This window comes from Mus musculus, chromosome 1 (genome assembly GCF_000001635.26).
Source record: "Mus musculus strain C57BL/6J chromosome 1, GRCm38.p6 C57BL/6J".
In the NCBI taxonomy this organism is placed as follows: Eukaryota; Metazoa; Chordata; class Mammalia; order Rodentia; family Muridae; genus Mus; species Mus musculus.
The window spans coordinates 45,986,980-46,059,068 of record NC_000067.6 but is presented as its reverse complement, the minus strand read 5'-3'; the positions used below and the strand labels follow the sequence as shown (position 1 = coordinate 46,059,068).

General features: G+C 41.2%; 3 pseudogenes across 2 annotated transcripts; 2 read left to right on the top strand and 1 right to left on the bottom strand.

The window, feature by feature from the left end:
• On the bottom strand, positions 83–2,759 carry Gm18849 (predicted gene, 18849; annotated as a pseudogene).
• Stk-ps2 (serine/threonine kinase 2) lies at positions 28,632–38,654 on the top strand (annotated as a pseudogene). 2 transcript variants are annotated; one of them, NR_037691.1, is made up of 4 exons: positions 28,632–30,271; positions 32,451–32,570; positions 33,976–34,165; positions 37,122–38,654. The product of NR_037691.1 is annotated as a serine/threonine kinase 2, transcript variant 1 (transcript). The 2 variants fall into 2 exon arrangements; NR_037690.1 differs by lacking the exon at positions 32,451–32,570.
• Positions 46,806–48,834, top strand: Gm3852 (predicted gene 3852; annotated as a pseudogene).

Genomic DNA, 72,089 nt, shown 5'->3' with positions numbered 1-72,089 from the left:
AGCAGCTGTTTATTTTGAGGTAACTGTCACAAAGTACAGGATAGAATAATCTTATTATGATGTAATCTTGAGAGGTTTTCTAAGGTAGGATTTGGAGCCTTCCACACTTATCAGATACCTTCTCATTAGATTTTTCCAGTTTTGCAGTTCTAGATCCAAACTGTATGGCCCATTTTGGCAGAAGGGCAGAGGCTGGGAGACCAAGTTCCATAGCTGCAAGGTGTAAAATAAGCTTCTAATCAACTCACGGGGAAAGCCAGGTCTACCTTCTCCCAAACCGGCAGAGAATTTAGGAAAGACACAACATTTTCATCCAGAAAAGGAAATCTAAAATTGATCAAGAAAAATAATAGTGATTGTTACTAAAAATAGTCTGTTTATGACTATTTAAACATTTTAATGGCTAAAATTTAACTACATTTAAAAAAGTATTTCAAAACATTTGGCGATTTTTATATATATTACAAATATAACCTAAAGTCTAAATAAATCATTTGTCTATGATAGCAAGAAATAATTCACAAGTTTTTTCAGAGTATCTTTGTGCACTTCCCCAGTGTGTTCACAAAATGCTCATGAATTTATGTCTGCTTTGAATTTGTCTGCAGAAACTGAACTCTGAGTAATAATCTGCCCTTTGTTTACTTTTTTATAAAATTAGGGATTTCCCCTTTTTTGATTTTGTTTGTAATATCATCCCATTTTTACCCTGTACCCATACAATGAAATATAGTTATACTGTACTCACTCTTATAAAAACATTCTTCATTAACATTCTCATCTGAGTATAACATTATAATAATTTCATATGATGCCTTTGGAATTAACTACTTCATCAGACAAAGTAATCTCCTCCTTCATCTACCTGATGATAATGAGGAGATTTTTTTTTCCTATCCTTCAACCCTTGAGCATTTCTCTTTACATTCTTAAAAAGGAGAACAGCTTACATACTATGTAAAATTGTATTACTTATTTAAAATAGTATTAAGAAGTAGAACAGCATTAACAATATAATCTGGAATAGCATTGGCAACATAGGAACACTTGGGTAAAGGCAATAATAATTCAACAGAAAGGGCAAAACCATGCAATAAAGGTTCGGGAGGATTCTCAGACACACAAAGAGGAAGCAAGTGTACTACGATGCCCCTGTTTTCATGAGACTTACATGATCTCCTCCTTCTTGCCTACTGAATCCTTTTAACAAGTGTCATTTTTTAGCTAAATAGTTTCACTCATTTTTATTTAATTTCTTTTGTTTTGTTTTTTCGAGACAGGGTTTCTCTGTATATCCTTGGCTGTCCTGGAACTCACTTTGTAGACCAGGCTAGCCTCGAACTCAGAAACCCGCCTGCCTCTGCCTCCCGAGTGCTGGGATTAAAGGTGTGCGCCACCACGCCAGGTGCTCATTTTTATTTTTGAGGCAGGGTCTTTCTATGAAGCCCACACTGGCCTTAAACTTATGATTTTCCCAACTCTGTCTGACGAATGTAAACTACTATACTCAAGTCCATAGTTCGACTCTTCATACCATCACATCTTCCTTTATCCTTAATATTTAAATTGAAAATGCTGCACTTAAGTATGTCTTTACTATAAGTATGTTTTAGGTAAAAATAAAGCCAAGATTTTTAAAGCACATATGAAAGTGCCTGGATTTCTGAAGATTTTATACCTCCTATAACAGTGTTAAATCATGTTTTCTTTAAAAAACAAACAAACAAACAAACAAACAAGAAAACACTCAATAGACAGATATCCAGGACTGGGACCTCCACTGATCACTACAGTAGTCATGCCTACACAGACAAAACCATATTCTACAGTATTGGAGGAGAAATTCATGGTGGGTTTGTGGGACAAAAAAGAAAAAAACAAAACAAAACAAACAAACAAACAACAACAACAAAAAAAAAACCCCAAACCTTTAAACTGCCTGTGCTTGGCACTTTAACAGTCCTGTTTTCCTTGTCATAAAACGAACGACCCATTCTATCACTTCAGAACGTGACTGCAAAGTTGCTTATGATGAAACAATGGCTTCCCGGCTCCAACATCTTTTCTCTTGACCACGTTTATAAAGAGACAGCGTGCCTGCTCTCCTGCTTTGCTGGGACCAATCTCCAAGGGAAAAGGAATGTAAAACCTCCTTTGTATTTTTCTTAAAAAGCATTCAGTAATGAGTTACCTTGCTTCCTTTCCATGATCATCAATAACTCTGTCATCACAACCAAGGTTTCTAGAAGAAATGCAACCCAATTCCATTGCTATTTCCTCATTCAATCCTTCTAAGCCAAGAGACTGAAAGCGGGCACGATGACGGGAATAACCTGCCAACTGCTCATCTGCACCAATCCCAGTAAGAATCACGTACAGAAGAATAAAGAAAACCAGAGACACGACAAGAGGATAAAGAAAACAAGTTGCGTTTTTCTCATGCAGGCTAAAGAGTTATAGTCCTAACATTTTAGGAGGAAAACTGTGAGTCAGAAAACAGTAAAACAAACAAATATACTATACTAGAAAGTGTAACTATAGTACAGCATATTCATAAACCTTAAATGTTGAAAGCTTCAGTCAAAATTAGGTCTCATGAATTCTGAGCAACAGTCCTGGATCATACCTTTGCACTGCTCTTCTAAGATCTCACAGCATCTTGGGTCACCAACCAACCGATTCCTCTAGAAACAAACCAGACAGCACAGCCTAATGCTATCATCCAGAACTGTGTCCGATGGCTGAACTAAGTTATAAACATGAACTCTCTGCAGCTATGGCAGCCTGCCCAAGATCAAGCCAATCCAAATCCCAGCCCGAGCCCTACCGGAAGAGTCATTTTTAAACTGTAGAACATCTGCAAGGTGGTTGTGGTGCAGCGTGTGCCTTTAATCTCAGCACTTGAGAGGCAGAGGCAGGCAGATCTCTGAGTTCAAGCCCAACCTTATCCACAGACTGAGTTCCAGGACAACCAAGGCTACACAGAGAAACTCTGTCTAGAAGGATCCTCCCCCCACCCCCCAAAAAAAAAAACAATAAACAACCCACTGTATATTTCTTTGGAAGTCTAACTGGAAAACAGACCACTGTACTAAATCGACACGCACATTTATTCAGATAGGGCTTAATTGAGGCACCATTATGAATCCCCACAAAAAGCTTACAAAAGGTTTTCTGTAGCATTCCATATATAACTCTGAAAATCAAGACGACCACCACTCACTTTTGCTTTCAGAAAAGATTTTTTGATCTTCAAGAAAGAATGTGTTGCTATTCTGTTGCTACTTGTATACTCTCTGCAAACAAAATTGACAATATCAGGGTATGACTTGCACACTGATGCTGAACAGGATCCTGTTATCATTTATTCTTGAACTTCAGGAATTTTCAGAACAGTAATTACCACAGAGAAACAAAGTCACTGAATACTATGCCACCCAGAACTGGTTGTTTACTTAGCATGCGTCATCACACCACACACTTTCAGTAACAAAAGCTATCATAGCCACAGGTTTATAATTTACTTCATAAATGAAAAATACATGGAGACCTTTTCTGACCATATGGGTACAACACTATAGTTCTTTGCTGGCCTCAAGCTTCAGACACTTACTGTATCGTCACTACAGGTGCTGATGAGCGCCTCTGCGTGTAAACACACATGCACCCTCACAACTGCTTACACACCAGTTACTCAGAAGTGCCAAACAGCATTTACACATTTTGACAGTTTGATCTCCAAAAATTTGTATTAATTTGCCTTAGCATCTAATATTTCCCAATGACAATATTAGAAATGTCGAGAATGTCAGTCAGTACATAATTGCAGCTGATTTCTGAACACATTCATTTAAAAAAGGCATTAAATGGATTAAGTATTTGGAATATTAAAGTTTTCTGTGAAAAAACTTCATTCTTTTTTGTTAAAATATAATAAAGATTTTTTTCATCTTTGAGATCAATTGACATACAGGAAAAACAAATTTAAAACATGCAAAAACGAACTAGGATACCACATTATGTTATAAATTATGGTGTTTGAATTTTGTAATGTTAGCGTAAATGATCTAAATCATAATTTTAATGTACTATATACCATTCAGATTTCCACAGCAACTCACCCGATTCTTCTTCAGATTAGGGAGTTCATCCACAATAATTTTCTCTTTTTTAATCTATTAAAGAAAAAAATCTAAAGTGGAAGATTTCAAAGTATGTTTAGCGAGAACATTTTAAGTCACTGCTTTAAAACTAAAGATGGGGTTGGGGGCTATAATGGACTGCCTGTCTAAATGGACACTGAACAAATCAACAGCACTCAGTCTGGAATCAGTAGAAGACAGCTTGAGAAGGAGAAGCATAGGCTTGCCAGGGGTCAGTTACCACAGTTCACATCTTTAACCAGGGTGAGCCACTGCCTACCCAAATTAATACCAATCTTTTAAGCCAGGCAGTGGTGGCGCACGCCTTTAATCTCAGCACTTGAGAGGCAGAGGCAGGCAGATTTCTGAGTTCAAGGCCAGCCTGGTCTACAGAGTGAGTTTTGTGACAGCCAAGGTTGTACAGAGAAACCCTGTCTTGAAAAAATCAAAAACTAAACAAACAAACAAACAAACAAAAACACAAAAACAGTCCCAATCTTTTAGTTTTATAAGGTCTTGCTGTAAACTAAAAAAGAGAAATAAAGTGAATATGGGTTCTCCTCTTTACCAACAACCAATGGTTTTGTGATGCATGCACTAGATGACAGCCAGACATTTGGATAAAACAAATGAAATGGTGCTATGATACTGAATGCCTTACCTGAACTGATCCAACATGATTTTCCACCACTGTATCATTCTATTTCACTGCATATTGCTGGTATCATTAAGCTAGCCATGTTCCTCATCACCAGATGAAATGCCCAAACAGGCAATAAATCTATTAAGTACTGAGTTGTACTAATAAACTACAAAGCCACGTTGGGTACGCCCTCCTTGAGATTCAAATCTGCTTGTACAGTGTCTTTATGCTCATTACAGGAATGACAGGTATCACTTTAGGTGACACCATAGTATACTGTGGTACAGCGAGAATTAGGCAATGTACCAAAGGTATCATATAGGACAGAAAAAATACAGAATTTAGGATATTTAATATCTGAAAAGACTATACCCACACCCCTCCACTCTACACGTTTAAAGATTTTTGTCAATAACTGGAAGTTAGGATTAATTCCAGTATGGGGGTGCCTCCCTGTACTGGCTAGTTCTGTGTCAACTTGACACAGGCTGGAGTTATCACGGAGAAAGGAGCTGCAGTTGGGGAAATGCCTCCACAAGATCCAGCTGTAAGGCATTTTCTCAATTAGTGATCAAGGGGAGAGGTTCCCTTGTGGGTGGTGCCATCTCTGGGCTGGTAGTTTTGGTTCTATAAGAGAGCACACTGAGCAAGCCAGGGGAAGCAAGCCAGTAAGGAACATCTCTCCATGGCCTCTGCATCAGCTCCTGCTCCCTGATCTGCTTGAGTTCCAGTCCTGACTTCCTTGGTGATGAACAGCAGTTTGGAAGTGTAAGATGAATAAACCTTTTCCTCCCCATCTTGCTTCTTGGTCATGATGTTTGTGCAGGAATAGAAATCCTGACTAAGACACACCCTGAAATCCTGACTATTAGGCAAGAGAATAACTCAAGTAATACTTAAGCAACAATATCTGAGGCTGGCCTGAATTATTTATGAAACCCTATCCTAAAGGAAGGGGAAAAAATTAATTTGCTAGGGTCCTCCTTCCCCTTGTTGAATAATAAAGAGATGACCAAACAGATGTTTTTAGGATCACTTAAAGTTGAGAATATATTTTAAGGTAACAGGCAGCTGAGAAAATCGGCTAAGAAGCTTTTGCCTGAGTCTGGAAGAACAGGTACAGACTTCTAAACTTTTATGATGGACGTCATGGATGGCACCCAGGTGGGTGCGTGGCTAACTGGATGAAGCACAGCCACAGAGCAACAGATCTGTGTGTGACTGAGCAACAGATCTATGTGTGACAGGTTGGGGGTGGCTAGTGGTACAAAAGCACAAAGAGAAAATGTCATTAAGACCTCTGCCCCAGTGTCACTTCCCCCCCCCCCCAGGGGACATGCCTCCATCGTAGCAAACCTGCAGGACAGAGGGGAAACCAGTTGCTGGTGCTGAGAATGGACGGGCAAGGTGGGGGCCCGCCACCCACGACCCTTCATTAATCAGAAGTGTGCATAGCACTGTGATCTTGGCATTTATTGATATTCTTGGGTACTCTTTAATTTGATTTTAGCATCTCTTTTTCTTCTTTCTTTCCTTCTTTCTTTTCTTCTCCTTTTTCTTCTTCTTTTTTAGATTTACTTATTTTATGTATGTGAGTTCACTCTCTTTGTCTTAAGACACACCAGACGAGGGTGTCAGATCCCAGTGTAGATGGTTGTGGGCTACCATATGGTTTCTGGGAATTGATCTCTGGAAAAGCAGTCAGTGCTCTTAACCACTAAGCCATCTCTCCAGCTCCAGCATCCTTTATACTTTCCTGAGTTGACTAAAATTTTTGACATGTTGGAAATGTGCAAGTGAACTGGTATAGCTAATAGCTTGTACATCACAAGTTAAACCCACACATGCATCTTACTGGTGCTTCAAATTAGTCTCAAATTGTTATAGAACTAGCTGTACTTTTAAAATTTTTCGATCTCGATTTTTAAACTTTTGTTTTTTGTTTCTGATTTGCACATCTCTCTTAAGTAATTTCACACTGGAAGCAACGATGATAGGGAATTTAAACTTATAGTCTTAACTATTTCATGGTATCTGCAGAATGACAGATATCTGGTCCTTTTTAGAAGAGATTGTAGATAATCCAGTTTGTCAACATCTTTTTGTCCATTAAATGAAAATAGTTCCTCAGTCTCAAGATAATCATTGTTTAGGGTAGGGGTAGGAAAGACAGGAGTAAGTCCCATCAGTTCTGTTAGTTTTTATGTTTACTTTCTTTTTTTTTTTTTTTTTCAGGTCTAATCTTCTTTTTTTTTTCATTTTTTATTAGGTATTTAGCTCATTTACATTTCCAATGCTATACCAAAAGTCCCCCATATCCACCCACCCCCACTCCCCTGCCCACCCACTCCCCCTTTTTGGCCCTGGTGTTCCCCTGTACTGGGGCATATAAAGTTTGCAAGTCCAATGGGCCTCTCTTTCCAGTGATGGCCGACTAGGCCATCTTTTGATATATATGCAGCTAGAGTCAAGAGCTCCGGGGTACTGGTTAGTTCATAATGTTGTTCCACCTATAGGGTTGCAGATCCCTTTAGCTCCTTGGCTACTTTCTCTAGCTCCTCCATTGGGAGCCCTATGATCCATCCATTAGCTGACTGTGAGCATCCACTTCTGTGTTTGCTAGGCCCCGGCATAGTCTCACAAGAGACAGCTACATCTGGGTCCTTTCAATAAAATCTTGCTATTGTATGCAATGGTGTCAGCGTTTGGATGCTGATTATGGGGTGGATCCCTGGATATGGCACTCTCTACATGGTCCATCCTTTCATCTCAGCTCTAAACTTTGTCTCTGTAACTCCTTCCATGGGTGTTTTGTTCCCAAATCTAAGGAGGGGCATAGTGTCCACACTTCAGTCTTCATTCTTCTTGAGTTTCATGTGTTTAGCAAATTATATCTTATATCTTGGGTATCCTAGGTTTGGGGCTAATATCCACTTATCAGTGAGTACATATTGTGTGAGTTTCTTTGTGAATGTGTTACCTCACTCAGGATGATGCCCTCCAGGTCCATCCATTTGGCTAGGAATTTCATAAATTCATTCTTTTTAATAGCTGAGTAGTATTCCATTGTGTAGATGTACCACATTTTCTGTATCCATTCCTCTGTTGAGGGGCATCTGGGTTCCTTCCAGCTTCTGGCTATTACAAATAAGGCTGCTATGAACATAGTGGAGCATGTGTCCTTCTTACCAGTTGGAGCATCTTCTGGATATATGCCCAGGAGAGGTATTGCTGGATCCTCCGGTAGTACTATGTCCAATTTCCTGAGGAACCGCCAGACTGATTTCCAGAGTGGTTGTACAAGCCTGCAATCCCACCAACAATGGAGGAGTGTTCCTCTTTCTCCACATCCACGCCAGCATCTGCTGTCACCTGAATTTTTGATCTTAGCCATTCTGACTGGTGTGAGGTGGAATCTCAGGGTTGTTTTGATTTGCATTTCCCTGATGATTAAGGATGTTGAACATTTTTTCAGGTGCTTCTCTGCCATTCGGTATTCCTCAGGTGAGAATTCTTTGTTCAGTTCTGAGCCCCATTTTTTAATGGGGTTATTTGATTTTCTGAAGTCCACCTTCTTTAGTTCTTTATATATGTTGGATATTAGTCCCCTATCTCATTTAGGATAGGTAAAGATCCTTTCCCAATCTGTTGGTGGTCTTTTTGTCTTATTGACGGTGTCTTTTGCCTTGCAGAAACTTTGGAGTTTCATTAGGTCCCATTTGTCAATTCTCGATCTTACAGCACAAGCCATTGCTGTTCTGTTCAGGAATTTTTCCCCTGTGCCCATATCTTCAAGGCTTTTCCCCACTTTCTCCTCTATAAGTTTCAGTGTCTCTGGTTTTATGTGAAGTTCCTTGATCCACTTAGATTTGACCTTAGTACAAGGAGATAAGTATGGATCGATTCGCATTCTTCTACATGATAACAACCAGTTGTGCCAGCACCAATTGTTGAAAATGCTGTCTTTCTTCCACTGGATGGTTTTAGCTCCCTTGTCGAAGATCAAGTGACCATAGGTGTGTGGGTTCATTTCTGGGTCTTCAATTCTATTCCATTGGTCTACTTGTCTGTCTCTATACCAGTACCATGCAGTTTTTATCACAATTGCTCTGTAGTAAAGCTTTAGGTCTGGCATGGTGATTCTGCCAGAAGTTCTTTTATCCTTGAGAAGACTTTTTGCTATCCTAGGTTTTTTGTTATTCCAGACGAATTTGCAAATTGCTCCTTCTAATTCGTTGAAGAATTGAGTTGGAATTTTGATGGGGATTGCATTGAATCTGTAGATTGCTTTTGGCAAGATAGCCATTTTTACAGTGTTGATCCTGCCAATCCATGAGCATGGGAGATCTTTCCATCTTCTGAGATCTTCTTTAATTTCTTTCTTCAGAGATTTGAAGTTTTTATCATACAGATCTTTCACTTCCTTAGTTAGAGTCACGCCGAGATATTTTATATTATTTGTGACTATTGAGAAGGGTGTTGTTTCCCTAATTTCTTTCTCAGCCTGTTTATTCTTTGTATAGAGAAAGGCCATTGACTTGTTTGAGTTTATTTTATATCCAGCTACTTCACCGAAGCTGTTTATCAGGTTTAGGAGTTCTCTGGTAGAATATTTAGGGTCACTTATATATACTATCATATCATCTGCAAAAAGTGATATTTTGACTTCCTCTTTTCCAATTTGTATCCCCTTGATCTCCTTTTGTTGTCGAATTGCTCTGGCTAATACTTCAAGTACTATGTTGAAAAGGTAGGGAGAAAGTGGGCAGCCTTGTCTAGTCCCTGATTTTAGTGGGATTGCTTCCAGCTTCTCTCCATTTACTTTGATATTGGCTACTGGTTTGCTGTAGATTGCTTTTACCATGTTTAGGTATGGGCCTTGAATTCCTGATCTTTCCAAGACTTTTATCATGAATGGGTGTTGGATCTTGTCAAATGCTTTTTCTGCATCTAACGAGATGATTTATGTTTACTTTCAATCTGAGACTGAAAGTTGTGAAATGAAGGACTAAGGTCTCTATGTGTCTATGCGTCTATGTGTTAGAATACACATTACATCTCACTATGTGAATGTCAAATAATTTCCTACTTTGGAGCATATTAACAATTATTATTCATTGATTTTTATTAATTAAATTCATCCTTAGACATATTTTTGCACATGTATACTGACCCCGATCACCCTCCACCTCCCTACACCCTGTCTATATACTTAGCTCCCCACAGATCTGTCTCACATTCAAAGGGTTATTTTGAAGATCAAAAACTAATATCTATACACTGTTCATCATCAGTCTCAGGCACATACTAAGGTCTATAGAAGTCCAATAAAAAAAGGATCCGAGAAGATTTGGATAAAACAAAGATCCCAGGCTGTGGATTCCTTTGGTTTATTTCATAATAACAATTAATTTTCTTTTCCAGTAATTTCCAACATGGCTAATTTCCAACTGATATGGAGACAGTTTTGTCTGCCATAATGATGGGTGGCTGTTAATTACTTAGGATAAGATTTAATAAGATAAAATAGGGGCCACTTATAAGGTGACAGACTGAGTCATGGGCTGTTTTTAAGAAGCAGAACTAGCAGAATGCAAAGCAATCTTAGTAAGGAAATAGTGCTGGACATTGTATAGTGTAGAAGTGGATGCTGTCATAAGACTAAGCAGGTGAAATCAAGAGATAGTCCTGGACATTGTCTAGGTGAGGAGTGGAGAAAGAGAGGATTAAGATGAAATCAAGGGAGTCTTAAGAATTCTCTCAGAAGGTAACATAAATGAAGATACTGAAGTGTTGTTTACCAGAAAAGCTCTAGGATCTGTGGAAAAGGTTACTGGGTCCTTATCAGAGGGCATATGGGGGAGGGTACAGGGACTTTGCCCTAGGAACAAAGCAATTCAGTTTTCCACTGGAACAGGAAGTGTATTAGTACTAGGTTAGATATGGCTAAATCTTTTCTACTTGAGGTAGTATTAGCTCTGAAGCCTTGCTTCAATTGTGGGGTGTGAATATCAAGTCCCCCACTTCCTGCTGCCAATCTCTTGAGGCTCTTATGTAGATGGACTGAGTATGAAGTGAGTGAATGTCAGATATGAAACTTAAAGATGCTCTTGCTCTCAAGGTGCTGACAGAGTACACCTCCTCAAATTTTCATCTTGGATGCCTCATGCCTCGTCCTTGTCTCCATTCTGCTCTCCTTCTGGAGAAATTTGAAGACAGAGATCACTTGTAAATAATACCAGTGTAAGTTATGTAAGTCCTGGTGCCTGATATATTTCAGTGTGCCTGACAATTACAAAAAAGATCTGTCAAATCAGCTTCTTTGAGATTTCCTTTATATTACTACCACTGTCTACTTAACTTCCCAAACATAAAAGCAATGCTTCACATGTGTAGGTCTGTGTGATTGAAGTAAACTCAGTCATCTCTGTAAGTTGGCTCACTACATGGTTGTCAATAAAAATCACAGCCAGGCGTGGTGGTGCACGCCTTTAATCCCAGCACTCGGGAGGCAGAGGCAGGTGGATTTCTGAGTTCAAGGCCAGCCTGGTCTACAAAGTGAGTGCCAGGACAGCCAGGGCTACACAGAGAAACCCTGTCTTGAAAAACTAAAAAAATAAAAAATAAAAATCTCTCTGAGGAGTCGCAAATACCAAGTAGGCATTTTGATGCTTTTAGAGAATGGAGAAATGTATCTTCACAAATGAGTAAATGAGGGCAATCTCTAAATGATACATGGTGATAACTCTTCACAGATTCAAGTGGTGATTTCCTTTATAGAGTGTCTCGTTCTAAGTTCAATTCCTTAGGCCTTCCAGTTTTTGTCTGTCCCTGGAGCCAATCCTCTGCCACAGGGCTCCATAGCCACATAGCTCCATGAGAGAACTAGCCTCCCAGAAGTGCAGACAAGCCTGTGAGCACAGGAGGGACCACCAAGCTGCTCAGAGGAACCCACCCAGAACCCTCAGGACACAGGAATCAAGGAGATGCATGGGACATGAGCCTTCCGGTTTCCATCTGTGCCCGGAGCCAGTCCTGTGCCTCAGCGCTTCATACCCAGGCAGTGCTGGGAGAGCTGGTCTCCCAGGAGTGCCTACATACCTTGCACAGGTAAGACCACTACTTCTCTTCAAATTCCTGGCCCAAAAGGATCCACCCAGAACCATCAGGAAACAGGAACCAAGGATCACCTGGGAACAGAATCCTTCTGGTTTTTGTCTGAACCCCAGAGCTGACCCTGTACCGCAGCTCTCCATATCTAAATTCCTCTTGGAGAGAACTGTTCTCCCAGGAGTAGTGACACGCAAGCTGTCAGGACATACAAGCCACAGTCAGAGACAGCAAGACCAGCTAACACTAGAGTTAACTAGATGGTGAAAGGCAAATGCAAGAAAATAAGCAACAGAAACAAAGGCTACTTGGCATCATCAAAACCCAGTTCCCCCACCACAGTGAGTCCTGGTTACCCCAACACACCAAAAAAGCAAGAGTGGTTTAAAATCACATCTAATGATGATGATAGAGGACTTTAAGAAGGATATAAATAACTCACTTGAAGAAATATGAGAGAACACAGAAGAACAGGTAGAAGCCCTTAAAGAGGAAACACAAAAATCCCATAAAGAATTACAGGAAAACACAACTAAACAGATGAAAGAACTGAACAAAACCATCCAGGATCTAAAAATGGAAATAGAAACAATAAATCACAAAGGGAAACAACCCTGGAGTTAGAAAACCTAGGAAAGAGGTCAGGAGTCATAGATGCAAGCATCGCCAACAAAATACAAAAGATAGAAGAGACCATGTCAAGTGCAGAGGATACAATAGAAAACATTGAAACAACAGTCAAAGAACATGGAAAATGCAAAAAGCTCCTAACCCAAAACATCCAGGAAATCCAGGACACAATGAGAAGACCAAACCTAAGGATAACAGTTATAGAAGAGAGGGAAAATTCCCAACATAAAGGTACAGTAAATATCTTCAACAAAATTATACAAGAAAACTTTCCTAACCTAAAGTGATGCCCGTGAACATACAAGAAGCCTACAGAACTCCAAATAGACTGGACCAGAAAAGAAATTCCTCCCATCACATAATAATCAAAACACCAAATGCACTAAACAAAGAAAGAATAGTAAAAGCAGTAAGGGAAAAGGGTCAAGTAACATGCTAAGGCAGACCTATCAGAATTACACCAGACTTCTCAGCAGAGACTATGAAAGCTAGAAGATCCTGGGCAGATGTCATACAGATGCTAAGAGAACACAAATGCCAGCCCCGACTACTATATACAGCAACACCCTCAAAAGAAACTTTACTAAGCTAAAAGCACATATTGCACCTCACACAATAATTGTGGGGGACTTCAACACCCAACTCTTATCAATGGACAGATTAGGGAAACACAAACTAAACAGAGACCTAGTGAAACAAACAGAAGTTATGGACCAAATGGATTTAACAGATATCAATAGAATATTTCATCCTAAATCAAAAGAATAAACCTTCTCAGCTCCTCATGGTACCTTCACAAACTCAGGGCTGAAATAAAGCAAGCAGAAACAAAAAGAACTGTACAAAGAGTCAACAAAAGTAGGTGCTGGTTCTTTGAGACAATCAACAAGATAGATAAATGCTTAGATGCACTAACCAGAGGGCACAGAGACAGTATCCAAATAAACAAAATCAGAAATGAAAAGGGAGATGTAACAACATAAACTGAGCAAATTTTTAAAACCTTCAGATCCTACTGCAAAAGCCTATACTAAACAAATCTGGATGAAATGGACAATTTTCTAGACAGATAGCAAATACCAAAGTTAAATCAGGATCAGATAAACCATCTAAACAGTCCCATAACTGCTAAAGAAAAAGAAGCAGTCATTAAAAATCTCCCAACCAAAAAAAAAAAAAAAACAAAAAAACAAAAAGCACAGGACCAGATGGATTTAGTACAGAATTCTATCAGACCTTCAAAGAAGACCTAATACAAATATTCTTCAAACTATTCCACAAAATAGAAACAGAAGGAACAAGATCCAGTTCATTCTATGAAGCCACAGTGATGCTGATACCAAAGCCAGACAAAGACCCAACAAAGAAAGAGAACTTCACATGAATCTCCTTCTATGAATATAGATGCAAAAATACTGAATAAAATTCTTGCCAACCAATTCCAAGAACACATCACAGCCTTCATTCACCATGATCAAGGAGGCTTCATCCCAGGGATGCAGGGATGGTTCATTATACAGAAATCTATCAATTTAATCTACTACATAAACAAATTCAAAGAAAAAAAGCACATTATCATTTCATTAGATGCTGCAAAAACATTTGACAAAGTTAAACACCCTTTTATGATAAAAGTATTGGAAAGATCAGGAATTCAAGGCCCATACTTAAACATAAAAACAATATACAGCAAACCAGTAGCCAACATCAAACTAAATGGAGAGACACTTGAAGCAATCCCACTAAAATCAGGGACTAGAAAATGTTGTCCACTCTCTCTATATCCAATATAGTACTTGAGGTTCTAGCCAGAGCAATTAGACAACAAAAGGAGGTACAAAGGGATACAAATTGGAAACAAGGAAGTCAAACTATCACTACTTGTAGTTGATATGATAGTATACCTAAGTGACCCTCAAAATTCCAACAGGAAGCTCCTTCAGCTGATAAATAACTTCAGCAAAGTGGCTGGATATAATGTTAACTAAAACAAATCAGTAGCCTTCCTATACTCAAAGGATAAACAGGCTGAGATAGAAATTAAGGAAGAAAGAAATTAAGGATAAATTAAAGGATAAACAGGCTGAGAAAGAAATTAAGGACCCTTCATAATAGTCACAAATAATATAAAATATCTTGGTGTGACTCTAACAAAGGAAGTGAAAGATCTGTATGACAAAAATTTCAAGTCTCTGAAGAAAGAAATAGAAAAAGACCTCAGAAGATGGAAAGATCTCACATGCTCATGGATTGGCAGGATTAATATAGTAAAAATGGCCATCTTGCTGAAAGCAATATACAGATTCAATGCAATCCCCATCAAAACTTCAGCTTAATTATTCATAGAGTTAGAAAGAGCAATTCTCAAGTTCCTCTGCAATAACAACAAATCTCTGGATATTGAAGACTATTCTCAACAATAAAAGAATTTCTGGGATAATAAGCATCCCTGACCTCAAGCTATATTACAGAGCAATAGTGATTAAAAACAAAAAAAAACAAAAACAAACCTGCATGGTTCTGGTACAGTGACAGGAGGGTAAATCAATGGAATACAATTGAAGACCCAGAAATGAACCCACACATCTATGGTCACTTGATCTTTGACAAAAGAACTAAAATCATATAGTGGAAAAAAAAGATAGCATTTTCAACAAATGGTGCTGGTTCAGGATAGCATGCGTAAGAATGCAAACTGAACCATTCTTATCTCCTTGTACAAAGCTCAAGTCCAAATGGATCAAGGATGTCCACATAAAACCAGATACTCTGAAACTGATAGGAAAGAAAGTTGTGAAAAGCCTCCCGAACATGGGCACAAGGGAAATTTTCCTGAACAGATCACCAATAGTTTATGCTCTAAGGTCAAGAACTGACAAATGGGACACCATAAAATTACAAAGCTTCTGTAAGGCAAAGGACATCATCAATGGGACAACACATCAATTAGCAAATTGGGAAAAGATCTTTACCAACCCTACATCTGATAGAGGGCTAATATTCAATATACACTAAGAATTCAAGAAGTTATACTCCAAAGAACAAAATAACCCTATTAAAAAATGGGGTACAGAGCTAAACAAAGAATTCTCAACTGAGGGAATACCACATGACTGAGACGCACCTAAAGAAATGTTCAATATCCTTATTCATCAGGGAAATTCAAATCAAAACAACCCTGAGATTCCACCTCACACCAGTCAGAATGGCTAAGATCAAAAGCTCAGGTGACAACAAATGCTGGCAAGGATGTGGAGAAAGAGGAACACTCCTTCACTGCTGGTGGAATTGCAAGCTGGTACAACCACTGTGGAAATCAGTTTGGTGGTTCCTCAAAAATTTGGACATAGTACTACCAAAGAACCCAGCTATCCCACTCCTGGGCATATACCCAGAAGATGCTCCATCATGAAATAAGGACACATGCTCCACTATGTTTATAGCAGCCTTATGTGTAATAGCCAGAAGCTGGAAAGAACCCATATGTCCCTCAAAAGAAGAATAGATACACAAAATGTGGTACATCTACACAATGGAATACTACTGAGCTATTAAAAGCAATGAATTCATGAAATTCTTAGACAAATGGATGGAACTAGAAAATATCCTGAGTGAGGTAACCCAATCACAAAATAATACACCTGGTATACACTCACTGATAAGTGGATATTAGCCCAGAAGCTTGGAATACCAAGATACAATTCACAGACCACATGAAGCTCAAGAAGAAAGAAGAACAAAGTATGGATACTTCAGTCCTTCTTAGACAGGGGAACAAAATATCCATGGGAGGAGATACAGAGACAAAATGTGGAGCAGAAACTGAATGAAAGACCATCCAGAGACTGCCCCACCTGGGGAACCATCCCATATACAGTTACCAAACCTAGACACTATTGTGGATGCCAACAAGTACTTGCTGGCAGGAGCCTGATATAGCTGTTTCCTAAGAGGCTCTGCTATATATTCAGCTGGAGCCACGAGTCCTACCATGTGTTTTCTTTGCTTGGTGATTTAGTCCCAGGGAGCTCTGGGGGTACTGGTGAGTTCATATTTTTGTTCTTCCTAGGGGGCTACAAACCCCTTCAGCTCTTGGGTACTTTCTCTAGCTCCTTCATTGGGGACCCAATGATCTAGCCAATGGATGGCTGTGAGCATCCACTTCTGTATTTGTCAGGCACTGGTGGAGCCTCTCAGGCGACAGCTATATCAGGATCCTGTCAGCAAGTCCTTATTGGCATCCACAATAATGTCTGGTTTTGGTGGTTGTATATGACATGTATCCCCAGTTGGGGCAGTCTATGGATAGTCATTACTTCACTCTCTGCTCCACACTTTGTAACTGGTTCCATGGGTATTTTGTTCCTCCTTCTAAGATGGATGGAAGTATCCATAGTTTGGTCTTCCTTCTTCTTGAGTTTGTACGAAGTATTTATTTGTACAAAATTACATAAAATATTTACTCCTTTTTCCCAAAAACATTATTGTTAGATCTCTCTCACTTGCTCGCTCGCTTGCTCTTTTTCTGTGTCTCTGTGTATGCCTTTTTTTTTTTAAGCTGTGCATGTAAGTGCAGGCAACTATGACAATCAGTAGAGGGCACTAGGTCAACCAGGAGCTAGAATTACAAGTGATTGTTAGTCCTGGGACATGAGTTCTGGCAACCAAAATAAGATCATCTCTAAGAACAGAAATGCTTTTACCACAAGCACTTTCTCCAGATGATTCCACTCTGCTTCAAGAGAAGCTTTTGATGAACTGGACTTGACTATGGGGAGAAATGTGTCAGGAAGTTCTTCCTCAGAAGAACTATTTAGTGTCTGACTAAAAACTAAGTAGCTCTTTATCAGGAGAGACTGGAAGAAGGCTTCCCAAATATTTTTAAAAAACAAACACAAAAACAAAACAAAAAACAAAAAACCACTCATTGAACATCCATTCCACAAATGTAAGGGCAACTACATTCATAAAAGAAACTTTACTAAAGCTCAAAACACACATTGAATCCCACACAATAAATGTGGGGGACTTCAACATCCCACTCTTACTAATGGACAGAACATTGAAACAGAAATACAGACATACAGTGAAACTGTAAGACCCCGGATGCTGGGCCTCCGCTCAAGTCCCGGGATGAACTGGCCAACACTCCAACGTCCCGAGAGAAAACCACACCTGATGCAAGCTGCAAGAAGTTTTATTATCAGCTAGCTGAGGACAAACCCCTTAGGCCTCTCAGGGCAGGGGAGTTTGACCCCGAGAGGTGACAGTAGGGGGCTTTTAACAGCTAGCTGAGGAATTGGGAGCAGTTGGGAGGATAGTTGGGAGGAGTTGGGAAGAGTTCTTCTCTTCCGGGTGTCCTTGGTGAAGTTTACAAGGCAGGAGTGGGGAGTGAGTTCTTTCTGAATTTTTATCTCCGTGTCCTCGGCACAGGAAGGCAGGCATCTCTGGTTGTACAGTATAGAAACAAAACGGCCTTTTGCTGGCTATAGAGAACAAAGAGCTTCTTTCTAGCTGTATTTGTAAAGATCAGGGAAAACAAGCTTGGGGAAATGTTTTAGGGGCTCTACTTTTCAGGGAGAAATGCTTTAAGCCTGGGTCTCACAAAACGAATAGAGGTAATGAACCAAATGGATTTAACAGATATCTATAGAACATTTCATCCTAAAAAGAATATACCTTCTTCTCAGCACCTCATGGTACCTTTTCCAAAATTGATCATATAATCAGTCACAAAACAAGCATCAACTGATACAGGAACATTGAAATGATCTCGTGCATCCTATCAGATCACCACGGACTAAGGCTAGGTTTCAATAACAACTTAGGTTTTCAGAAAGAATAAAAACAACAGAAACTCCACATATACATGGAAACCGAACAACTTTCTACACTACTCAATAATAACTTGGTCAGGGAAGAAATAAAGAAATTAAAGACTTCCTGGAATTCCATGAAAATGATGACACAACATACCCAAACTTATGGGACACAATGAAAGTAGTACTGCGGAAAACTCATAGCACTAAGTGTCCTGGTAAAGAAATTGGAGAGATTGTACACTAGCAATTTAACAGCACACCTGAGAGCTCTAGAGCAACAGAAGGCTAACACACCAAAAAGAACAAGATAGCAGGAAATTGTCAAACTCAGGGTCAGGCCTAAATAGAAACAGAGAATGATACAAAGAATCAACAACACCAAAAGCTGGTTCTTTGAAAAAGTCAACATGATAGATAAACCACTAGCCAAACTAACTAAAGGGCAGAGCCAGCATACAAACTAACAAAATCAGAAATGAAAAGGGAGACATAACAACAGAAACTTAGAAGATTCAAAAAATGATCAGATCCAACACGCCTATACTCAACAAAACTGAAATATCTAAATGAAATGGATGATCTTCTAGACAGATCACCACGTATCAAAGTTAAATCAAGAGCAGGTAAATCTAAACAGGCAAATATCCCCTAAAGAAACAGAAAAAGTCATTAAAAACCTCCCAACCAAAAAAAACAAAAAACAAAAAACAAACAAACAAACAAACAAAAAAAAAACCCAGAGCCAGATAGCTTTAGTCCAGATTTCTACCAGACCTTTAAAGAAGAGCTAATAGTAATAGTCCCATAAAGTAGAAACAGAAGGAACACTACCTGATTCATTCTATGAAGCCAAAATTATTCTGATACCTAAACCACACAAGGACCCCACAAAGAAGAGAAATTCATACCAATCTTGTTTATGAATACAGATGCAAAAATATTCAGTAAAATTCTTGCAAACACATCAAAACCATCATTGGCCCCAATCAAGTAGGCTTCATATCAGGGATGCAAAGTTGGCTCAATATACTAAAATCCATTAAAGCCGGGCGTGGTGGCGCACGCCTTTAATCCCAGCACTTGGGAGGCAGAGGCAGGCGAATTTCTGAGTTCGAGCCCAGCCTGGTCTACAGAGTGAGTTCCAGGACAGCCACAGCTATACAGAGAAACCCTGTCTTGAAAAACCAAAATTAAATAAATAAATGAATAAATAAATAAAATCCATTAATATGATCCACTATATAAACAAACTCAAAAAAAAAAATCCCATGGTCATCTCATTAGATGCATTTGACAAAACACAACACCCTTTTCTGGTAAAAGTATTGGCAAGATCAGGAATTCAAGGCCCAGCCTCCCCATATCTATTCAGTATAGTTCTGGAAGTTCTACCTAGAGCAATAAGACAACAAAAGGAGATCAAGTGGATACAACTTGGCAAAGAAGTCAAGGTATCACTATTTGTAGATGATATACTAGTATACATAAACAACCCCCAAAATTCTACCAGAGAATTTCTATAGCTGATAAACAACTTCAGCAAAGTGGCTAGATATAAAATTAACTCAAATAAATCTGTAGCCTTCCTTTATGTAAATAATAAATGGGCTGAAAGAGAAATTAGTGAAACAAGACCCTTCACAATAGTCAAAAATAATATAAACTATCTTGAGGTAACTCTAACCAACAAGTGAAAGATCTGTTTGACAAGAATTTCAAGTCTCTCATGAAAGAAATCAAAGAAGACCTCAGAAAATGGAAAGATATTCCATTCTCGTAGCTTGGTAGAATTAACATCATAAAAGTGGCCATCTTACCAAAAGCAATCTACAGATTCTACACAATAACCGTCAAAATTCCAATACTTCTCTTCAAAAACATGGAAAGAGCAATTCTCAATTTCATCTGGAAAAACAAACAAACAAACAAACAAAAAACAAAATAGTGAAAACAATTCTTTTTTTAAATTAGATTTTTAATTTACATTTCAAATAATATCCCCTTTCCTAGTTTCCACTCCAAAAATCCCTATCCCTCCTACCTCCCCCTGTTCCTCAACCCACCCACTCCTTCCTTCCTCTGGCATTCCCCTATACTGGAGCATAGAACCTTCACAGGACCAAGGGCCTCTCCTCCCATTGATGACCAACTAGGCCATCCTATGCTACATATGCAGCTGGAGCCACGAGTCCCACCATGTGTTTTCTTTGCTTGGTGGTTTGGTCCCAGGGAGCTCTGGGAGGTACTGGTTAGTTCATATTGTTGTTCCTCCTAGGGGGCTGCAAACCCCTTCAGCTCTTGGGTACTTTCTCTAGCTCCTTCATTGGGAAAAACAATTCTTAACAATAAAAGAACTTCTGGAGAAATCACCATCCCTGACCTCAAGCTATACTACAGAATCAATAGTGATTAAAAACTGCATGGAATTAGTACAAAGACAAACAGGTTGATCAATGGAATAGAATTAAGGACCCAGCAATAAAACCACACACTTATGGACAATTGATCTTTGATAAAGATGCCAAAATATACTTTGGAAAAAAGAAAGCATCTTCCAATAAATGGTGCTGGTCTTACTGGCAGTGGTTACATAGAAAAATGAAAATAGACCCATATTTGTCACCTTGCACAAAACTCAAGTCCAAGTGGATCAAGATTAAAAACATAATACAGATACACTGAATCTAATAGGAAAGAAAGTGGAAAGAGCCTTGAACTCATTTGCATGGGGTTGGGTGTGATTTCCTCAACAGAAATCCAACGGTTCCAGCTCTAAGATTAAGAACTGATAAATGGGATTTCATGAAACTAAAAAGCTTGTGTACAGCAAAGGACATAGTCAATAGGAAAAATAGGCAACCTACAGATTGGGAAAAAATCTTCACTAACCCCACATCTGATACAGAGCTAATATCCAAAATATGTAAAGAACTCAAGAAGCTAAGCATCAACAACAACAAAACAACCCAATCAAAAAACTGTGTGTAGAACTAAACAGAGAATTCACAACAAAGGAATCTCGAATGGCTGAGAAGCACTGAAAGAAATATTCAAAGTCCTTAGTGATCATAGAAAGACCAGCAGACTCAATTAACCTGGACCCCCGATATCACTCAGACACTAAGCCATCAACCAGACAGCATACAAGAGCTCATGTGAGGCTCCTGACATATATACAGCAGAAGATTGCCTGGTCTGGCCTCAGTAACAGAAGATGCATCTAAACCTCCAGAGACTTGAGGCCCTAGGGAGTGGGGAGGTGTGGTGGGGTTGGGGTGGGGGTTGAGTACATTCTTTTGGAGACTGTGGAGGAGGCATGAGATGAGGAACAGTCAGAGAGCAGACCAGAAGGGCGAATAACCACTGAACTCAAAAAAAAAAAAAAAAAAAAAAAAAAGGTTATGAAGAATAAAAAATAAAAATAAACATAACAACAAAAAAGGACACTTGCTGTTCTGGAAAGTGGTGCTGATATGCAGAGGGACCTAAAAATGAGACTAGAAGGGAGGGCAAGGAGATAGACCTGTGTCCCCTACTGTGGACTTTACTGCCTGTGATGAGTATGTATGAACGTCAACCAATCATAAATCTTATTCTTCTTCTTCTTCTTGTTTGAAAACACACAAAATTTCTACTTTCCTAGAGCAAAACAAGCATGAAAAGCCTGTCAAAGACAGACTTCCACATGTGCCCAGATGTTAGTCTCTCATCTGGGAGAGCTGAGGGCATCCTTCCAGACCTGGGCTCTGTGGATACCTCAGCCCCAGTTCCCACAGTAGACGAATCCCTATGTAGGAGAGTGCAGGCACCAACTGCCTTCCCTTTCTGACTTATGCTTTTGTTCTTCCTTTCACCTTGCACTGGAAGCTAACCCTCACAGACTGTGTTTGTATATCTCAAGCTATAGCACCTTGGACATCAGCATGCCCAGAATGAAAACTTCATCCTTCTTGCTATACTCCAGTGAGTGCACTCCATGATCACGGGCTAGGTAGGGAAACTGCTTCTGAGATCTTGTCCAGGTTCCGAGGTTGGAGCCAATCTGTCTCTGGTTGTCTTCATTACAGGAAGTTAGGAGGCTCTGGGATCCTTTCAGCCTTCTTCTGCCTCTGCCACACTTACCTGATTCAAGGTGCCTGGACTCCATGGAGTGGGCCCACATAGAAATCACACACATACAAATACATACATGTATACATATACATGCACACAGGCACACACACACCCAAACTTGGCACTTTGATCGTCATTCTGTAAGACAAATCCAACCTCTGTCTATTAGTCCTTTTCCTGATACTTCTCCAGGACACTTTCAGAGGCCCAGTGCCATTACCTACACTTAACTCAGGTGGAGCACTTCTTCAACCTTTCACAGCTACTGACCTCTGAATTTTCTCAATGGGCTGTGACTGACAGGGCACAGGTAAGATTAATGGGGGACTAATGAGCATTTGAGGAATTCCATGACTGAAGAAGTGCTTGTCAGCACTGTGTTCATGGCTACAATTCAATAGCTTATTGATGATGGGTTCGGTGTTTTCAGGTTTGCTGTCTGCCTAGAATGCAGTTTTTGTCTCTGTCATGATCATGGTCCACATTTAACATCTGACTAGTCTAGATATTAGAGTGCAGAATGAGGAATCCACTATCTAGTATGTAGTCTCTAGGAGGCAAGCTTCCTCCACTTTTTCGGGATTAGAACCTGTAAGACACAGGTGCAGAGACCATCACACACAGGTAGCACAGCTGCTGGTGGGGGAATAGACCTAGAGATGTACATTCACAGGCCCCCTCCTCATATGAGGCTTAAGGCAGGACCCTTAGCTGATTTACCTTAGACTCAGTTGAAGTAGATGGGGGAGTGGAGAAAAAAATCAGTGGAAGAGTCTGTGGGTCTCAAAGCCTTGGATTCTCTGCAAACTTTGGGAGGCATTAGTAATAACTTTGTGACTTGAAAAGGGGAAAAGACATATAGCTAGTGGAATGACTCTGGTGTTATTAGGGAACTTATCAATTATACGACTTCAGCTTCTCCTGCTGTGAGAAAATAGTAAAGGATGGTTTGTTCTGGCTCAGATGTGATGATACAGTACCTCATGGTGGAAAAATCAGGGTATTAGGAAAAAAAGCAACTGATGTTATTGTGTCCATGGTCAGGAATCCCAGACAGTTGAAGGATGAGAATTTAGCTGTTTTCTCAGTTTGAAAAAGCTGGAAATGCAGCCTGAGCAAAGGTTCCAGAAAACATACAGGGTGGCTATTAACTACCTTAGACAAAACCTCTCTGAAACACCCAGAGATACATACCCAGACATTTCCACCTAAGTACTTCTCAACATTCAGAAAGAAGGTTAATTTCTGGGAAGCCAAGGTACCCATAGAGAGAAGTACTTTAAGTGCATGAAGATCATCTCAGAGCAAGACAAATGATGGCTACAACAGGAGAGGGAAGGACACAGGGGAAGAGCTAGGAAACTGCATGTGGTGGTTTGCACATGCTTGGCACATGGAGCAGCACTATTGGAGGTGTGTCCTTGTTGGAGTAAGTGAGTCACTGGGCTTGTAGACCCTCCTGCTAGCTGCCTGGAAGCCAGTCTCCTGTGGAACACTCAGCGCCTCAGTGCCATGCCTGTCTAGATACTGCCATGCTTACCATCCTAATGATTTGAACTAAAACTCACAACCATTGAGCCAGTCCCAATAAAATATTGTACCTGACAAGGTAATAAAATATTGCCTTGGTCATAATGTCTTTTCACAGCAATGGAAACACTAAGACACTCAAGGAGGTGCTAAGAGCCACCTCATGCCAGGGGAAGAAGTTGTTGAGAGATGCATTGTGGATCACAAGGAGGAGGCTATCATGGGGCCATCCACCTTCTTAGAGAACATGACCTCCTCTCAGTCTGCTGAGTGATAAGGAAATAGACTCACACCAAGAGAAGGGTGGTTTTGGTTGACTTGACACAAGAGACACAAGAGGAGAAAATAACTCAACTCAGAAATTACCTCCACTTTTTGTTCTGTGGTCCTGTCCATGGGCTGTTTTCTTGATTCCTGATGAGGGAGTTCCTTATAGACCACGGTGGGCAGCACCACCCCAAAGCAGTGGTTACTGGTCATATAAGAAGGCAAGCTGAGGAAGCCAGGGAGAAAAAGTACAGGAGTGACTTCCTTCCATGACTCTTGCCTCTGTTCCTGCTTGGTTTTTTACCCTGACTTTCCTCAGTGAAGGATCTATACTGGGATAAACAAAGTCTATCAGCCCTTTACTCCCTAAGATGCTTTTGGCCAGGGCATTGATCATATCTATAGAATGTGAACTGGGACAACAAACAGCTGAAAGGTAGTCAGTCCTACAGTCCAAGAATTTTTGCAGGATATTTGATAAAAACTCTTAACCCAGAGATTGTGTTGTTTCCTGGAAAAAAAAATGTTCCTAGTATTGGAGCAGCTCACTTTTTTTTAATTAGGTATTTTCCTCGTTTACATTTTCAATGCTATCCCAAAGGTCCCCCATACCCACCCCCCCAATCCCCTACCCACCCACTGCCTCTTTTTGGCCCTGGCGTTTCCCTGTACTGGGGCATATAAAGTTTGCAAATCCAATGGGCCTCTCTTTGCAGTGATGACCGACTAGGCCATCTTTTGATACATATGCAGCTAGAGTCAAGAGCTCCGGGGTACTGGTTAGTTCATAATGTTGTTCCACCTATAGGGTTGCAGTTTCCTTTAGCTCCTTGGGTAATTTCTCTAGCTCCTCCATTGGGAGCCCTATGATCCATCCATTAGCTGACTGTGAGCATCCACTTCTGTGTTTGCTAGGCCCCGGCATTGTCTCACAAAAGACAACTATATCTGGGTCCTTTCAGCAAAATCTTGCTAGTGTATGCAATGGTGTCAGCATTTGGAAGCTGATTATGGGATGGATCCCTGCATATGGCAATCAGTAGATGGTCGGTCCATCCTTTCGTCACAGCTCCAAATTTTGTCTCTGTAACTCCTTCCATGGGTGTTTTGTTCCCATTTCTAAGAAAGGGTAAAGTGTCCACACTTTGGTCTTCGTTCTTCTTGAATTTCATGCGTTTGGCAAGTTGTATCTTATATCTTGGGTATCCTAAGTTTCTGGGCTAATATCCACTTATCAGTGAGTACATATGCAGCTCAATTTTAGTATAAATTTTAATCCCAAACAACAAAGATAAAGTTAATATTGGAGAAAGTAGCACCATGTTTGAGAGTTATATCTAATTGAGTAGTAAAAAGTGATGAATCAGAGAAACATTTGACAGAGGAGGACATGCCTCACTCTCATGAGAAGAAAGGGGGAAAGAGGCTACATAAGAAAAAGCAGTTCAGAGAGAGAGAAGAAGACAAGGAGGCAGTTTCATTGGGAGATATTTACAGAGATCAGAAAGAACCTGGAAGTGGTGAGTTTATTCCATAGTAAGTCTCAGACGCAAAAGCATTCTAGTCCCAGATAAGATCATATAGAGGCTCCAAGCTTCTAGTACTAGGTTTAAGTTACCACAGTGAGGCAGTAAGCAGAGAATACATTTACACTAAGAGAAAAAAATCATACATTTGCAAGGGAGAAACAATGAAATACCCTAGTCCATAGCTTGCGGGGAGCAGGTCCTGTTTCTGAGGAGACTATGAGCAGGACCAGGGATGTGGATAGGGACAGAGTAGTTCTTTATTGGGTTCCCCAGCCCACTCCCGTCCTTATGAGCTAGTTTATGTCTTAAAGGCAAGCAAGAGCTTGAGTTCGGGTTCAGAATGAGATCCTGTGCCACAAATGAGCAGTGTCTCAGCAAAGAGTCAGGAATGACTGAAGAACTCCCCAGAACCTGTCCAGAGGCTGGAGCAGTTCTCTAGGAGGTGTCCTAATATTCTCTGTAAAACTGACTTAATGGCTAATCATCTCACAGGATCACAAGAACTAAAAATCCATTGTCCTCTCTTTGAGGAGTCAACTCAGTGGTTTTTTAACACTCCCTGAGGTGAAGAGGCATATCAGGAGCCTGGAGGGAAGTCCTAAGACACCTCAGTGTTCTCAGAAGATGAGTATCTTCATGCCAAAGATAATCTAGAGGAATCCACCTCATTAACATCTAATTTGGACCTTTAATGCACACTGAAATCAAGACTCTGGGTCAGAACAAAAAATAACAGGTTTAGAGTAGAGAGGGCCAAGAGCTCCCCATGCCATGGATCTTTCTGCCTTTGTTCCTACAGAAGCTTGTGAATGTGGCTTTGACAAAACTCCCTTGTAGAGAGACTCTCCTATGAGCTCTGTAGAAGCATTGCCTGCCAATATAAAGCTTCTGTGCTATTGGCTGAGGCAGGAAAGAGAAGAGAGAACCAGAAGCAGCAGAGAGAGAGAGGATCCTGGAAGAGAGTCAAGATCAGGAGTTTGACCCTGAAATCTGAGGAAGTCAGACTCATGAAACTGAGGACAGGGAGCCAAAATGTGCCAGATATTGACTAGAATAAAAAAAGTTATAAACTTTATGAGCTAGTCTGTGAATAGGCCAGTGCTTATGGGCTTGGCACATACTCATAAGTTACTAGGTCTAAGAGTCGTTATTCTTGGAACAATGAAGCTGGCTAGAAGGCAGTAGTTACCAATAACACACTAAATATGAGGCTAGAATACAGGCTTAGGGCCTGAGAACTCTTAGTTGGAAGAAAATTTTGTACAAAATGAGCAGTGAGCCACAGAGAGACAATGCAGAAGGTAGCTCTAAAATACATAAATAAGTAGATAAATAACCCGATGAGGAGAAAATAAGGGCTTTTCTACTGGACCCTCAGTGCACTTCCCAGGTGCTGCTTCTTTAACTAGAGGCTCAAGAGCCAATACAGCTGGAAGGTGCAGGGCTGATCAAAGTCTCTCTCAAGCTGCAGGTTTAATGCACTTCCCTGGTGCAGCAGAGGAACTGAGCAGCCTCAGCTGTCAGAAACCAATATGTGCCTGTAACAGGAGCCTGCAATGGCCCCTAGACAGAAACAATGCGTGGCATTCTGAGACCCTAATCTACCTTCCCAGGGTGGCAGCAGACACAGGGAAAAGAGCAGCTCTAACCAAAAAAACTGGCAAGGGCAGTCTGCTGGACAAAGCAGAGAGATAGAAGCTAGCTGCCATAGATATGCACTGGCCTCAGGAGCCTGCAAAAAGACAGAAGGCAGAAAGAACATGTCACTGAGCTGTGGTGGCACTGCAAAGCCCCAAAATTCTAGACGGAAATGTATTCACTTTGAAAACAATAAAGGAGAAAATAATCTGGGTATAAAAAAAATCTTAGAAATAATTTGCTTGTCAATAATATAATCAGGTCTTCAAAGGAAGGAAAGAGTTAGAGTAAAAAACAAATACTGTTAAGAAATGGAGAAAATTACAATGACCCATGGCATTTGGACCCCATATAATATCGTTTTGACTGTAAGCAAGAAATGATTATATGTTCGGTAATGATTGTAGTTTTATATAGCACCTTTAAGTAGGTTCGGAATAAAGCAGACTTCGATAAAACAGAAACAGGATGGAATGCTGGGTGAGAGGCCATAGAACCGAGATGAGAGGATTCTTAAAATCAGAATAAAGAATCTTGAAAGAATCTAATCTGGATCCACGAATAAGAGCAGAAACAGAATTTTCAGAAGAGAAAATAGCACAAAGGCTTCAGGAAAGACACTGGCAGCCCATAGAGGCTCAATATTCTCAGTCAAGAATCCAGATTCTGCCTAATAATGCCTCATTAATTAATAATGCCATGACATAGAAGAGATTAAAGCCATGACATAGAAGAGATTATGCATTTCATTCTGTAGGGTTGGCCAAAGCTTATGCTCTAGGCATTTCTTCAAGAATAATCAAGTCTCAGAATCCTATTCTGGGAACAAAGTGTCTGGTAGAAAAGCTCCTAGTTACATTTTGTGATGACTTAGCCTCTCTCTGCAGAACACTTGTCCAAAAGGAACCTAATCCTTAAAAGGCCAAATGGTTGGCTTGACGTACTCAGAATCCAGCTACAGAGGCCACCAAGGCACTCCGCTGCCTGTAATTGCTAAACAAATAAGCATCTGTCTCTCTGATCCATTGAAGCAGAAGCTCATAGAGGGTTTTCATGAGAGTGGGAAGGCTACTGTGGGTTATATAACGTTCTCTGCTTGGTGCATTTCATGCTCTGACCTCACAAAGAGCCACTGTGATGGAAGAATGAGGGCCCACTGCATAAGACTGTGGATCAGACTGTTTCTCTTGTCCATACAGAGCAGGAAGCTGGTTTCGGTGACCTGTGGGACTCCTTCGTAGCTATCTAGTTTGTCAGTTGTTGGGTTGTTGTACCTCACAACCTGTGTGCACCAGAGCACAGGGAACAGTTAGCCTCATGGCCAGCAACTCCAAAAAGAAGGATGTTGGAAGTCAGTACAAGGTGCTTTTCACTCTTGGCCATGGTTCATTTGGCACCGTGAAACTGGCCTGTCACTTGAAAACCAAGGCACTGGTTGCCATAAAAATGGTAGAGCTCAGCAAGAAGAACATCAGGGGAATCCGTGCAGAGATAGCCACATTAGAGAAACTACAGCATCCTAACATCATCTGCCTCTTCCAGGTGCTGGTAACATCTAAGCACATTAATATCGTTACCGAATATATTCCAGGAGGAAACTTGTTTGACATCATAAAGGAGGATGGCCCGATGCACGAGGAAGAGGCAAGGAGAATATTTGGGCAGGTAGTGTCAGCTGTAAAATACTGCCACAACCAGGATATTGTCCATCAGGACATAAAAGCACAGAATATTCTGAGGGATGAGGAGGGGAATGTCAAAATTATAGACTTTGGCCTGGCCATCAGATGTAGATCTGGCACATTACTGAAACGGCAGTGTGGGACCAAGAGCTGTTTTGCCCCAGAGCTCGTACTACAGGAGCCATATGATGGCAAGAAGGCAGATGTGTGGAGTTTGGGCGTGCTACTTTATTTTATCACCACCGGGTACTACCCCTTCAGAGGAAGCACCATGAAAGAGATGGAGGAAAAGATAGCTACGGGGACCTATGACATTCCAACTCATGTCTCTGGACAACTTGAAAACCTAATACACCAGATCCTCACAGTTCCCCCAGAGATGAGGCCATCCATTGAAGACATTGAGAGGCATCCATGGGTCAAGAAAACTGAGGTAAATAACCCAACTGTGACCGATCCAGATTATAACATCATTGAAATGCTCTGCGGCATGGGATTTGATGCCAATGAGATCTTAGAATCCCTGCAAAGAAAAAAATATAATGAGTCAATGGGGGCATATTTGATTCTAAAAGCACAGGTAGACAAGGGGCTTGAGCATACATCTATCATCTCAGCCAAGCCTGTGGATCAGTGCCCTACACCACCCCCTTCACCACCAGCACATCCCTCTATCTCTAGTCTTCTCCTAAAGAGAAGGGCCAGTGAGCCCAACTTTAGCCTCCTCCACATCCAGCCCTCAGGAGAGCACAGGCCTGTTTCCCTGGCACTACCAGGACACAAGGTGGCCAGAAGTGCCTCCATGCCTCCCATTGCTCTACACTATCCTGAGAAAAAAAGCAACAGTTCTAGCTTTGCCCTCCATTCTGGAGCTGTGGCTGCCCCATCTGTCGGCAACAGCATATTGGAGGATGAATTGCCTGTGCCACCTGATCAAGAGTATGACATGGGTGCTTGCTTCGGCAGCACATATACTAAACAGTGTGACATGGAAACACCATCTCCCCCTCAGAAGATCAGCCGCTTCAAGAGAATGAGCAAGAGAATCAGGGCTTGCCTGGCACAACTCTGCTGTATCCCGCGGGCTCCCAAGACAAAAAAGAAGCATACATCCTCCAATAAAATAGCTCCCTGAAAGCAGCAGGAGGCAGAACCTGATGAAAAGGTAAGCAGGTATGGGAGGGGGCATCTCTGCTTTATATTTTATTTTCTATGTCTTTATTCATGTCTTTTTATAGGAAAAAATCAGAAAGCTGTACATTTCCAGGGCCTCCTGGGATGGTCAGATATATTTCTACACCAGCTGGATTAAACCCTGCTCCTTGGCTTACCACCTTGGGAAGAAATCCTGCTGGAGAATGCCTAGGAGGTACCTAATGCAACTGAACTAGCAGTAATCAGCAAGAGACTGTGGGTACAGCCAGGGTAAAAGGGGGCTTGTGGAGCTGTTGTCCATGGGAAACATATTCAGATTGAGACTCTGCTTGGGGACCTAACAACTGACAGAGTGATCATGGTCAAAGTGCAAAGGGACCACCTCAATGGCTCCCTACAATTCCATTGGACAGGCAGGCAGAGTGTGCTGAGCCCTGTGAAGTCTGACATTGCTGCCTGGATGCCCACATGGGGAAGCCAAGCTGCAAACCCACTTCCTGTGTATCCTGCGTGCCCTGTCTAGAGGAGATGATTGCAGTGTCACCAGAATCTCCACAGTGGCATTCGGAGCCTGGGCATACATCACCATGCTGGTCTTTCAAACCATCTCCTATCTACCGCAGGGTAGCTGGTAGAACATCTTCACAGCCACCAGGCTCAAGGAAACAAAGCCTCATCCTGATTGTCCAGGACACTGACCCTGGTCTTCTTGACTATCCTTTCCTCCCGTCATCTGATCTGCTACCAATAAGGAGAAACGTGTTCCCAGGTCTGTAGAGGCCTGCTCCAGATCAAGCAAGGAGCAGAACTGCAAAGTGCCTCCCATGGCTCTGTTCTTCAAGGTTTACCTATGCATTCAGCACATGTGCCGCCTTGGGTATCTCCTGCGCAGGTACAGGACATTCTGTGTGACACCTATTCAGCATCCCACACTTGTGCGTACCTAGGATGTGACAACATGGTGTCTCATACTAACCAAGCTCCCTTAGCTCTTATAGTAAAGTTTGAGAGGTCTCTGAACTTCCCATCCTCCTGAGAGACCACCCAAGGTGACTTGGGACATTGTATGCAGATGACAGCAGGAAGCTTGGGGGACTTAGAAAGTGGACTTCCAGAGGCCCCTTAGTCTTGCAAACTTTATATGCCCCAGTACAGGGGAATGTCAAGGCCAAGAAGTGGGAGTGAGTGGGTAGGGGAACAGAGCGGGGGGGGGGGGTATAGGGTACTTTTTAGGATAGCATTTGAAATGTAAATGAAGAAAATATCTAATAAAAAATGGCAAAAAAAAAATTTTTTTTTAAGTGGGCTTCAGGTGTGAGAAATGCAGGTGCCTCCAGCATGTGATCTGGCACCACATGCCAGGTGTGAGAAATGCAGGTGCCTCCAGCATGTGATCTGGCACCACATGCTAAAAGTGCTCCAGCTTGGGAAAGTCCAGGCTTCTGTCTACCATGACAGTGTGGTGAGTCTGTGCTGGCTGAAGGACCACACACTGAGTTTAGAGGACACAGAGAGATAGAATGCTTCCATCACGGAGATCAGTCAGCCTGGGTGTCCTGCTTTCCTGTGAGAAGTGTGGGCATAGGCACACAGCACATCTTCTAACTGTGCCCAAGAAAGCTGCAAAACTTATGAATGGACCTCAAAGGCTTCCGTGCCTGAGAAACTAGAATGTTCCTCTCCTAAACATTCACCAACTTTCTGACATCAATCTTCCACATCTAAAGAGCTTGGAGGAGGGTCTCTTCTGATTTCTTAGAGGGTAGCCTCAGGACCTATGTCACTACATTTCTTTGAAATTTTGTTCCCAATGTGTCGGCTGTTCAGAAAGGTTGGACTCAGTGTCCTAGCTATCTAGCTTGTTCTTTGCTTTATGGGCTGGGCCTGCCCATGTGCTCCCTCTACAACCACCTGTGTACCAGTTCATTGCTCCCAGTGGCCACCACAGCTCCCAACAATGAAAACTGTCAGACTCATGACTAGAGGCTTCAGCTTCTCATTTTGCTTAGGTTCAAAGCTGACATCTTGTAGCTTGTCCCCACATTATACCCAACACTGTTTTCACTCAGCCATCAGCTCATCACTGGGATGTCTCTAGTGGGTCCTCATTGCTTTCTAGACATAGGTTACAATTTCACAGCAGACTCCTTTACTTTCAGGTTAATCCATTTTACTGTTTTCTCTGCCAGGTCCTTTTCCAGGTGTGGAGCCCATCCCTCCAAGAAAGGTTAGGGACTGCTCAGGCTTTCATGCCATTTTCCTTCTGCTAACCTGCACTACTTTGAGTAGGTCCAATTCAGTGCTACTAGGTATGTATGAACCTTACAAACATTACCCGAATTTTCACCATTGGTATGGCTCTGAGAGCATATAACCTTGAAAAGCATTTTAAATTATTTCTTTTTTTACTCACTTACCTATTCTCTGACTCCTCTCTCTCTCTCTCTCTCTCTCTCTCTCTCTCTCTCTCTCTCTCTTTCTCTCTCTCTCTCTCTCTCTCATTTGTGTTTCTATATCTCTCTATTAGTCCTGCTTTGTCCCTTTCTCTGCATCTGTTTCTGACTGTCTCCTGTACTCATTCTTTCTCTGCCTCTGTGGCTCTCTGCCCACACCCAGTCTGTGTGTGTGTGGGGGGGGGGCATAACATGAATATTTTCTGTGGTGCCTGTAGAGTTTAGAGGATAACTCTATTGAGGCATTTCTCAAACTTAATGAAATACCCAGGGATCAAACTCTTGGATCTTCTTGGAAAAGTTCTTGTAAGTGAAGAACCTGAAGGATCTGAGGCAGTGCCAGCAATGCAGGAGCAGTACCCGACTGGTCTCAGAAGTGGGAGCCTTGGCACACACATGTGCTGTTCTCCTTCCTTGGATGCCAGTCAGGACAGCAGGATCTTTTCTCTTCCTGAGAATTGCCTTGGCTGTTGATTTGGAGATCCTCAACCTCTCAGCTTAGTTCTCTAACATTGAGTCTTATTGAATCGTAGCATCCTACTTCATTTGCCCCTGTTCTTTCTGCCTACCTTTACTTTCCCAGAACTTTCTTTGCCAAGACAGTATGTCTGTAACACTTTAGGATGGGCAGGCCCACATCAGGATACCCTGAACCCTTACACAAGACACTCTTATTCACCGGTGAGAAGTCTGAGCCAGGAACCCTAATCATGACTCAGTGCTGAGAATGAACTCAAAGCTCAGAGCATGACCTGCTCCAATGTAGTGCCTGAGCCTGAGAGTTCCACAGTCCAACCTTCTTGGTTTATTCAGGGTTGGGAAGTTTTCCATTCCTTTCTTGGTAGTGTCAGCAACTGCTTCTGTAGAATTTGGAAGTCCAGAAAACAAGGGATGGGGGTTTCTTGCATAATTTTAAAGCATGCTGGGTCTTTTGCTTTCCATCTCCACCTTCGACATTAAATATACCACCTCTGTCCAAAGGTAATGCCTGTTCCAGTGTCCTGCACTCCGTGAGGAGATTGGGCAAGTGTCAAAGGAGTGAAGGCTAAGCTCTGATTTTTATCAGAGAGTCTGAGCTAGAACACCAATGCTCTGGGAAACACTTGCCTTCTCTGTGGAAACTTCATCTTCTGTAAAAGACCAACAACCTGTTCAAGGAGCAGTATTCCTCTGTTGTTATGAAGACCAGATAGACAGTGAGTCCACAGCAGGAAATGGTTCCAAGGTCTACCACCTTAACATTTCCAATTCTGTCTTCTAGGGATCACTAACAAAACTTCACAGTCTTACCTCCCAGAAGATGAGTCATGATGTTGCAGTTTGCATGACTCTTTATATGAAACACTCAGAGGTTCAACACAAATCCAAAAGCCAATAGAGATCACCGTTAAGGTGGTCTTCCCTTAGAGACAGAACTGAAATTCACCATGGACCTCATCTTTTAGATGCAGGTAAGATGGTCATCTTTGATAACCTAACTTCTGATGCTAAGACACTGGGATGCCAAACATCCATGAGAGGAGAGGGCACAAAGTGGAGCTCAGTCCTGCAGCTCATACCATGCATAGCTGATGTCCTGGGGTTCTGTTCTCAGTGGAAACCATTGGGAAATATCTATATTGTGCAATAGGAAAATCTCCCAAGTACTCTCAGGTCTCTGCTCCTAGAGCAGAGGCTATGAGGATACTACATCCTGAAGCAAGTGAGGTTGGAAACATGGTTGCATATGACTAGTCCTACCACTCTTGCTGCAGCTGTTGTAAGGAATGTTCCCTGTATATCTTTACTAATGCCATCCTGGTATGAGTTAGATATTCTTGCTGGAATCACAACCCAACACATCTAAATGGTCGATATATAGAAGGTTATGGTATTTATTGTGTTTTGGTAAATGTACACATGTCTGTCTGTGACAGATAGATAATATACTGTGTCCTTGTGAGAAAGGGGAAACCAGGCTGAGGAAGATCTCTCCTAAGGGTGACTGCTCTGACAACACAGAAACCCATCAAGGCTCACAGGAAACAGCCACATTTGAAGTCTTGCTTGACAGGCTCCAGACAGAGGATCTATCCTTCCTCCTGACTTTCTTTGTAAACCAGTCTTCCCCTCAGACACACCCATTTCAGTCATTCTCACAGCCATCACCTTGGCACACAGTCTGGATGTCAACCAGTCCATATACCTCTCCCTATGTGTAATATGGGAAGATAGGGGCTATTTCCAGTGTCCTAACAGCTCTACAGTGAGCCCACTTCACTACACAGCTAGGCTTATCACAGAAGGCTATGCTGTGAGCCATGCAGGCATCTTCTTCCTTTTGTATGCTTTCCTTGTAAAGTAGACCTAGAGAATGTTATCTGAGGATGTCCTTCCACCTTGTACATCTTCATGGCACTTTCATCACGTGTCCTTGGCTTTTTGAGGTAATTCACCAATTCCACCCATTGCTCACAGCAGGTAAATCCCACCCCATTCTTTTCTGATCTTATCCAGATCTTACTTCCAAACTACTCAGAGGACTTAATCCATCTTTCAATTGTCTGAGGTCCACATGATGTGCTGACCCTTGGAGAGAAAGCAGAAGTGAAAGATCCTATCCTCAGGGTGTTTTGGATAATCAGACCCACATAGAGGGAGACCATGCCTGCTAGCTGGCTTTTGTGAGCATCATAATATCCTCTAGGGACATGAAGCCATGACATTGGGTTTCCTTTAAAGTGTCAATGACCCATACTCTCAGAGCAGAGTGCTGTGTCTTTTTAAATCTTAGGGAGAGATGCTCTCTTTCTCCCACATATAGGATATGGGTTTAGTACTGCTCATGTTAGGAGATGAGCACATGCAATCAGAAGGTAGCCTATTTCTTCTGGCCCAACATGGAGCCATGGAACACCTGTCTGATTCTTTCTCCTGCCTGGAGATCCCAGGCTCTTCGAAATTAAATGTAGGGAGCCACTGGGTTACAGGCCAGTGAGGCCTCTAATGCAGAAGTGCCTCCATTTCCTGAGCACTGGGCCCAACCCCCTACCCTACTCTCTGGATTCCCAGAATGCTATGTTGTTCTTTAAGCTTTCCCAATATCTTTGGAGAACTCTATCTGGCTTGTTATTAGCACTTCCTGTGGAGGATGCCAACTGAAAGACATGAACTTTTATTATTATCCTTGCATGAACTCACTATTCTATTTGGTGTATGTGAACATTCATAAGGATCAATTTAAAACTCTACAGACAAGATGTATTCAGAAAAGTTTCAATGCTTTTGTCCTGAGCTATTATGGCCCCGCAGCCATGCTCCACCCTGACAAGTTATCTCATTTCCCCCAAGATTTCCTCTGTCTTTCTAGCATGTGCTCAGTGGCATCTGGGCCATGTTTCCTGGAGATGTTTCCTTCTTATTTCTAGCAAAGACCCTGCTACTTTGAGATGGCAGACTATCTCTTTTTTTTTCAGGTGGCTATTATGTAGACATGGGCTTGAATGATGTGCAGTTTCCATCATAAAACAACTTGTAAAAAGGAGTTGAAAAGACTACTTGCAAAGTTGTATTTATGGGCTTAATTTTCAAGGAAACTGTTAGACATGAGGGAGAGGTGAATCAAGAGAAACATAGTACATTTCAAAATCCTGTCAAATTCCTAAGGATGTGTTCATATGTGTGATGCTCAAGAGTGTGCTTAAACTTTGGCAACTCGTTTGATACTGAAGAGCCTAAATGGTACTTTTCAAAAGGATAGGCTTGGGCCTAGCCATGGAGAGTTCAAAGAATTCCATTTCAGGTTTACCCAGGGATGAAAGACAAATCTACTAATATCCTTTAGCATTCTCACAAACATGTAAAACCAGATGCTACCACTGGATGTCAGGAGTGATCCTTTTCTTGGAGCGAAATTGTCATCCTTTAGGCTTTTAACTTCCCTTTCTTTCAACTGTGCTTGCTGTCTCTTGGCCTACACCATGCTCTGTTCTTTAGAGTACCAGCCTCCCCCAACCATCCTGGACTTAAAAAGGCTGAATGATGTTGCAATGAGGGGTCTGCTAGATTATGCCCTAAATAGTGGCTGAGTGAGTTGTGGGGTTTTCCTGTGTTCAAGCAGGAACACTGAGCAGAGTGAGACAGGACAGGTACCCCTCAGTCTGAATTAAGGGACATACTTTAGTCATATTCTGCTCTACTGTGGCAGACAGCACAGGATAGGAACTACATCCTTACCTGGCTTGCTCCTCACTACACTCTCACAGCTTTTCAACGTAGACCACACTTGCTCTGGCCAAAAATGCAGTACAGTGTGTTATATGTTCCTATCTTCAGCTTGGTGGATGAGTTAGAATGGTTTTGTAGACCATTCTGTGCCTCCATTTTGAGCCCTGCCTTTGATAACACCATGTCATGTGATTCCTCCAGAGTTCATCCCAATATTTATCATCATGAATAAACCTTCCAAGCAGCTCTGAGAATCCATTTTACAGAAAATGTGACATCAGTGAATGGCAATAACATCTGGGCCCTCAGAAGCCAATCCTGGTGGAGGATGGAGCAATGTCAGTCAATCGATCAATGAGTCTCTGCTGGTCAAGATGAGCTGCTTCCAGGCAACTTTTATCAAAATGTAATAAGATGATCTTGACTCTTTGACTGTTAAGTAAGTGTTCAGAATGGTTCTTGGACACCCCATTTGCACAATGGAGGTAAGAAATCTACTGAAGTCTTTTGGGGCTTTTGGATCATGTTTGTGTACTTAGCAAGGGACTGGTGTGAGAGAACATCTCTGGACAGTGGCATATCTACAGTGTCTCACCATTTCTTCATGATGATCCCATGAGTTTGGGAAATGGAGAACACACACTGGCATTAAAATGTAACCTCTGATGTATGAATTTGGGGCTGTGCACAGCATAAGTAACATTTGGACATTTTTTCAGCTATGAAGGAAGAACCATTTCGCCATCATCCTTACCCCTGGATGTGTTTATATATGTCCATGACCTGTTGAGTCTCCAGGGGAAACTTTTCGTGGGATTGCTGCAGGATGTATGTGTGGGTCTCTTTGCTTGTCTTCTGTACATGAATGATAGAGGTGATGTTTTCTGTACCTGTGCATATGATCACTGAAGGTGTAGTTTTTTCTCTCCTCAGAGTACCCAGGATCTTCACATCATCTGTGCTCACTTACTCCATTCTTGAAACTTGTACACCTGCTACCCAATCATGATCTGACCACAAGTGACTAGACTTTTGATGCGTCCATGAGAACACCCCTGACTGGGTGTTTCCATTCTTAGCCCCATTGTAGGAAGGGAACAAAGCCAGGAGATGTCATGCTGTTTACCAGTTCAGGAAGTGCAGGAGAAGAGCACGTTATCAACATCAAAACTTCTGAGTGCTAGGACCCTGTTACTTTCTATGGTCTATCTAGAATGCCTTCAGTCAGGTAGTGTGGCACAAGTTAACTCTTTCCAAAAAAAGCCTGACTGACATAGTGCACAGAGAGGCCACAAGTCCCCTGTTTCCATCTTTTTCGGCTCTTGCATGTCTTCATGGCTAACACTTCAGAGAATTGTTGATTCTTCTGACAGGAGAGTTCCTGTGCAAAGCTCAGACTTCAGGTTCGAGGGACAGGTATAGCAATGAGGGTTTTCTTATGCATTGCTGGAGTGCTGTGATGTCTGCTAGGTACAAACACTGGTGGGAGAGAGCTGGGAACGTATCTTCTGCAAGAAAACCATTCTCTCAACTTACACAAGCTCCTTCATTTTGTTCTACAGATTCAGCCTCTTGATACTGAACAGATTATTCTAGCTGATGACCCAGGCTTAGAAGATGGACTGCAGCCGTGAAGCCTGGCCACTGTAAGGATGAAACCCATCTTGATGAAATACTTGAAAAACATCTATGCACAAGATAAAAGTACCAGGACCAACGGCTCATCAAGCATCCCAGGATACAAAGAGCCTGACAGACTCAGGTCAGGGGTCACCTCTGAATCCTAGAAGAGGAAGAAGGCCTCACTCCACAGAAGCAGCCTCTTGCTGATGCTGTTGCAAGCAGTACTATAATTGTGAAATTTGTGACTCTGTGGATACTGGGTTCAGGAGTCTTGTGCCCAGGTATCCACATTCATTCTCTCATTGCTCATTTGGTAGGACTATGCAAGTCCTGACATTGGGGGTATCGTGTGCTGATGGTGTCCCACGTGATACATAGGCTAAGAAAGATTTTTACCCATCTAAGAGGCTGGAAATAGGCTGGACTCACAGTTGACATTAAAACTGCACTTCTGTACTTTGTGCTTATTGACCCTTTTCAAACTTGTTTGGCTGAGAACAAGGCTCAGAGCTTGATATTTCCAAGATTCACCCCTATGAAATTCAGAATCCCACAGCTCTAAATAGTACAGATACCACCCTGGAATGAATCTAAGGACAAAGTATCTGACAAAGTGGGATTTATTTATAGGTCCAGGACTCAGCAACACTAAGCCTACAGAGAATCATTCAGGGATTCCAACTTTAGAAACTGGGAGATGCCATTAAAGAAAATGGCACACAGGAGGCTCGTATAGCCACATCCTTGCCTCTGTGACCCTCAGTGCTGTGAATGCCATGCCCTCTGTCAACCTCAGAATGAGATCACCATTTACTGAACAACAGTGCAGGGCAGAAGAGCAGTACAGTGGCCTAGTGTGGTGTACTGGGTGGTTCCCGGAGATGCTGCCCTCACTCCATTCTCTAGATCTTGTAGGAAAGCAAGAGGAGAGTGGAAGGGATTGTGTGAAGGCAAAATTCGTGATCCAAAAACAACCTAGGTGTCAGCTTACCTGCCTGGAAGACCACATGTGCCTCTGTGTGGAGGATTGCGGTTAGGAATGTCACCAGGATCAGAGGAGTCAATACTCACCCTATGAAGGCACTGTTCATATCTTGCACTGTGACAGGACAAAGACAGAATAGAATGTCAATACAGGAACCAGCACATGGATGGGATAGGGAATTCTCTGGAATGTACAGGATTGATTGAGTGTATATGAGGGCTGTCAAGCTAGCAGAAGTATAGGATACACACTGAGGTCATGTGGGAGGTAGCATGAGCTATGTGGCCACACACAGCTGAATAGATGAGCTTTCTTGCTCTAACTGAAGCAGAAGCACGGCAGGGCCTGCCTGAGTCCTCCATCAGTACCTTTGGTTCCACCTGCTTCTCTCTCACACAAGTCACAAGCAGTATGAAGCACTACTCCTGGCTGCCAACATCACATGGGCTTTGTTCACGCTGTAGACAGGGCATAAAAGAATCTATTCTCCTCCTACCTATGAACTGGACTTGGGATAGGAGAACATCAGATCCCTAGGTCTAGTTTATATTCCCAGAATGTATCAAGGAAATATTTCAACAACAGATTTCCTGTTCTTAGAAGCCAAATTAAACCTGTCAGTTCAACAGTCTTATCAAAGATGATACTCTGGGAGTCACCTAAACCAGGCCCTTAGCTCTTCCTCCTGATCATTTCCTCTGTGGTGTTGAAGACCAGCAGAGAGCTAAGCAAGGACCTCAAAGTCACTCTAAGACTCCACCCTGGGCTAACACACTGAGAGGCACTTAAGATTCACTTGAGAGCTGTCCAAGAGCACACACTTGGGCCCCACCACAGAGAAAAGGAGATCAAAGCTCACATGGGTCCAGGAGATTAAAACCTAACCCAACAATGCTTGCACAGTGAGTATTTGATTCAACACACTGTATCCCCAGTACCAGAGCCAGAGCCACTAGGTGGCAGGATGTGATGTGAAATTAATAGCCAGTAACATCCTCAGTGGCAAGGCAAGCAACTTCAGGGAAACCTCAAACTTAGACTCTGGGTAGGGCCACGATCCAGCAAGGAAAACTTCCTAAGAGAAAACTGTTTCCAGGAGTATTACAGCTCAATAACACGGATGCTCTCAGGTGATTCTTGGTGAAATAACTCAGCACTTTTTTCCTTTACTTGAGGTAACTTCCCCCCTCCACCATGACTGGTAACAAGGAAACCAAGGCCAACAAATGATGGGCAGCACAGAGAGAATCATGGATGCTTACACACTGTGAGAGGGAAGTGACACTGGGGCAGCAACCCTCGCTGCCAGCAGAAAAGTTCCTCAGAGCAAGGAAAACAGGACTGCTGTCTGATCCATCAATGTAAGGCAGGGATTCTCAGACATCCAGGTTCATTGCTCCATTGTTCACTCTAGCTCAGAAAAGGAACCAGCCAGGATGTGCACCAACACATGGGTGGGGATGAAAAATCAGGAACACTGATATATCATTACATGTAAAGGAAAGTGAGATACACAGGACATGTGCAGATCTGGAGATCAAGATGCTAAGTGAAATAAGCCAGTCTTGGGACCACAAATGTCAGGTTTTCCATAACATGCAGAAGCTACATGTGTATTGTTCATCCTATCTGCCTTTCCATGAAGGAGAGGGAGACAGAGAGAGAAAAAGAATGCCTGACCTTTCTGTGAGTGAAAAAAAGACAGAGACAGAGAAAGAGAATGCCTGAGAGTGCCTGTGTTCAACTGTTTGTATGCCTTTGTGTGTCAGTCTTAGGACAGGAAAAGCAAATGTGGCCCAGTTCTGAGAGGGGAAAACAAGACACATTGCAGTCAAGAGGGGGAGGCATAGCATATAATGCATATTACACAACATCAGAGAGACGAAATAGTTAGGTTTGGAAGGAAACCCACATATGAGGGTCATGAAAGTGAAAAGGCCACCAGAAAAAGGATGGAAATACGACATAATCCATATACATGTACACACACACAAGATTGCATGCACACACAAAAACACAGCCATAATGAAGCACACTTATTTCACTTGGTTTGGAAAAAAAACCTAAAATACAACATATTTTAAAAAAAATATTCAGGGCTAAAGAAGAACAAGGATATAATAGGATAGATGTCTAAGCCTAATGACCCATACTGCATTCCCAGATTCCAAAGAAAAAATTATCTTGGGTAGCAAACACTGTAAATCCTACAGTAAAGTATGAGGTAGAATTTCCTATAATTTCCAAGGTCAGCTATACTAATATATGACCCAACAAAAACCAGCAGAGACTGTAGAACAACAAGCTGGAAGGAGAGAACTTACCTTTAAACTTTTCCTCTGACAATATGTGACACTCAAGGTGAGTGTCCAGCACACTAACACACATACACACACTAAGAAATGCACATGTGCACACAGATGTACACACAACCACAGACACAGAAACCAAGGTAATTGAAGATTAAATGTTAATATAAAATTTACAAGGATCAAAATCTCTAGTGTTTGTTTAGGATTGATGTATTGGACAGGAAAACGTGATCTACAGGGGTATTCGAGTTTCTTCAGGCATAGCTACAAGTTTTGAAAATCACTTGAAATCATGTTTCCAATATGCATGTAATTTTCTTCCAATGGATTTTCAATTCCAAGCACATATTACAAATTTCCCAAGTTGTACTCTACAAATTCCTGAGTTGTATGGGGTGAAAAGTTAATCACGTCTAAAAATAAGGAAGTAGAGCATTTCATTAAATGTGAGAAATCAAAAAAGAATAAAAACTAAGACTCAGGTCCTGTGGGTATAATTGGGTGCCTCAGCTCTGCAGCCTGCTCCATGGATTGGATCTGGACTCGTTAGCCTGGTTTAAGGAGTTCTGACTAACAGGAGAGCTGCCAGTTCATCTGTTTGTCTTTGCTGAATTCCTGGAAGCCTACAAAGTCAATGACTTGAGAACACATCATCTTGAGTGATGCTGTTGATACAGGCCTTAATTCCAGCAGTCAGGAAGCAGAGGTAGGTTAAACTCTGTGAGTTTGAGAGCAGCCTACTCTACAGTGTGAGTTCCAGGACACCCAGGACTACACAAAGTATCCCTGTCTCAAAACAAAAGAAAAGAACTAGTCATCCCTTTGAGGGGTTAGGATGAGGGAATAAGTCACTAAGAATATCTCCAGCGCCTCACCTGCCTCACTGGGCTACCCGAGCTGCTGAGGAAAAATACATGGAAAGTGAAGCTGGAAACTGTTAGAATCTCTAAGTGTGCATAAGGCTACCAGGAATCTCAGGCTTTAAATTGGTATAGCACAGCAGGAGGGGTTAGCTCGACCAGCTGGGAGGTGTCTGTCCATGAGAAGTATCAGGCTGTAAACATCCAAGAGGGGCAAACCACATTTGCTAGAACTTGCATGCACTCAACAATCATTCATCAACAATCCTGATTGTTGAATCATGATGAAAATCAAGAGCACATCTTTGCCATTGCTCTTCACCCTGGCACATTAATGTCCTTGCCAATTTAGGATGAGACTACTGGACTCTGAGTCCTAGTTTTACCAAGTCCATGTCAAAATAAACTGCCTCAGGACTTTGCCCATTCAAATTTCTCATGGTTCCTACACCAAAGCACGTTAGGGACCATTTAACTGACAGGAGTGAGTACCAGTCAGGGCCTCTCTCTGCCTAGGGCCTTCTACAGCAGGCAGGTCAGAGCCATAAGCTTCCCTCAATCTGTGCCAGACAGATCCACTCCACCTAGTGAACACGGAGGTCCAGCCTGCAATCCACTAGGCCCTCACTTCTGCTTCACATAGGCCCTGACAGCTAACAGGAACAGCCAGCTGCTTCTGATACTTAGACAATCTACCCGAGTACCTGCATCTGGTGACATTTCACGTGGCCTTAGTTCTTTCCATTTGTATGGTGCACAAGTGTCCTAGTCAACTTGTCAACAACACAAACCTAAGAAATCTGAAAGAGGAAAATGTGACTGAGAGAACGCCTACATCACATAGCCTACAGGAAAGATGTGGGGAGTTTCTTCATCAGTGACTGCTATGGGAATGTGGAATCCCACTGGGGGAAGTGTCACTAGTGGGCTACATGTCCTGAGCAGGAGAATCAGGTCAGCAATCCAGTCGGCAGCCCTCCTCTGTAGGCTCTCTTTCACTTCCTGCCTCTAGGTTCCTGCCCTGTTTGAGTTCCTGCCTTGTCTTCTGTTCAAAGATAGCCAAGGATCAGAACACATGAGCTGCCAGGGTCCAGCCTCTTTGCTATTCTGATTGGTGTAAGGTAATTGGAATATCAGGCTTATTTTGATTTGCATTTTCCTGATCACTAAGGACTTTGAACATTTCTTTAAGTGCTTCTCAGCCATTTGAGATTCCTCTTTTGTGAATTCACTACATAGTTAGTTCTATACCCCATTTTTAGATTGTGTTTAGGTTTTTTGGTGGTTAGCTTCTTGAGTTCTTTTTATATTTTGGATATTAGCCCTCTATTGAATGTGGGGTTAGTGATTTTTCCCCCAACCTGTAGGTTGCTGATTTGTCCTTATTGACTATGTTCTTTGCCTTACAAAACCCTACCAGTTTCATGAGGTCCCATTTATCAATTCTTGATCTTTGATCATGAACCATGAGAGCTCTGTTTAGAAAATTTCACCCTATGCCAGAGATTTCAAGGCTCTTTCCCACTTTCTCTTCTATTAGATTCAGCGTATCTGGTTTTATGTTGAGGCCCTTGATTCACTTGAACTTGAGCTTTGTGCGAGGTGACAAATATGGATCTATTTTCATTTTTCTATGTACAGACTGCCAGTTAGATGAGCACCATTTATTGAAGATGCTTTCTTTTTTCCATTGTATATTTTTGGCTTTTTTGTCAATTATCCAGCATCCATTCCATTGATCAGCCTGTCTGTCTCTGGACCAATACCATGAAGTTTTATTTTTGTTGTTTTTTTGTTTTGTTTTATTTTATTGTTTTTTGTTTGTTTGTTTGTTTGTTTGTTTGGCTTTTCGAGGCAGGGTTTCTCTGTATAGCTCTGGCTGTCCTGGAACTCACTTTGTAGACCAGGCTGGCCTCATACTCAGAAATCTGACTGCCTCTGCCTTCCGTGTGCTGGGATTAAAGGAGGGCGCCACCATGCCCAGCTTTCTGAGAGATTTTAAGTTACTGTCACACAGATCTTGCTTTTATTTTTCTTTCTTTCTTTCTTTTTTTTTTTTTTTTTTTTTTTTTTGGTTAGAGTTTACCTGAAAATACTTTATATTACTTATGTCTGTCATGAAGGAAGTTGCTTCCCTAATTTCTTTCTCAGCCTGTTTATCATTTGTATAAAGGAAGTCTACTGATTTGTTCGAGTTAATTTTATATTCAGCCACTTTGCTGAAGTTGTTTATGAGCTGTAGGAGTTCTCTAGTAGAATTTTCTGGGTCCCATATCTATGCTATCATATCATCTGCAAATAGTGATACCTTTACTTCTTCATTGCCAATTTGTATCCCCTTGATCTCTGTTGTTGTCTTATTGCTCTAGCTAGAACTTTGAGTACTATATTGAATAGATATGAGGAGAGTGGGCATCTTTGTCTTGCCCCTGATTTTAGTGGGATTACTTCAAGTATCTCTCCATTTAATTTGATATTGGCTGTTGGTTTGCAGTAAATTGCTTTTACTATGTTTAGGTATGTTCCTTGAATTCCTGACCTCTCCATTCTTTTTAACATGAAAGGTATTGTATTTTGTCAAATGCTTTTTCTGCTTCTAAGGAGATGATCATGTGAGTTTTTCTTTGAACTTGTTTATATAGTGGATTATGTTAATGGATTTTTGTATATTGAACCAACCATGCATCCCTAGGATGAAGCCGACTAGATCGTGTTGAATGATGGTTTTGATGTGTTCTTGGATTCGGTTGGCAAGAATTTTATTGAGTATTTTTGCATCAACATTCATAAGTGAGATTGATCTGAAGTTCTCTTTTTTGGTTGGTACCTTCTGTAGTTTAGGTATCTGAGTAATTGTGGCTTCATAGAATGAAGTAGGTAGTGCCCCTTCTGTTTCTATTTTATGGAATAGTTTGAGGAATATTTGTATTAGGACTTCTTTGAAGGTGTGGTAGAATTCTGCACTAAAGCGATCGGCCCTGGACTTTTTTGGGGTTGGGAGGTACTTAATGACTTCTGTTTCCTTAGGGGATATGGGTCTGTTTAGGCAGTTTACCTGCTCTTGATTTAACTTTGGTATGTGATATCTGTCTAGAAAATCATCCACTTCATCTAGATTTTCCAGTTTTGTTGAATATAGTCTTTGTAGTAGGATCTGATGATTTTTTTTTTAAATTTTCTCCATATCTTTTGTTATGTCTCCATTTTCATTTCTGATCTTGTTAATTTGGATACTGCCTCTGGGCCCTTTAGTTAGTTTGACTAGGGGTTTATCTATCTTGTTGATTCTTTCAAAGAACCAGATTTTGGTTTTGTTGATAGTTTGTATCAATCTCTTGGTTTCTATCTGGTTGGTTTCAGCCCTGAGTTTGAGTATTTCCTGCTTTCTACTGCTCTTGGAAATCCAGGACACAATAAAGACCAAATCTAAGAATAATAAGAATAGAGGAGAGCTAAGATCCCCAGCTCAAAGGACCTGAAAATATCATCAACAACATCATAGAAGAAAAGGTCCCCAACCTAAAGAAAGAGGTGGCCATTAATGTACAAGAAGCCCCAATAAATGGGACCAGAAAAGAAAGTCCTTTCATCACATAATAATCAAAATATTAAAATTTAAAACATTAAATCAAAACAAAGAAAGAATATTAAAAGCTGCAAGGGAAATGAGCCAAGTAAGATATATAGGCAGACATATCAGAATTGCAACACACTTCTCAACAGAGACACTAAAATCCAGAAGAGCCTGGTCAGAGGTCATGCATACCCTAAGAGAACATAAACGCTAGCCCAGGCTACTGTACCCAGCAAAACTCTCAATCAACAAAGTCGGAGAAACCAAAATTATTCCAGGACAAAACCAAATGCAAACAGTATCTAACTACCAATCCAGCCCTATAGAGGATCCTAGGACGTAAATTTCAACACAAGAAAGGTACCTGCACCAAAGAAAGGATATTAAGCATCTCACAACAAAGCCAAAAGGAGAGAACCACAAGCTCATAAAACCACCGAAAAAAAACTAACATATCAGGAACCAACACATCTCTCTTTAATATGTCTTAATATTAATGGACTCACCTCACCTATAAAAAGACATAATCTGGGCGTTGGTGGCGAGCTAAGGTGGAGGTAAGCAGCGGCAACGACACGGCAGTGCCATGGCAGGCTCGCAGGATCCCTGCAGCCTTGGTGATCCCGGCTGACAGCCAGAGAGCAAAGTGGCTCAGCTCCTGGAGAGAGAGTCGAAGAAAACGAAGGGCAGCCACCTATGCCTGCTGACTCCCATTAGGTCAGTTCCTGCAGCGGTACCTGGCAGCCTTGGTGAAGGCCCTGCCCAGTAGAGATCATGTATTGCCTCCAATGTCTGCTGCCCGTCCTCCTCATCCCCAAGCCCCTCAACCCCGCTCTGTGGTTCAGCCACTCCATGTTCATGGGCTTCTACCTGCTCAGCTTCCTCCTGGAACGTAAACCTTGCACAATATGTGCCTTGGTTTTCCTGGCAGCCCTCTTTCTCATCTGCTATAGCTGCTGGGGAAATCGTTTCCTGTACCACTGCTCCGATTCCACACTTCCGGAATCAGCCCATGACCCCAGTGTTGTGGGCACCTAACATCTGCGGAGATAGCTTGCCAAGGAAGCAGAAGACGGGAGGGGAGGCATTGACATAGGTCACAAAGCATTGGAGTTTCAAATCCCGCATCCCTGTGGGTACCACATTCCCAATGGAGCCTTTTGGCTTGTGATGTTTTATCCTTACAATGTGAATAATGGCACTGATCGGTGCTTCTATTGTAGAGTCCTGTAGTCGTGGGTGGTCTTATGTTTGTGAATGCTGTCACCATCTGGGTCCTGGCTGACGGATTGGCCCACCCCCTTGCTCATTGATTTGGGGAATCTATACCCTTGATATACCTGTGCTGATTCAGTGTAGCCTCAACGTCACCTCCATAACCCTTTCTCACCAATACCTTCCTCGTCCCCTCCTCATCCCCTTTCCCTGTTTTCCCCTTGGTTCAATCCCACCCCTTTCCTTTTGTTGGGGAACACCTGTCCAAGACAGGGCTTGTTTTTGCCCTTATCTCAATTTTGAAGAGATAGCTGATGCCCAAGAGCCTTGCTTTTTCATCCTTCATTCCCTGTTGAGAAGGTGAGACGGACTCATGTCTCAACTACTCGTTATCTGCAGACCTCCAGTATTTTCTCTGCCTCATTTTAAGAAAGAAGCAATGGGAAGACATTGTTCTTTGGCCTGGGTATCTGGGCTCCTGCCTTCCAGCCCAGCCTCTCTTCCTTTGCTCTTCCTTCTGTCTCTCTCAGACAACCTAAAGGGGCCGCCTCATGTCTCCAGTGATTGCTCTTCAGGAGGGAGATGTGCAGTTTTCTCGTAGACCCAGTGATCCCTGGCTGAGTGAATGGGAAAGTATTACATTTTTCATAGCAGCCATGATTCCTTGATGGGTGTTTGGATATTTTTTGATGTGCCCTGTATGTGTATGTACATACATATGTGTAAGTGTGTGTGTGTGTGTGTGTGTGTATGTTGTGTATATGTGTGTTTAGATACCAATACATGTGCATATTCCTTTACTGAATGTATTCTGATTTTAAGGTTTAGTAGTAGTAGCTAGCTATAGTAGTTAATAAAACTCCTGCTGCAGGTTTTATTTAGCATGAGGATTGTAGAGCGACCAGAACAGTGGACTCCAAGGTGGTTCAGACAAGACCCAGGGGAGCAGTCGTCATCATCCTCCTACCAAGAGCTTTTCATTCCTGCATGAAGAATGTATACTATGGAGAATACACTGGAAGAAAAATTTGGTGACTTTGTACCTGTTTGCTTTTCTCTGCACTTCAGAAACAAGAGTTTGCAAATGAGACTTTCTCCTGGCCCCTGCCCACTGGGCATCAGCATGGTTGTTCTTCCTGTCAGAAATGTACCCCTCTCCTCCCCTCTCTCTTGTGTGCGAGTGGGGGTGGTGGGCCAGACACAGGACAGAGCTGGAAGCAGGCTTCTGGGGAGTGGTACTTGGAGGCCACACTTGTGAAACACTTGGACTGCTGTTGTAAAGCTTTTATTTCTGATGTGTTCGTTCCACAGCTATTTGAAATGTTTAATAAAGCTTTATAAACTTAAAAAAAAGAAGACATAATCTAACAGACTGGATACACAAACAGGATCCAGCATTTTGCTGCATACAAGAAACACCTCAATAACAGAGACAGACATTACCTCAGAGTAAAAGGCTGGGAAAAGGTCTTCCAAACAAATGGTCCCAAGAAACAAGTTGGAGTTACCATCCTAATATCCAATAAAAAAAAGACTTTCAACCAAAAGGACACTTCATATTCATCAAAGGAAAAATCCACCAAGAGAAAGTCTTAATTCTGAACATCTGTGCCCCAAATGTAAGGGTACCCACATTCATAAAAGAAACTTTACTAAAACTCAAAACAGTCATTGAAACCCACACAATAATAGTGAGAGACTGCAACCTCCCACTCTTACTAATGGACAGGTCATTGAAACAGAAACTAAACAGAGACACTGTGAAACTAACAGAAGTTATTAATCAAATGGATTTAATAGATATCTACAGAACATTTCACCCTAAAACAAAAGAATATTCTTTCTTCTCAGAACCTCATGGTACCTTCTCCAAAATTGACCATATAATTGGTCACAAAACAAGCCTCAACCGATACAAGAAGATTGAAAAAAAATCCCATGCATCCTATCAGATCACCATGGCCTAAGGCTGGTCTTCAATAACAACAAGAACAACAGAAAACCCACATACTCATGGAAACTGAACAACTTTCTACTCAGTAATAACTTGGTCAGGGAAGAAATGAAGAAATAAATTAAAGACTTCCAGAAACTCAATGAAAATGATGACACAACATACTCAAACTTAGGTGACACAATGAAAGCAGTGCTAAGAGAATTTTCCTCTTCATAGTACTAAATGCAACTTAACATCATATCTGAGAGCTCTACATCAAAAGAAGCAAACACACCCTCCTTTCCTTATTTGATGTCTTAGCAACTTTTCTTTCTTTTTTTTTTTCTGGTTTAAAAACATATTCTTTTTTTCATTGCAGTACTGAGCTTTGTGCCCAGTACACAGGTCTACTCCTGACCCCACACTTGCATCCCATACATTCTTAGTTTTAAAATTAAAACAAAACAAAACACAAATTCTTATTGGAAACCTAAAGGATTACATAAGGTAAAAGTCCACATTGTTACAAACCAGTGGTAAAAAGTTCAAAGATGAGCACAAGGTTCAAAATGAGGAAGCTAGAGAAAGTACCCAGGGTGCTTAAGGGGTTTGCAGCCCCCTAGGAGGAACAACAATATGAACTAACCAGTATCTCCAGAGCTCCCTGGGACTAAGCCACCAACCAAAGAAAACAAATGCTAGGACCCATGGCTCCAGCTACATATGCAGAGGGATGGTCTAGTTGGTCATCAGTGGGAGGGGAGGCCCTTGGCCCTGTGAATGTTATATTATATGTTCCAGTATAGGGGAATGCCAGGGCCAGGAAGCAGGAGTGGGTGGGTTGGTGAGCGGGGGGAAGGGATAGGTGATTTTCAGAGGGGAAACTAGGAAAGGGGATAACATTTGAAATTTAAGTAAAGAAAATATCTAGTGAAAAAAAAAAGAGAAGTTCAAAGATAATTATATATTTAAGACATCTTTCAGATCCAGTAAAAAATATTGTACTTCAGTTTTTATTTTGTTTTTTTTTTGATTGTTTTAAAGGAGGTCTAAGCAGTTAGTTTAAGGTGCTTTACTGTGGACTGTGGATTTGAAATATGATATATATTCATTTACATCTCAGATGATATCCCACTTCCAGATTACCCCTCCACAAGCCCTCCCATCCCACAACCTCCCTCACCTCCCTACCCTTCGCCTCTATGAGGGTGCTCCCTCACCCACCCACCCTCTTGGGCTCTACCCCTCCAACATCCCCATTTGCTGGGGCCTCAAACCTCCACGAGACCAAGGGCCTCCCCTTCCATTTATGTCTGACAAGACCATTTTCTGCTATCTATGTATTTGGAGCCATGGATCCCTTCCTGTACACTCCTTGGTTGATGATCTAGTCCCTGTGAGAACTGAGTGATCAGTCCAGCCTATGTTGTTCTTCCAATAGGGTTTCAATCCCCCTCAGCCAGTCCTTCTGCCAGCTCTCCCACAAGAGTCCCTTAGCTCAGTCTGATGGTTGGCTCTGAGCATTCACATCTGTATTGGTTAGTTGCTGGCTGAACCTCCCAAGGTTCTTGTCAGCAAGTGCCTCTTGGCAATGGCAACAATGTTGGGTTTGGTGTCTGCAGACAGTGAGACTATGACCAACAGAAAGTATTTAGCTGGGAATTTGTTTACAGTTCAAAGGGTTAGTCCATAACTATCATGGTGGGATGCATGGCAGCAGATAGGTATGGCCCTGGAGCAGCAGCTGAGAACTTACATGTGGGGACAACAGCCATGAAGTAAAGAGGGAGAGCAAGAGGGAGAGCGAGAGGGAGAGCGAGAGGGAGAGCGAGAGGGAGAGGGAGAGGGAGAGGGAGAGGGAGAGGGAGAGGGAGAGGGAGAGGGAGAGGGAGAGGGAGAGGGAGAGGGAGAGGGAGAGGGAGAGGGAGAGAGCTCCAACTGGAAATGGCATGAACTTTTGAAACCTTAAAACTCACTCCCATGACACACGTCCTAATCCTCCCCAAAGAGTTCCATCAACAGTTGATCAAGCCTTCAAATATATGAGCCTATGGGGTTCTCTTTCAAATCACCACATTTTTTTCTTCTTTTTTAATATGAAGAAATTAACGTTCATAGGTCTTAAGCAAGTTGTTCTATGTCACTGGTCTGTTAATATTGACAGATATAAAATAGAAATTAATTACTTATAATGCTAAGTCCCTAAAAAAGTGAATGATCTCTTTCTTCTGATCACTGGCTTTCTGATGTGTAATAGACACCAACTGTTCGATCATACATATCAGCTGGTGAACATTGCCCAGTGCCTCAGATAAGTGTCCTTGGCTTATCTGGTCAGAAGACTCCTACTAAAATGCTCATTCTGACTCTTAGAACTTTGTTTTGAATATTCCAGTGTAAAAGGTTTGGGACAAGACATAGACACTGGAATTTTTAAAAAGCACATATGGTTTCTTATCCTGTTATGTTTGAAGATCATTGGCTTAGATGATGTCATAGTTTTCATTTTCAGGAGCCAGTAAAAAGACCATAAAGAACCAACCTCAATAAAGTGATTTGTGTTCACACCCAAGGAAGGAGGCCAGTGTCAAAGACCATGGGGCAGAAGTAAGTCAAGGGGTGCTGATAAGTCAAGGAGACTGAAGACTTGAAAGGCAAGGGCCAGTACAGAACCCAGTTAGAAATGAGTTGGCAAATAGCAGTATGCTGGTAAGGGTGTCTTCAAGTAGAAAGAAACAGTGATCTCACATTGGGTGGAGCACCAGACATGATGATAAGATCAGAGGTGCTTATTTCTCTGAATAGTTCTGACTATTGCTAAAGCAGTAAATGGTCCTATGCATTAGTAAGAATGCAATGGAGGCTCTTTCAGAGCACTGCACATAAGTCTAAGATATAGTACACCATGAAAATGTCAAAGACGATGACAACCCATTTGAGAAACAGAGACTTCAGAGTTAAAATTAAAATGCAAGGTGGTTTTGTGACAGGATAGCAGAAATGTGAGCATCTTTAATAGGAAAACCTTGATGAAGCTACAATAGTTAGATGATTATACTTTCATGGAGGGGTTTTGACGGACGTGGGCCTCAGAGTGGCCAGGATCTAGACAGACATTAAGAAAGGAGACATGAACAAACAAGAAACCGACAGAGTTAGAAGCATGAAAAGCAGGTTTCTGCTCAGCAAAAATGTAGGTCAGTGGGCAATTTAATGGGGGATAGAAAGGCAATGGCTAGAGAGATAGGTTTGAAGCACCTTGAGTGTCAAATAGTAAAATTTAAGTATGTCCTTAAGAAATAAGGATTTATTTATGCCTTTCTTGGATCATCATCGAAGAAGAAACATTCCAGTGTTTCTGGAATGAGCTCTTGTGAAGAATAGGGTTAAGGTGTTGTTAGTAAAGAGGGAAAGAAATGGGCTGGAGAGATGGCTCAGCAGTTAAGAGCACTGACTGCGCTTCCAAAGGTCCTGAGTTCAAATCCCAGCGACCACATGGTGGCTCACCACCATCTGTAATGAGATCTGACACCCTCTTCTGGTGCGTCTGAAGTCAGCTACAGTGTACTTACATATAATAATAAATAAATAAATATTTTTTAAAGGGGGGAGGAGAGAAATGCAGCTGAACAGCTTGCACAGCATTTGGGTGAGGGACTTGGCAGAGAAAGTAGAGACAAAGTGGGCAATAAATTTATACTTTTCAAATTCACATTCTCCAGTGTATTTTTAAAATAATACTTTTTTGTTCATCGACTCATTGAGGTGGCATTCACCAAGATACCTTCCTGATTGTACTAGAGGGTCCTAGAGGTGTCACGTGTTTCACTATTTCCTTTTCAAGTCCTCCTGTACATACAATAAGACACTCAAAAATAGCTACAGATCTTATACATACATACATACATACATACATACATACATACATGTGTATTATTGTTCTAATTAAGTTACATTTATTTTCCCCTTTAATCCTTTCAGAATTCTGATGGAAGATGGTTTCCTTCATTAGGTACAAATCACAGGTCAATTAACTGGCAGTCTGAAAAGATAATTCTCCTAAAGATAAATATAAATAGTGGACCTGGGTTTGAGCAGTTTGAATCCAGAGAGTTGTTTTTTAACTCCCATATTATATGAGCAACCTCATAAATGAATGACAGATAATATTGTTAGTACTATTCCTGGGCAATAATTCCTGCACATCCCTGAATCCATTCATTGCCTACACAGATTGGCTTGGCAATACAAGCTACATCTGTCCTAACTACTCAAAACAGACAAATCATAAACTGTAACGAACAAAGCTGAACTTTGTTGCTGACAATTCAAGTTTAGTCCTTCTCCCTTCTGCATATGGAAAAGGTGAGCTTAAACATGAAATGTTACTAAGGGAAGAAACAAAATGTAAACAAATGGCGCTACCTGAGAACAATTGCACAAATCTCACCATACAGGCAATGAACTACTTACATGCAAAGGTGACTCTGAAAATGTAAGAGCTTGGTGAATTAGAACTCAGTTCTGGAGCCTGCCCTGGGTATGGTTGTAGGACACACCAAATACTGAGTGACAGCTGAAGGAGAGCAGTGTAGTACAGAAGTTAAGGACTTTAGAGCACAGACCAGACTGAGACCAAATCATGACTTAGTGCAAAAGGTTTCCAACACTCACAAATGAATTTTCTCACCTGTAGAGTATGGAGAGTCACAGTAGTTAGGAGGATTAAATGCATTGATGTGCTTAAGGGCTTGAAATCCAGTCATTCAAGCTTCTAACCGGGAGCCATCAGCTCTTAAGCCATATCAGCCTAGAATTGTCATCATCATCATTATTATGTGGTTATGGCTATTACATCACTATGTAAAAACATGAGTGACTTAAGGAGACACAAAAGATAAGAAACCCCCAAGGTTACAGTAATCTAGGCTGAAAAGCTAAGAACCTCCATTAAGGTAGTGGCTTTATAAGCAGGGCAAAGTATTCCATACCCATAATCCCAGCACTTGAGAAGCTGAGTCAGGAGGCTCATGAGTTTGAGGTCAGTCCAGAACACATGACAAGGCCTCATCTCACAGGTGTGTAATGGAAAATGTGCTCAACACATATTACATACTTGAATGAAACTGCCCTTCTGTAGCAATGTGATATAAGATGACTAATGTGCACAATGAAAAGGATCAACGTAAAATTTAAAAAACCATTAACATCAAAAATAGCCCCAACACAAACAAACAACAATAACAAATCAAGGTTGAAAAGGAAGGAAAAGGCTAGGGTTGCTAGCAGAACATAACACCATTGTCATTAAGCAGATGAAGGTACAAGTAGCGACTTGCCTGTGCCGTGCTGCCACTGGAACACAGCAGTAGGTGGGTAGACTTGGAGTACTGCTGCTCCCACCACAGTCTTGATATAAACTCTGGGAGCAAGTTTGGCTAAAGTGTTGTGTAGATACTTTTACAGTTTATGACTCTGGTATGATACATCTCTTGCTTTTCTTAAGAGGACCAACTATTTTGGTTTGGTTTGGTTTGGTTTTTAGTTTTGTTCTTATTGAGGGTACCCCAGGATGCCCTTAAATACATAATCCTACTGCCTCAGCTCTTAAGTGCTGAAATTACAGACATGTACCACTATGATTTGTTAAACAAGCTGACTCTTACATGCCATCCTAAATGTCACAATGGTTGGTAATCTGACTGCTTGTGTAGCTAAGTGACTCTTTTAAAGTCATTATCATTTATTATCAGTGCAAATACTTTGATTAATGTTTTAATGGCTTATCCAATATTTCTGAGATTACGTTTATTATCACCTGATTGTTTGGGCAGAACTTTAAATTACTAGGGATCAAAGCAGACACAAAATACCCAACCCTTGTTTCTTGAGATTGCTGTTTCCCTGAGTTCAGAGTTCAGATTTTTATAGTTCCTTTTAGAAGCTGTACATTCCTAGAAGGTGACTAGTGATGTGGTCGACTCTACATCAAAGCATAGCACAACTTTCAATCTTTCAAGGCCATTACAGGAACTGGTAAAACATGGTTCTTTAGGCAAACAAATAGGTTAAGAGTCCCTCTTCCCCACTTTCAGTAGGGTTTATTTGTCCACTAGTGATCTAAGATTTACTATGAAGACCAGGCTGGCTTCATTTTTACTCTGTGACTAGAGTGCTTTGAATATTGGCTATCAACATTAGGGACTGGATAATTCTTTGTTGTGATGGTGGCCCTGTGTTTTGTAGATGCCTTTCTGTGTCCACTATCTGTACCCAACAAATGCCAGTAATAGTCTCATTCTCCACTTTATTAGAACTCCAAGTGGTCCTGACATTGCCATGTATCTCCAAAGGAGAAAATAATCCCCAATTAGAAGCCACTTAGCCTTCTTACTGCTGATTTTAAACCCACATGGAATGAGACCATATGACACATGTTCTATCACTGAGGGCTTCCAAGTTTGTTGCTTCTTACATGTGTTGTATTATTTATAAGAGCTATTAATCTAATCTGCAATTTGAGGTGTAGAAAAAGGAGACTTGCTTTTGCTCAACGTTCCTTTTTGGGGAAGGGGGGTTTCCAGACAGGGTTTCTCTGAGATGTAGAAAAAAAGTACAGGAGACTTGCTTTTGCTCAATATTCCTTTCTTTGGGGGGGGGGGAGTCAAGACAGGGTTTCTCTGTATGTTTCTGGCTGTCCTGGAACTCACTCTGAAGACCAGGCTGGCCTTGAACTCAGAAATCCACCTTCCTCTGCCTTCCAAGTGCTGGGATTAAAGGTGTGTGCCACCACGCCCAGCTTGCTCAGTGTTCTTAAGCAAGTACTTTGAAGCTTCATATGTAACCAGTATATGCTTGGCACTATTCCTACCCACCAAGGTTACAAACACTTTCTTTACTTTCGAGGAACTTTCTGAGCTGGGCGTGGTGGCACATGCCTGTAATCTCAGCACAAAAGAAGATGAGTCAGGAGAATAAAGGCCAGTCTAGGCCCCCCTCTCTCACACACAAAACAAAACAAAACAACAAACAAATACAGCCCACAGAGAATTACCCATCAACTGGGAAACCACAGGCAACAGTAAATGCTGCAGTACAATACTTATTATAACCAAGACATGAAAGCATGGAAATACAGATAACAGCTTCCTAAGGATGTCAAAGAAAGCTTTTCAGAGATAATGTAGAATTTACCAGACACAGGAGAATAAAATCCGGAAGCAACCTCTGTACAAGATTAGAAGCCTCTGTACATGGTCAGAGGCATGGCATTTAAGGCAGATAGCATGTATGCAGATTAGAGTAGGGGAGTTAAGTTTGACTGGAAAGTGACTGGGACAGTGGATGAGACCTAGCTGCTGTAGGGGTTTGAAACATTATAGACAGAGATCTATAGGATCTCTGAATCCAAGGACACCCACCAAAGAATCCCAGGGACAGCTCTTAAAATACCCCGGTTCTAGTGTCCTAGAGTGATGAATTGGGCCAGGACCAGGAGGTAAGAAATAGAGACCAAAATAGATTATTAAAATGGAAAAACATTCCCAACATGGGAGTAAACTAGCAAGCTAAGGGTACAGATAAAGAAGTCCTGGTTTAGGAGCCTCATAAGCGTTAGGGTATTTATACAGTAGCATCTCTACCAGAAAAGCAGTGAGCTTTTCTTGACTACGTTCTGTTTAATGTATGAAGCCCAGGTGAGAAAGGGCTTCCAGACATTTTCTGTCAACTGGTTTCCTTTATATGTTAATCTACCCAGCCCTGTTCCCCAGACAGGGTTTCTTTGTGCAACAGAGCTCTCGCTGTCCTGGACTCACTTTGTAGAACCAGCTGGACTTCAACTCACAGAGATCTGCCTCCTCCTGAGTGTTGGGATTAAAGAGAAGTGCCACCTTGGCTATATGTTAATCTTAATAAAGCTTAATAAAGTTTTCTTTCTCCACATCTATTCTTTTGCCAAAGCTAAAGTCTTTCTATGTAGCTCTGACTGACCTGGTATGCCCTACACAGACAGCTCTAGCCTCATACTTGGAGCAATTCTCCTGTTGCTGCCTCTCAAGTGCTGATTTTGCAGGTTTACCTCATCACTCCTTGATTGAACTTTCCCCCTGTAGGCCATGAGGGAATTCTTGAAAGTTTAGCAGATAAGAGTAGCTGTTCTTTGGTTCAGAAGTTATATGCCCAATTTCAGTTTTATTTAACCAGGAACTGGCTTTGCCCATTGAGATATTTGTTAGCTGTTTATACACATGCAGCTTATATGTTTAGGGGGAAAATCATGTCTAAAATAAACCCTTGTGTTCCTTGTAGGTGGATTTACAGACAAAAATCTCAAGGTGCCTAGAATGGACTAGGTTAAAAAAAAAAGGATCTCACACAAGTTTGCTCAGTGAGAAGACTTTATCAAGAGAAAATAATTAGTTCTGAGGGCTTCTCAGGACAGTGATGTCATTAGGACAAAGATTGTGTGTGGTGCCACATTGATCGTCTATTTACTGTGGAGTCAGAAAATTCACTTTTACTTGTGAAATATTTTAATTGCTGTTTCCATAAGTTATAAATCGTTTCAGTCTAAACTTTTAGATTATGTGGGGGTGTGAGTAGACTTATCTCCTCAAATAGCTTAATGCTGAAGTCTTTGTTTCATCATCTTTGTGAAATTCTGATCACTTTATGACAGATTATGCAGTATATTTTATTAGGTGTTGCTTATCTTCCCAGCCTAGAATGGAAGTTATGTATGGCAGATCTTTACACAGATTTAGTCTATTGCTATGTATCTAGTAATTACTAGATTCCTGGAATATAGATTTCAATAAATGCTCATTGAATAAGTATAGTTTCATAGTTATTTATGTGGGATTTACCTAGACTTCAGTTAAGTTTACCATGTTAGTACCTATTAATAGATATTTTTAACCAAAGAGTTAAATACTCTTTGAAACAACTTTACTATATTTGGTTTTATTTCATGTTTTCCAAATGGAATATATTTTTCAAATTATTTATTATTTTTATTATTATTATTTCATTATCATGATACTTGGATTCTCACTCAGGTTCAAAGTTAATAATTAAATTTATGACTAAGTTACTGATACAGAAAACATTTGGTTTTATTCAGGACAAGGTTTCTCTGTGTAGTCCTGGATATGCTAAAACTTGCTTTGTAGAAAAGGCTGACCTTGAACTCAGAAATCTGAATGTCTCTGCCTCCCAAGTGCTGAGATTAAAAGCACGAGCCACTATGCAGAACAAAATTTTAATTGAAGTAATGAAACTCTTTTTGGAGCTCTCATGACTAACAAATTGCTAGATACCTCTAAAAATTCAATATCAATAACAAAACTACACTTTCAATAGATCAAAGGTGGTGAATCACTTTGAGAACACATTTAGAACAAGTGGGTATTTATTTGATTCTGTGGAAATCTTAAGTATGCTTTTTTTTTCTCCTTTTCCCCTCTCTTCCTCAATAATTCTTTCCTTTACTATGTTGCAATTGAACAGTGTTAACTTAATGCATCACAGAGCAGGAGTTTGTACTTTCTATGAAGGGGGATGGAATTAAACAGAATTAATCTCACTATCTGTCTATTGCTTTGAGTTCAGAGACTCTGGATTCATCTTTTCCTTGAGGGATGTTTTAGCCAGGGTTCTCTAGAAGTGATAGAGTGAAAATATATTTAATATATATGTTATTTGTTAGAATGACTTACAGGCTGTGATTTAATTAGTTCTAAAATTGCTTTCTGCCAACAGAAAGTCCAAGAATCCAGTTGTTGTCCACTCCATGAGGCTGGATCACTCAGCTGGTCTTTGTTGGGGTCTGGGAATCTCCACACGCATCCCTCAAACACTAATCTCAGTCAAATAAGGATGGTTTACTAAGTGCTACACCCCAATACTGATCAGACCCGGGAACTGAGCCATGACCCGGAGTTAAGGTCCTACAGGGTTTTTAAAGCCTCAGATCTGCAAACATCTGTGCCAAGTTATTTCACCAATCAGGATTTAGGGATAGTGGGTTTACTTAAGAACATGTCTTTGTTATACACTTATGCTATACATTGGTTGGAGAATTTAACTGTGGCAGGGGATTGGCCTTGTCTAACATCCATGTCTTAACTTGCCAACCACATGTCAGTTACTCACATACAATGAGGTCTTGGGAATTTAAATACTTGACTCCTACTCAAAAGGTAAGTCATATTTCAAATAGTTTCTTTTTTAATTTTTATTAGATGTTTTCTTTATTTACATTTCAAATGTTATCCCCTTTCCTCGTTTCCTCTCCAAAACTCCCTATCCCATACCCCCTCCCTGTGCTCACCAACCCACGCACTCCCACTTCCCGTCCTGGCATTCCCCTACACTTGGACATTGAGCCTTCACAGAACCAAGGGCCTCTCCTCCCATTGATATCCAACAAGGCCACCCTCTGCTACGTATGTGGCTAGAGCCATGGGTCCCTCCATGTGTACTCTTTGGTTTCTGGTTTAGTCCCTGGGAGCTCTGGGTGTACTAGTTGGTTCATATTGTTGTTCCTCCTATGGGGCTGCAAACCCCTTCATCTCCTTGGGTCCTTTCTTTGTCTCCGTCACTGGGAACCCTGTGCTCAGTCCAATAGTTGGCTGAAAGCATCTACCTCTGTATTTGTCAGGCACTGGCAGAGCCTCTCAGGAGACAGCTATACCAAGCTCCTGTCAGCAAGCACTTGTTGGCATCCACAATAGTGCCTGGGTTTGGTGACTATATGTGGGATGAATCCCCAGGTGTGGCAGTCTCTGGATGGCCTTTCCTTCAGTCTCTGCTTTACACTTTGTCTCTGTATCTCTCCCCATGAGAATTTTGTTCCCCCTTCTAAGAAGGACCAAAGTACCAACACTTTGGTTTTCCTTCTTCTTGAGTTTCATGTGGTCTGTGAATTGTATCTTGGGTATTCCAAGCTTCTAGGCTAATATCCACTAAGCAGTGAGTACATAGCATGTGTGTTCTTTTCTGACTGGGTTACCTCACTCAGGATGATATTTTCTAGTCCATCCATTTGCCTGAGAAGTTCATAAATTCATTGTTTTTGATAGCTGAGTAGTATTTCATTGTGCAAATGTACCACATTTTCTGTATCCATTCTTCTGTTGAGGGACATCTGGGTACTTTCCAGCTTCTGGCTATTATAAATAAGGCTGCTATAAACTTAGTGGAGCATGTGTCCTTATTACATGTTGGAGAATCTTCTGGGTATATGCCCAGGAGTGGTATATCTGGGTCCTCAGGTAGTACTATGTCCAATTTTCTGAGGAACTGCCAAACTGATTTCCAGAGTGGTTGTATCAGCTTGAAATCCCACCAGCAATGAAGGAGTGTTCCTCTTTCTCCACATCCTTGCCAGCATCTGCTGTCACCTGAATTTTTGATCTTAGCTATTCTGACTGGTGTGAGGTAGAATCTCAGGGTTGTTTTGATTTGCATTTCCCTGATGACTAAGGATGTTAAACAGTTTTTTAGGTGCTTCTTAGCCATTTGATATTGTTCAGTTGAGAATGCTTTGTTTAGCTCTGTATCCCATTTTAATAGGCTTATTTGGTTCTCTGGAGTCTAATTTCTTGAGTTCTTTGTATATATTGGATATTAGCCCTCTATCTGATTCAAATAGTTTCTTATATTGGTGCATGTGTCTGTCTTATGTTGGGATTTATCCCAGGGGTCAATTATAAAGGCAAATACCATAAAACCTTATACATAGGTGCAGGAAGTGATGCGGAGTGGTTGGTTTGATTCTGAGCTTATTGTGAGTAACTACATAAAGCAGTTCTACTGACTTCTATCATGATTGGTTTCCAAGAGCACAGAACATACCTAGACATGAGGAAGTTTCCTAGTATCAGCAGAAATGACAGATGATAAAGTTTCCTTATAATATTAGTAACAAAACAAAATGGCAGGCTAGCCAGGTGACAGTTTCCTAGACCTTAACATTTTACTACATCTTAACACTCCATCTAGGCCTTAATGTTTTCCCTAGGCCTTAACAGTTTTCAGTATATACTAGAATCCCAAAGAAGTAGGCTCTAATTTCAGTGAAAAAATGAAATTGCCAGAGAGTGTGCTGGCAAGCCAGCCAAGCACAAAGGACTTCTTTCTTTGATGTTAGTGGTTGTCAACCTTCCTTATGCTGTAACCCTTTAATGCAGTTCCTCGTGTTGTGGTCACCACCAACCATAAAATTATTTTTGTTGCTACTTCATTGTAGTGGTGAATAGTTAATCTCCTTTGGCTCCCATCGGGTCGCAAGCACTGCATTCACCCAAGAGTTCTGGATTCATAAATGAAACACATACACTCCCTCCAACACACACCCACACACACACACACCAACTAGTTTTGATATGCCTTTGATATGGCTAGATACTTCTAAACCTCCCCCATGGTTAGCACATACTCCCGACCAATATTACTGAGTTAGCATCTTTTAAAATCTGTATTTCATCTCTGCTACCCCAGATGCAACCAGGGGAATGGGCCCTGGGGCCACTTCTCCAGGTTCTCACATGTCAGCTGACCTTTTTGTTTAATCTTTCTGCTTCCTCATTATTACAATTCTCCTCTCTCCCTAGGTCCCTTGCCAGGGCAATCTGAAAGTCTCACCTCCATCTCCCTGCCTAGACATTGGCTATATGGCAAGTCTTTATTACCAATTGAAGCCAGTTGGGGGTAGGGACCCTCACCATCTGGTAGAGCAGCTTTTCTGAGCTGAACTAAAACAAAGTATTAGAACAAATCCCCAACACTTGATAACTGACATTTTACTACCCTTATGAATTGTAATGTAAATATTTGTATTTCCTGGGGGTTGTTGATGACACCTGTGAAAGGGTCTTGACCCACAGGTTGAGAACTTGTTCTATATCCTTTCTATAGGCTGCCACCAGATACTGTGACCCAGATTTAAGGTGGATCTTCATGCCTCAGAAGATTTGGATTTAGGGTGGGTCTTCTTACTTCAAATGATTTAATTAAGAAAAAAATTCACAGGTATATCCACCTATTTGGGTTCTAGCTAATTCCAAATGTAGTCAAATAGACAACCAAGAATAACCATTATAAAGGGTATAGTGATAAGAAGTGCATATTCATGGAAGGGTAGGGGCTTGCATGAGAATGTCCCACATAGGCTCGCATGTTTGGATATGTAGTCCCCCGTTGGCAAAACTGGTGGAAAGATTAGGATATGTGCCTGTGTTGGGGGAGGTGTATCACTGGAGGTAACTTTGAGGTTATAAAAGACTGGTATCATGCTCAGTCAGTCCTCTCTCTCTCTCTCTCTCTCTCTCTCTCTCTCTCTCTCTCTCTCTGCCTTCTATTGGCAGATCAATACATAGGCCCGCTGATGTTCCTGCTGCTATGCCTTTCCCCCACCACTAATTCTAGCCCTATCTCTAAAACTTTAAGCCTAAATGAACTCTTTCTTATATAAGTTGTCTTGGTCATGGTATCTAATTACAGCAATAGAAAAGTAATTAAGACAGAAGTTTGTATTACCAGTGGGCTACATAATAGGCATGACCACACTGTTTTGGAGAAATATGGAAGGCTTTGGGACTTTAGAATGGGAACACAGTTGAACATTGTAATCAGAGCTTAATGGAACATTGTAGTAACAGTAGTGCTGAGAACAATGTAGACTATGGAGGCGCAGCTCAAGAGGCTTCAGAGGGGAACAATATCAGCAACAGGCCTATAGATCCTTCTTGTGTTATTTTGGGAAAGAATGTATCTACGTTTTGCCTTTATACTAAGAATCTGCCTGAGGCTAAGTTGAAACTTAATGAAATGTCTTTGGCTGAGGAGATTTCAAGATAGCCTAATATTGAGTGTGTCACTTGGTTATTAATAATTAGTCTTATGCGGGCATTAAAATGAAAAAAGATCAGGTGGAACAAAAATGAAATGCAAAACATATCGTTTGAGAAGAAAAATGGTACCAGGAAATGTAATTGAGAGAATATAGTGAAAGAGATGAAAAGATTACAGAAAGGTCTGCTCTGAAGTGGAATAGAAGAGGAGAGCCCACAGTAAGACTCTACCCAATTAAGTTCCCAAACAGGTATAAGAAAAGGGCCAAAGAATTTTATCCTTCTACAAAGCAACAACCAATCAAAAGTTCTACAGATGTGATTCAAGAGGGGAGGATTCACCCCAACCTGGTAATCAAACTTGGCAGTGTCTTTCATGTAGTGCTGGCTTTAGAGTCAAGAAGGATTCGTGAGAACAGGACCTGTGGAGTCTCCATCTGCCTTTAAGTAGAATCACTGTGGGAAGATGTGTGGCTGGGGTGTCCCAGCATGGAGGTTCTGAGAAGCCATTGCTTGAAACTGTGAAAGTGAAGCCTGGATTATGCTGGAGACCCCAAGAGGGTGCCAGAATCATGACACATCTGCCAAGGAGAGTGTCTTGCTGGGTTGTGGTCTTGCTTTGGTCTAGTATTTCCTCACTATGCCCAATTTTCCCTTTTGGAATGGTGATATATATTCTGTGCCACTGTATGTTGGAAGTATATATTTGCCTTTTAATTTTGCAAGGGACTACATTGAAGAGACTCTAGATTTTGGACTTCTAAACTGTGTTGAGTCTGTAAAAGACTATGGGAACTTTTGAAACTGGATTAAATGCATTTCTCATTATGAAATGGCTATAAGCATATGGGGGCCAGGAAGTAGAATGTGGTGGTTTGAATAAGAATGGTCTCTGTAAGCTCATATGTTTAAGTACAGATGGTGAAACTGTTTGGGGAGGATTAGGAAGTTTAGCCTTGTTGCAAGAACTGTGTCTCTGGGGTTCTGAGCTTGCAAAAGACTTAGATTATCCCCAGTGTGCTCTCTGCTTCCTGCTTATCTACCAAATTTAATTTTCAGTTATTCCCATTACCATTCCTTTGTTCTGCAGTCATGGATAGCAATGCTTAGAAACTGTAAGCACCAGCTTAGAAACTTCCTCATGGTGTCTTATCATAACAATAGAAAGTAATTAAGACAGGTGGGTGAGGAGAGAGTAGGAAAGGGGCAGTTACCACCTAAAGCCTCCTGTTCTAACTACCAGCATGAATAATGAAGGGTCTCACTCTCCTAAGACTTTTTTTTTTATATAATTTTTTAAAATAAGGTATTTACTTCATTTACATTTCCAGTGCTATCGCAAAAGTCCCCCACACCCTCCCCACCCACACTCCCCTACCAACCCACTCCCACTTCTTGGTCCTGGGGTTCCCCTGTACTGAGGCATATAAAGTTTGCACAACCAATGGGCCGCTCTTTCCACTGATGGCCAACTAGACCATCTTCTGATACATATGCAGCTAGAGACACGACCTCCGGGGGTACTGGTTAGTTCATATTGTTGTTCCACCTATAGTGTTACAGATCCCTTTAGCTCCTTGGGTACTTTCTCTAGCTCCTCCATTGGGGGCCCTGTGATCCATCCAATAGCTGACTGTGAGCATCCACTTCTGTGTTTGCTAGGCCCTGGCATAGTCTCACAAGAGACAGCTATATCAGGATCCTTTCAGCAAAATCTTGCTAGTGTAGGAAACAGTGTCAGCGTATGGAGGCTGATTATGGGATGGATTCCCGGATATGGCAGTCTCTAGATGGTCCATCCTTTTGTCTCAGCTCCAAACTTTGTCACTGTAACTCCTTCCATGGGTGTTTTGTTCCCAATTCTAAGAAAGGGCAAAGTGTCCACACTTTAGTCTTTGTTATTCTTGAGTTTCATGTGTATCACAAATTGTATCTTATATCTTGGGTATTCTATGTTTCTGGGCTAATATCCACTTATCAGTGAGTACATATCATGTGAGTTCTTTTGTGATTGGAGTACCTCACTCAGGATGATGCCCTCCAGGTCCATCCATTTGCCTAGGAATTTCATAAATTCATTCTTTTTAATAGCTAAGTAGTACTCCATTGTGTAAATGTAGCACATTTTCTGTATCCATTTCTCTGTTGAGGGACATCTGGGTTCTTTCCAGCTTCTGGCTATTATAAATAAGCCTGCTATGAATATAGTGGAGCATGTGTCCTTCTTACCGGTTGGAACATCTTCTGGATATATGCCCAGGAGAGGTATTGCTGGATCCTCTGATAGTACTATGTCCAACTTTCTGAGGAACCACCAGACTGATTTCCAGAGTGGTTGTAAAAGCTTGCAATCCCACCAACAATGGAGGAGTATTCTTCTTTGTCCACATCCTCGCCAGCATCTGCTGTCACCTGAATTTTTGATCTTAGCCATTCTGACTGGGGTGAGGTGGAATCTCAGGGTTGTTTTGATTTGCATTTCCCTGATGATTGAGGATGCTGAACATTTTTTCAGGTGCTTCTCAGCCATTTGTTATTCCTCAGGTGAGAATTCTTTGTTTAGCGCTGCATCCCATTTTTTAATGGGGTTATTTGATTTTTTTAGAGTCCACCTTCCTGAATTCTTTACATATATTGAATATTAGTCCCCTATCTGATTTAGGATAGGTAAAGATCCTTTCCCAATCTGTTGGTGGTCTTTTTGTCTTATTGACGGTGTCTTTTACCTTACAGAAGCTTTGCAATTTTATGAGGTTCCATTTGTCAATTCTCAATCTTACAAAACAAACCATTGCTGTTCTATTCAGGAATTTTTCCCCTGTACCCGTATATTTGAGGCTTTTCCCCACTTTCTCTTCTATAAGTTTCAGTGTCTCTGGTTTTATGTAAAGTTCCTTGATCCACTTAGATTTGACCTTAGTACAAGAAGATAGGAATGGATCAATTAGCATTCTTCTACATGTTAACCACCAGTTGTGCCAGCACCATTTGTTGAAAATGCTGTCTTTTTCCCACTGAATGGTTTTAGCTCCCTTGTCAAAGATCAAGTGACCATAGGTGTGTGGGTTCATTTCTGGGTCTTCAATTCTATTTCATTCGTCTACTTGTCTGTTGCTATACCAGTACCATGCAGTTTTTTATCACAATTGCTCTGTAGTAAAGCTTTAGGTCAGGCATGGTGATTACACCAGAGGTTCTTTTATTCTTTAGAAGAGTTTTTGCTACCCTAGGTTCTTTTGTTATTACAGGTGAATTTGCAGATTGCCCTTTCTAATTCGTTGAAGAATTGAGTTGGAATTTTGATGGGGATTGCATTGAATCTGTAGATTGCTTTTGGCAAGATAGCCATTTTTACAATGTTGATCCTGCCAATCCATGAGGATGGGAGATCTTTCCATCTTTCTTCAGAGACTTGAAGTTCTTATAATACAGATCTTTCACTTCCTTAGTTAGAGTCACACCAAGGTATTTTATATTATTTGTGACTATTGAGAAGGGTGTTGTTTCCCTAATTTCTTTCTCAGCCTGTTTATCCTATGTGTAGAGAAAGGCCATTGACTTGTTTGAGTTAATTTTATATCCAGCTACTTCACTGAAGCTGTTTATCAGGTTTAGGAGTTCTCTGGTGGAAATTTTTGGGTCACTTATATATACTATCATTTCATTCCAGGGATTCAGGGATGGCTTAATATATGGAAATCCATCAACGTAATCCACTATATAAACAAACTCAAAGACAAAACCACATGATCATCTTGTTAGATGCTGAGAAAGCATTTGACAAAATCCAACACCCATTCATGATAAAAGTCTTGGAAAGATCAGGAATTCAAGGCCCATACCTAAACATGATAAAAGCAATCTACAGCAAACCAGTAGCCAACATCAAAGTAAATGGTGAGAAGCTGGAAGCATTCCCACTAAAATCAGGGACTAGACAAGGCTGCCCACTTTCTCCCTACCTATTCAACATTGTACTTGAAGTCCTAGCCAGAGCAATTCGACAACAAAAGGAGATCAAGGGGATATGAATTGGAAAGGAAGAAGTCAAAATATCACTTTTTGCAGATGATATGATAGTATATGTAAGTGACTTTCCTAAGACTATTAAAAAACTTTTTAATTTTCTTCAAAATCAAGACTAATAATTGAAGACTTTTTTTCTCCAATCTGAAGCTTATGTTCTGTTCATTCAATCTTTTTCTTTCCTGATATTTTCATTTGGCTTCTCTACATCCACTGAATCAGAATTTGCTTTCATATTCAGTCTTGTTTGTTTACTTTTGGAGTTTATTCTTTTACATGATTTTATCTTTTATAGTTGTTTATATTGAACCTATGGCTTTATGTTTCTTTGTTGTTTTCTTTTTTTCTTTTTCTTTCTCTTTCTTTTTTTTGGTTACAAACAAATATTATTTTGCTATTTGACTTTCTAGAAAAAGTCAAGATTCACACATGAAAGGCCTTTAAATCATTTGTTTTCCTGAGCTGGTAGCTGTTGTCTAAGAATATTTTGGGATGATGTTTCATTCAGTTCCCTCCCCGAACCTTGTCTGCATCCATCTCTCCCTCTCTGCCCTGCTTATGGCATTTGTCATCTATGTTCCCTATTAACATTCTGACTCCTTTTACCATTCCAGTACAAACCCCAGGATAAGCACTAGGAATATCATGGATAGTTGTTAGCTGGAATGAAAATTGAACTCTCCCAGGTCATGGTGAAATAGACTTGAAGGCCCACATGTTTATTTTCACAGTTCTCCACACTGATGTGGGAGACATACACTCTCTGTGCCTTAGCTCTGTGTATTTTTGTAATTCTAATGAGAATGAAATATGGGACATGTAGTCCTTCTTAAGGACCCTCTATAAAGCACTCATTGACCTCACAAGAAAGCTTTGGCTTCTACTTTGTCTTAAACTGAGTGCTGGGAAAGTAATGTTGAAACAGGCAGACACCTCCCTTTGCCTCAAGTAGCATGATGTAGACAACCAAACAGAAAGCAGACAACCAAACAGAGAATTATTTTCAGAAATGATAATTATGGAGAATGCAGTTTAATATGGGAGCATGTTTGAGGGACACCAAACCAGATACAGTGAAGAGTAGAGAGACCAACTTACATGTAAATCTTAAATGAGCCTGGGGAAAGCCCTAATTGTCTACATAAAGAGTGAAAAGGTGGACAAAAGAGAGAGGCACGCTCACCATGTACAAACTTCAGTTTCCCAGTTTCTAGTAATATTCACTGATGAACCACTGTAGTACTATACAACTGCTGTCCTGTGCATCAGTCCCCGTCTACAGAAGTGGCTGAAGAAGACGACTCTTCATCAGCATGGCCATGTAAGGACTTGAGCAGTCTTTGATGGAGAAAGAAGTTATAGACTCTAATATTCAATTATCTGAGTTAAGCCCTGCCAGGGTTTTACACTGCTTTCCCCATAATCTAGATGCTTATTATCACTGTGTACGTGTTCCATGTGCACATGAATCCTTACAGCAGCTTAGTCAGATGTCTGGTAGCTCAGGAAAACCAACCAAGCATGTTTATAACCTAGGAAATTTCCCCTTTTATTCACACAGAGAACATCTGCTCATTATTTTGGAAAGTTGGAAAAGCTAAACTATGAAATTAAAATCAATGCTGTGCTACTCAATAACCTAAATTCTATTAACTTCTTCATGTGCTTAATTTCAATTTTTATGTGTGTTAATTTTTGCATACTTTTTTTCATTTAGAATTTACACATTCCTGCTGTTAAAATGTGAAAAATACGTTTAGAATAGTAGAAAGAAGAGTTAATTAAGAATTTTACTACTCAAAGCCATTGTTTTTAAATGATACTAATTTTAAAATTATATTTACTTTTAAACAACTGAAACTCTCTTTTTGCCATTTCAGAGTTAAATTAAGCTAGCAGAAAAATTACCTCATTAAGCCACGTGAGAGAGAATTGCAGGTAACCAAAAAAAAAAAAATCTATATTCCTGTATCCTGTATGACTAATTTGCACGTAGGCCAACAAGAACGTGCTTTAAATCTCTATGCCAGTTCACAATAACTATATCCTTCCAAGGTTAATGGCCATTGAAAACACCAAGAGAAGACTGGATACACACTTTCCAGTGCTTTCACATTATGAGCTTGTTAACTTGCCTTCCTAACTCTCCAGACTGCCCCACCCAGTAAGACACAGCCCTACACTGGGTGGCTGCTTGGTTGGGGGAAAGTCCCATTGCTTTCAAGAGAGTTTTCTGCCCTGTGTCACTGTGGATCTGGGTTCTCTTAAAATAGAAGTGGGTGAATGGAGAGGAAATGGCCACAGTCATGAGAAGTTTTGTGTAACAAACTTGGAATCCAGGACAACTCCAGTCGGTTAAAATGACCAGAATGCTACATGAAAATACAGAGAGATTGTCTCGAGCTGTCTTGAGCCCCGTGGGACCTTCCCAGCCTCCTTTTTGGTGTTTTGGATATAGACGGGCATAAGAGATAGCAGATGTCGCTCCGCACCTTTGTTCCAGCTATTACCAGGAAGCCATGCCTACTGTGTGGACACTCATGTAACAGTGATTCCACGTGCTCTCTGACCTTCTCTGGGGGACAGAGGAGGAAAAAGTCTGTAACCTGTAAAAGGAGTGCTCGGAACGAACCACTTTTCATATGATAGAGAGGAAAGGGTAAGACCTGACCTCTATTGCACCTTTTTTGTATATCGCCAAGCTAGGAGAATGGGAAAAGCCCTGTGCATCTTTCTTCAACCCCTAGCTACACTTAAGAAGCTGATATTAGCCCAAAACCTAGGATACCCAAGATATAAGATACAATTTGCTAAACACATGAAACTCAAGAAGAATGAAGACTGTAGTGTGGACACTATGCCCCTCCTTAGAATTGGGAACAAAACAACCATGGAAGGAGTTACAGAGACAAAGTTTGGAGCTGAGACGAAAGGATGGACCATCTAGAGACTGCCATATCCAGGGATCCACCCCATAATCAGCTTCCAAACGCTGACACCATTGCATACACTAGAAAGATTTTATCGAAAGGACCCAGATGTAGCTGTCTCTTGTGAGACTATGCCGGGGCCTAGCAAACACAGAAGTGGATGCTCACAGTCAGCTATTGGATGGATCACAGGGCTCCCAATAGAGGAGCTAGAAAGTACCCAAGGAGCTAAAGGGATCTGCAACCCTATAGGTGGAACAACATTATGAACTAACCAGTACCCCGGAGCTCGTGTCTCTAGCTGCATATGTATCAAAAGATGGCCTAGTCGGCCATCACTGGAAAGAGAGGCCCATTGGACATGCAAACTGTATATGCCCCAGTACAGGGGAACACCAGGGCCAAAAAAATGGGAATGGGTGGGTAGGGAAGTGGGGGGAGGGTATGGGGGACTTTTGGGATAGCATTGGAAATGTAATTGAGGAAAATATGTAATAAAAAATATTAAAAAAAAAAAGAAGCTGAAGCAGCCCTCCTTGGGAAAAACAATGTGAATCCTTTCCTCTATCTCCATCCTTGTGATTCCCTAACCAACATACCAAACAGCACACAGAGAAGATAGTACTTGGTTATTAAAAGATAAAACCAGTTCAAAAGCCATCAAAACAGAAGCACAAACCTTAGTGAATGTTATTGTGTAAAATTACCAAGATTTAAAAAGTTTACTAGTGATAGATTTATTGTAGCTTATATGTACTTTATATATAAATAAATATTTTTTTATAGAAAGCAAAGACTAGGATCTGGGGAAATAGCTTGGTTAGTGGTTACTGTATAAGTATGAGGACATGAATTCAGATTCACAACACCCATATATATAAAACAAAAAGGTCAGGGACTGGAGCCTGTATCTGTAACCCCAGTGATGGGGTGCATGGCCAGGGAGGGACAACTCAGACTACCTGAAACAGTAATCTTTGGGTTTGTGGAGAGAAAAGGAAGATGGAAAAAAAAAAAAAGCAGGAGACAACTAATACCAGCCTCTAGCCTCCACACACACAAGGGCAAGTGCACACATACACATAAGCACACACATACATAAGCATAGAAATAATAAAACTCTAGTATCTGGTACCTTTAGGATGAAAGGTTATATGTAACTTACCCTTGGATGTTAGAAAAAAACTGTATTTCTCTGCCATCTGGATAGAATGTGACTGAGCAAGAGAGTCCAAGATAAAGACAGTGAAAGGAGCCAGATGTAATAGGTATGAATTCATGCAGCTTTTTTTTTTTCAGGTTTGATATTCTTCAGAGAGTCAACCTATGGTTTACCAGGCAACATATGCTATCTTAATTTTTATCAAAATAAAAAGTTTCAAGAATATACAATTCAGAGGAAAAATAAAAATAATTTTGTATCTTTACCTGTTAAAAATTACTATTATTTCATCATTAGACACTAGACTACCTCCAAATTCGCAGAGCATCCTTTGTGCCTTCCATCCTTTGGTAGCTGTGCAAATTCCCTTGGGCAAAGGTCTCCCAGGCCCAAGAGTTTTCATCCCATCTCTGTCATTCCACAAGGGACATACTTCCTACCTCAGATTTCCAGCACTACCGGGTGGTGAGTTCTTAAGTTCTGGATGTGGGTCTGAATTGCACTTTGGACAGTTTTGAAGAAACACAGAGCATATAACATACAAGGAAGTCACCTGACAAGAGTACCCACACGGTATAACAGCAGTGTACAGAAACATAAAGCAACAGTAAATGTCCCTAAAACTTCACATCTTTAAGCACATCTTGTCTAATACACATGAGAACATAGCTATAAATCTGACATATCTAG